General features: G+C 43.5%; 2 protein-coding genes across 21 annotated transcripts; one reads left to right on the top strand and one right to left on the bottom strand.

Moving 5' to 3' along the window:
• Positions 1-13,217: 13,217 nt before the first annotated feature.
• LOC110527922 (death-inducer obliterator 1) lies at positions 13,218-41,946 on the top strand. Of its 17 annotated transcripts, none has more exons than XM_036983398.1 (17): positions 14,720-14,862; positions 15,786-15,840; positions 17,393-17,506; positions 18,310-18,425; positions 18,705-19,932; positions 20,191-20,509; positions 20,969-21,175; positions 25,834-26,050; positions 29,101-29,629; positions 31,500-31,659; positions 32,427-32,543; positions 32,763-32,918; positions 33,328-33,481; positions 33,648-34,321; positions 35,562-35,651; positions 35,757-35,952; positions 37,528-41,946. In XM_036983398.1, exons 4-17 carry the CDS (start codon positions 18,344-18,346, stop codon positions 41,241-41,243), a joined length of 7,845 nt encoding a protein of 2,614 aa, XP_036839293.1. In that variant the 5' UTR covers positions 14,720-14,862; positions 15,786-15,840; positions 17,393-17,506; positions 18,310-18,343; the 3' UTR covers positions 41,244-41,946. The 17 variants fall into 17 exon arrangements, with proteins under 17 accessions (XP_036839304.1, XP_036839296.1, XP_036839300.1 ...); XM_036983400.1 differs by having other exon boundaries at positions 14,723-14,835; XM_036983403.1 differs by having other exon boundaries at positions 14,747-14,823.
• Positions 41,947-42,326: 380 nt separating this feature from the next.
• LOC110510677 (opioid growth factor receptor-like) lies at positions 42,327-60,090 on the bottom strand. 4 transcript variants are annotated; one of them, XM_036983416.1, is made up of 8 exons: positions 60,049-60,090; positions 58,714-58,752; positions 58,505-58,559; positions 58,343-58,421; positions 58,203-58,269; positions 57,909-58,057; positions 57,417-57,741; positions 42,327-42,956 (listed from the first exon to the last, which is right to left on the bottom strand). In XM_036983416.1, exons 1-8 carry the CDS (start codon positions 60,073-60,075, stop codon positions 42,663-42,665), a joined length of 1,035 nt encoding a protein of 344 aa, XP_036839311.1. In that variant the 5' UTR covers positions 60,076-60,090; the 3' UTR covers positions 42,327-42,662. The 4 variants fall into 4 exon arrangements, with proteins under 4 accessions (XP_036839311.1, XP_036839310.1, XP_036839308.1 ...); XM_036983415.1 differs by lacking the exon at positions 60,049-60,090 and adding an exon at positions 58,897-59,051; XM_036983413.1 differs by lacking the exons at positions 57,417-57,741; positions 57,909-58,057; positions 58,203-58,269; ... (2 more) ...; positions 58,714-58,752; positions 60,049-60,090 and adding exons at positions 43,449-43,597; positions 43,743-43,809; positions 43,883-43,961; ... (2 more) ...; positions 44,437-44,502; positions 46,675-47,334 and having other exon boundaries at positions 42,327-43,281.
• Positions 60,091-72,089: the final 11,999 nt, after the last annotated feature.

Genomic DNA, 72,089 nt, shown 5'->3' with positions numbered 1-72,089 from the left:
TCATCTCTTTTGTTCTGTTGATGAGAGGTTATTTTCCTGACACCACACTCTGAGGGCCCTCACCTCCTCCCTGTAGGCTGTCTCGTCGTTGCTGGTAATCAAGCCTACCACTGTAGTGTTGTCTGCAAACTTGATGATTGAGTTTGGGTGAACAGGGAGTACAGGAGAGGGCTGAGAATGCACCCTTGTGGGGCCCCAGTGTTGAGGATCAGCGGGTGGGGATGTTGTTTCCTACCTTCACCACCTGGGGGGCGGCCCGTCAGAAAGTCCAGGATCCAGTTGCACAGGGCGTGGTCGAGACCCAGGGTCTCAAGCTTAATGATGAATTTGGAGGGTACTATGGTGTTGAATGCTGTAGTCAATGAACAGCATTCTTACATAGGGATTCCTCTTATCCAGATGGGATAGGGCAGTGTGCAGTGTGATGGCAATTGCATCGTCTGTGGACCTATTGGGCCGGTAAGAAAATTGGAGTGGGTCTAGGCTATCAGGTAGGGTGGAGATGATATGATCCTTGACTAGTCTCTCAAAGCACTTCATGATGACAGAAGTGAGTGCTAGGGGGCGATAGTCATTTAGTTCAGTTACCTTAGCTTTCTTGGGAACAGGAACAATGGTGGCCATCTTGAAGCCTGTGGGGACAGCAGACTGGGATAGGGATTGATTCAATATGTCCGTAAACACACCAGCCAGCTGGTAAGCGCATGCTCTGAGGACGCGGTTAGGGAGGCCGTCTGGGCCGGCAGCCTTGAGAGGGTATAAATTGTCTAGGAGCGAGACTTCGATGTCCGCGACAGGGCTGGTTTTCTTTTTGTAATCTGAGATTGTCTGTAGACCCTGCCACATACGTCTCGTGTTTGAGCCATTGAATTGGGACTCTACTTTATCTCTATACTGACACTTTGCTTGTTTGATTGCGGAGGGAACAGCTACACTTTTTGTATTCGGTCATGTTTCCAGTCGCCTTGCCATGGTTAAATGCGGTGGTTCGCGTTTTCAGTTTTGCAAGAGTGCTGCCATCAATCCACAGTTTCTGGTTAGGGAAGGTTTTAATAGTCACAGTAGGTGCAATATCTCCAATGCACTTCCTAATAAACTCACTCACCGAGTCAATGTGTACGTCGATGTTATTGTCTGAGGCTACCCGGAACATATCCCAGTCCACGTGATCGAAGCAATCTTGAAGCATGGAATCCGATTGGTCAGACCAGTGTTGGATAGACCTAAGCATGGTTTTTGTTTTAATAGTCACAGTGGGTGCAACATCTCCAATGCACTTCCTAATAAACTCACTCACCGAGTCAATGTGTACGTCGATGTTATTGTCTGAGGCTACCCGGAACATATCCCAGTCCACGTGATCGAAGCAATCTTGAAGCATGGAATCCGATTGGTCAGACCAGCGTTGGATAGACCTAAGCAGGGTTTTTGTTTCTGCCTATAGGAGGGGAGCAACAAGATGGAGTCATGGTCAGATTTGCCGAAGGGAGGGCGGGGGAGGACCTTGTATGCATTGTGGAAGTTAGAGTAGCAGTGGTCCAATGTTTTGCCAGAGCGGGTGCAACAATAAATGTGCTGGTAGAATTTGGGTAACCTTGTTCTCAAATTAGCTTTGTTAAAATCCCCCAGCTACAATAATGCGGCCTCAGGATCTATGGTTTCCAGTTTGCATAAAGTCCAGTGAAGTTCTTTGAGGGCCGTCATGGTATCTGTTTGGGGGGGGGGGGGGAATATACACGGCCGTGACTATAACCAAAGAGAATTACAACTACAAGTCCACTCCGAATATCTCTTCTCCACCGGCGGTGTTTTGGATCAGCCTCTGGAATCAATTCAATTGCCCTGGGGGGTACGGACAAAGGATCCAATTCAGGAAAGTCGTATTCCCGGTCGTAATGCTGGTGATTTACCACAGCTCTGATATCCAAAACTTCTTTCCGGCTGTATGTAATAACACACAAAAAAAATCCTGGGCTAATAATGTAAGAAATAACAGCGAAAAAAAATACTACAAAGTTGCTTAGGAGCTAGAAGCAGAGCTGCCATATCTGTCAGCGCCATCTTGCTTTGTGACAACAGTTTGGGGAAGGCCATTTCCTGTTTCAGTTTGACAATGCCCCCGTGCACAAAGCAAAGTCCATACAGAAATGGTTTGTTGAGGTTGGTGTGGAATAACTTGACAGGCCTGCACAGAGCCCGGACCTCAAACCCATCGAAACACCTTCGGGATGAATTGGAACGCCTACTGCGAGCCAGGCCTAATCACCTAACATCAGTGCCTGACCTCACTAATTCTCTAGTGTCTGAATGGAATCAAGTCCCCGAAGCAATGTTCCAAGATCTATTGGAAAGCCGTGCCAGAAGAGTGGGGTTGTTATAGCACCAACTCCATATTAATGCCCATGATTTTGGAATGAGATGTTTGACGAACAGGTGTCCACATTCTCATATATGGCCATATATTACTTTTCCGTATAGGTGGCAAAAAACAAATTGGTCTTAATTTAAGTTTAGAGTTAGTCATAACGTTAGCAGTGTGGTTAAGTTTAGGGATAAGTTTAAGTTTCAGATAAAATGTATGAGTAACTTTCATGAAGAATAAAAGTTCATTAAAAAAAATGGTGTTTTAAGATTAGTTATAGTGAAACATGTCAATTCTGGTCTTAATTTTGACCGTCCGTTGCAAAAGTGATATACACTGAGTGTACGAAACATTAGGAACACCTTCCTAATATTGAGTTGTACCCCCTTTTGCCTTAGAAACAGCCTACATTTGTCGGGGCATGGACTCTTCAAGGTTTCGAAAGCGTTCCACAGGGATGCTGGTCCATGTTGACACCAATGCTTCTCACAGTTGTGTCAAGTTGGCTGGATGTCCTTTGGGTGGTGGACCATTCTTGATATACACGGGAAACTGTTGAGTGTCTTGCCCATTCACCTTCATACACAATTAATGTCTCAATTGTCTCAAGGCTTAAAAATCCTTCTTTAACCTGTTTCCTTCCTTTCCTCTAAACCAGTGGTTCCCAAACTTTTTATATTCCGTACCCCTTTAAACATTCAACCTCCAGCTGCGTAACCCCTCTAGCACCAGGGTCAGCGCACTCTCAAATGTTTTTTTCCCCCACCATTGTAAGCCTGCCACGCACACACTATACAATACATTTATTGAACATAAGAATTAGTGTGAGTTTTTGTCACAACCCAACTCGTGGGAAGTGACAAAGAGCTCTTATAGGACCAGGGCACAAAAAATAATATAATAATAATCAATAATGTAGCTCTTTATTTAACCATCTTACGTATAAAACCTTAATTGTTCATCAAAAATTGTGAATATCTCACCGCAGGTTAATGAAAAGGGTGTGCTTGAAGGGATGCACATACCTCTGCAATGTTGAGTTGTATCATAGAGAGTCTCAGTCTTAAATCATTTTCCACACACAGTCTGTGCCTGTATTTAGTTTTCATGCTAGTGAGGGCTGAGAATCCATGCTCACATAGGAACATGGTTGCAAAGGGCATCAGTGTCTTAACAGCGTGATTTTCCAAGGCAGGATACTCTGAGTGCAGCCCAATCCAGAAATCTGGCAATGACTTCTGATTAAATTAAATTTTCACAGAAGCGCTTGTTGCAATTTTGATGAGGCTCTCTTGTTCAGATATCGGTAAGTGGACTGGAGGCAGGGCATGAAAGGGATAATGAATCCCATTGTTCGTGTCATCCATTTCGGAAAGTACTTGTTTAATTGCGCACCCAACTCACTCAGGTGCTTCGCTATTTCATATTTGACATTGTCTGTGCTGCCATCCTGTTAGAAGGTAACAGATTATTTTATTACAATGGTTCAATTGGATTTTCATTGTGTTCAATGGTGTCATTTGCCCCCTAGTGGATGTTTCTGGTACTTAGAAAGACTACGCAAACAGGAAGTAGAGATTTTGTTCTGCACGCATAGAAGCAGCTACAAACAACGCTAAGGTGCAGGTCTTTCAATGTAGTTATTTCTTGTCACGCTTCAGCCTTGGAGTATATTTGTTTGTAAGTTCAATTCAAGCATTTAGCTAATGATTATAATCTTGTTATTGATAGAGTTGCTTACATATCAATGTTGGTTGCATTTCCTCACAAATTGCAATGCCTTTCATGTATGTCGTTAGCTGTATTACTTTGCTCGTGCGTCATGCAAACGAATTGTAAAATATACAATACTGTAGTTTTGTTACTGTTCCTAGTGTAATATGCTTTGTTATTCTACATAAATGGTTGTACATTATTAGAGTAATGAAAGGAGCCAATTACCATATGAGTAACAATTAGCTATATGGTTTGGCATCATGCCAGATGCATGGTACCTTAGCGCGTGCTTTGTATTTATGCAACTTCAAATGTATAATGTACAGCTACAGTGTTTCGGTGTGAATTGAATACTAAAGTATATTCTTTTCTGTATTTTGCAGTTTCACAACATAAACGTTTTCAATATATTCATTCAAGAAAAGTCACGCCTTGGGAGTTTTATTGAAGACTTAGTTGTTAGCTATCTGTTTAGTTTTGCATGGGAACGCAACTCAAGGGCAGAATATTGTCCATAAGCTTGAGTTAATTTGCACACAAACAATCATACACTGATGGAAAGACCTGTGTGTTGTCCTTGTTAATGCAGACAGAGAAGTGCTTCAACTTCTTGATCATAGCCTCAATTTTGTCCCACACATTGAATATAGTTATGGAGAGTCCCTGTAATCCTAGATTCAGATCACTCAGGCAAGGAAAAACATCACCCAGGTCGGTCAGTCGTGTGAGAAAATTGTCATCATGCAAGCGGTCAGACAAGTGAAAATTATGGTCAGTAAAGAACACTAAGCTTGGCTCTCAATTTTTTAAAAACGTGTCAATACTTTGCCCCTTGATAACCAGCGCACTTCTTTCTGTGTGTTGTAAAAGCTTTACATGGTCTCTGCCAATATCATTGCATAGTGCAGAAAATACACAAGAGTTCAGGGGCCTTGCTTTAACAAAGTAACCATTTTCACTGTAGTGTCCAAAACATCTTTCAAGCTGTCAGGCATTCCCTTGGCAGCAAGAGCCTCTCGGATGCTGCAGTGTACCCAAGTGGCGTCGGGGGTAACTGCTTGCACGCTACATTACCACTCCACTATGTCTCTCTGTCATGGCTTTTGCACCATCAGTACAGATACCAACATATACGAAATGCTTCAGTCTGGTTTTAGACCCCATCATAGCACTGAGACTGCACTTGTGAAGGTGGTAAATGACCTTTTAATGGCATCAGACCGAGGCTCTGTATCTGTCCTCGTGCTCCTAGACCTTAGTGCTGCTTTTGATACCATCGATCACCACATTCTTTTGGAGAGATTGGAAACCCAAATTTGTCTACACGGACAAGTTCTGGCCTGGTTTAGATCTTATCTGTCGGAAAGATATCAGTTTGTCTCTGTGAATGGTTAGTCCTCTGACAAATCAACTGTAAATTCCGGTGTTCCTCAAGGTTCCGTTTTAGGCCCACTATTGTTTTCACTATATACTTTACCTCTTGGGGATGTTATTCGAAAACATAATGTTAACTTTCACTGCTATGCTGATGACACACAGCTGTACATTTCAATAAAACATGGTGAAGCCCCAAAATTGCCCTCGCTAGAAGCATGTGTTTCAGACACAAGGAAGTGGATGGCTGCAAACTTTCTACTTTTAAACTCGGACAAAACAGAGTTCTAGGTCCCAAGAAACTAAGAGATCTTCTGTTGAATCTGACAATTAATCTTAATGGTTGTACAGTCGTCTCAAATAAAACTGTGAAGGACCTCGGCGTTACTCTGGACCCTGATCTCTCTTTTGAAGAACATATCAAGACTGTTTCAAGGACAGCTTATTTCCATCTACGTAACATTGCAAAAATCAGAAATTTTCTGTGCAAAAATGTTGCAGAAAAATTAATCCATACTTTTGTCACTTCTAGGTTAGACTACTGCAATGCTCTACTTTCCGGCTACCCGGATAAAGCACTAAATTTACTTCAGTTAGTGCTAAATACGGCTGCTAGAATCCTGACTAGAACCCAAAAAATGTATCACATTACTCCAGTGCTAGCCTCCCTACACTGGCTTCCTGTCAAGGCAAGGGCTGATTTCAAGGTTTTACTGCTAACCTACAAAGCATTACATGGGCTTGCTCCTACCTATCTCTCTGATTTGGTCCTGCCGTACATACCTACACATACGCTACGGTCACAAGACGCAAGCCTCCTAATTGTCCGTAGAATTTCTAAGCAAATAGCTGGAGGCGGGGGCTTTCTCCTATAGAGCTCCATTTTTATGGAATGGTCTGTCTACCAATGTGAGAGACGCAAACTCGGTCTCAACCTTTAAGTCTTTACTGAAGACTCATCTCTTCAGTGGGTCATATGATTGAGTGTAGTCTGGCCCAGGAGTGTGAAGGTGAACGGAAAGGCTCTGGAGCAACAAACTGTCTTGCTGTCTCTGCCTGGCCGGTTCCCCTCTTTCCACTGGGATTCTCTGCCTCTAACCCTATTACAAGGGCTGAGTCACTGGCTTACTAGGGCTCTTTCATACCGTCCCTAGGAGGGGTGCGTCACTTGAGTGGGTTGAGTCACTGATGTGATCTTCCTGTCTGGGTAGGCGCTCCCCCTTGGGTTGTGCCGTGGCGGACATCTTTGTGGGCTATACTCGGCCTTGTCTCAGGATGGTAAGTTGGTGGTTGAAGATATCCCTCTAGTGGTGTGGGGGCTGTATTTTGGCAAAGTGGGTGGGGTTATATGCTTCCTGTTTGGCCCTGTCCGGGGGTGTCATCGGATGGGGCCACAGTGTCTCCTGACCCCTCCTGTCTCAGCCTCCAGTATTTATGCTGCAGTCATTTATGTGTCGGGGGGCTAGGGTCAGTTTGTTTATCTGGAGTACTTCTCCTGTCCTATCCCGTGTCCTGTGTGAATTTAAGTATGCTCTCTCTAATTATCTCTTTCAATCTTTCTTTCTCTCTCTCGGAGGACCTGAGCCCTAGGACCATGCCTCAGGACTATCGGGCATGATGACTCCTTGCTGTCCTCAGTCCACCTGGCCGTGCTGCTGCTCCAGTTTTAACTGTTTCTGCCTGTGATTATTATTATTTGACCATGCTGGTCATTTATGAACATTTGAACATCTTGGCCATGTTCTGTCATATTCTCAACCCAGCACAGCCAGAAGAAGACTGGCCACCCCACATAGCCTGGTTCCTCTCTAGGTTTCTTCCTAGGTTTTGGCCTTTCTAGGGAGTTTTTCCTAGCCACCGTGCTTCTACACCTGCATTGCTTGCTGTTTGGGGTTTTAGGCTGGGTTTCTGTACAGCACTTTGAGATATCAGCTGATGTACGAAGGGCTATATAAATACATTTGATTTGATTTGATTGTGGTATTCCCGTGAGAGAGTAACGGTTAATGTGATTGGATGTTAATTATTTGACTAGGCTACCTGTATTTGACATTGTGTTGTTATTTCGCTGAACACTAGATTCATTTTAGGCGGTGAAACGAGGCTACTCAGACGAGAAAAATACTCACCCAAACGTATAGCCCCATTGGAAAATATAAATGGACTGTTTGAAAATGTGAAGAAAAGTTCATTTGGCGTACCCCCGACGGCATTGTGTGTACCCCTGGGGGAACGCGTACCCCAGTTTGGGAATACCTGCTCTACACTGATTGAAGTGGATTTAACAGGTGACATCAATAAGGGATCATAGCTTTCACCTGGATTCACCTGGGCAGTTTAGGTATGTCATGGAAAGAGCAGGTGTTCTCAGTGTATTTTGGTATTTTAGTAGTAAATCTAGCTCTTTTTGCCACTAGCGGTTCAACACTACCATTGAAATTGTGATGGAAAAGCACCTTGAAAAGGTGCCTCTATGTCATCTCAAGAGAGGGGTTTGGTATGAAATTCACTACCTTCTAGATGTGCTAAGTGGTAACACCTCAATGCCTTATCACGAAGTTTGTAAACCCAGAGGTGCAACATCACAAGACTTCTGGGAATTTTTGTGAAACAGACCAGACCGGGGTTTGGGTTTGAGAAGTCAACGGGAGAAGTGAAAAATGCATCCCTAAATGTTCCTTTTCTCGACATCTAAAGGCAGAACCTAGATTTGAAGCGAATGTCTTAAGTAGTTGAACATGTTATTACTCCAATCTCGTGAAAGTGGATAAACTGACACATTTTCATTTTACCTTAAAAACAACTTCACAGTGCATTCGGAAAGTATTCAGACCCGTTGAATTTTTCCACATTTTGTTACATTACAACCTTGTTCTAAAATGGATTAAATAGATTTTTCCCTCATTAATCTACACACAATTTCCCATAATGACTAAACAAAAACAGGTTTGTAGAATTTTTAGCTAATTTATTTTAAAAAATGTAAAAATGAAACCACATTCACTTACGTATTCAGACCCTTTACTCAAGACTTTGTTGAAACATCTTTGACAGCGATAACAGCCTCAAGTCTTCTTGGGTATGACGCTACAAGTTTGGCACACCTGTATTTGGGGAGTTTCTCCCATTCTTCTCTGCAGATCTGATCAAGCTCTGTCAGGATTGAATGGGGAGCGTCGCTGCACAGCTATTTTCAGGTCTCTCCAGAGATGTTTGATCGGGTTCAAGTCTGGGCTCTGGCTGGGCCACTCAAGGACATTCAGAGATTTGTCCCGAAGCCACTCTTGTGTTGTCCTGGCTGTGTGCTTAGTGTCGTTGTCCTGTTGGAAGGTGAACCTTCACCCCAGTCTGAGGTCCTGAGCAGTCTGGAGCAGGTTTTCATCAAGGATCTCTCTGTATTTTGCTCCGTTCATCTTTGCCTCGATCCTGACTAGTCTCCCAGTCCCAGGCTCTGAAAAACATCCTCACAGCATGATGCTGCCACCACCATGCTTCACCGCAGGGATGGTGCCAAGTTTCCCCCAGAAGTGACACTTGGCATTCAGGCCAAATAGTTAAATCTTGGTTTCATCAGACCAGATAATCTTGTTTTTCATGGTCAGTCCTTTAGGTGCCTTTTGGCAAACTCCAAGCAGGCTGTTATGTGCCTTTTCCCGAGGAGTGGCTTCCGTCTGGCCACTCTACCATAAAGGCCTGACTAGTGGAGTGCTGCAGAGATGGTTGTCCTTCTGGAATGTTCTCCCATCTCCACAGAGGAACTCTGGAGTTCTGTCAGAGTGACAATGGGGTTCTTAGTCACCTCCCTGACCAAGGCCTTCTCCCCCTACTGCTAAGTTTGGCCGGGCGGCCAGCTCTAGGAAGAGTCTTGGCGGTTCCAAACTTCTTCCGTTTAAGAATGACTGTGTTCTTGAGGACCTTCAATGATGCAGACATTTTTTGGTACCCTACTCCAGATCTGTGCCTTGGCACAATCCTGTCTCGGAGCTCTACGGACAATTCCTTCTACCTCATGCCTTGGTTTTTGCTCTGACAATCACTTTCAACTGTGGGACCTTATATGTCCAATCAATTGAATTTACCACAGGTGGACTTCAATCAAGTTGTAGAAACATCTTAAGGATGATCAATGGAAACAGGATGCACTTAAGCTCAATTTCAAGTCTCATAGCCAATGTTCTGAATAGTTATGTAAATAAGTATTATTTATTTATTTTTTAAATGTGTAAACATTTCTAAAACCCAGTTCTCGCTTTGTCATTATGGGGAATTGTGTGTATTTTGATGAGGGAAAAAAAGTATTTAATCCATTTTAGAATAAGGCTGTAACATAACAAAATGTTGAAAAGGTCAAGCGGTCTGAATACTTTCCGAATATACTGTATATCAAAGGAGTGCTTTGATTTGACGGCCTGTACTTGCGCAGTTCAGCTCAAGACAACCATTAGACTTGATGGCGTGTTCCTATGCATGAACTTAGCTAGCCGATTTCTATTGGAGAAGCAGTTTTAGCCTATCTTCATACTGTACTGTCTTTGGCCTTACCTGAGATAGAACAATGAGACAGATATTTCAGCGGATTTATAAATGTGAAGCTTCCTGTTAGCGATGATGGTGATGAGAGGAAGCCCAGTGGCTGGCAAGTGGGAGAAGATAGAGTGTGATGGATTTTGGCCAACATTCTGCACATTTTCCCATCAATGGAACAATTGATCTCCATACAGTTTTCTGTTTCCAAAACTAAATATTTCTAAGAAACAGAGGGGACTGCGTTTTTGTAGACTTTACCCTTTGCCAAAGTTTCTAAAAAATGGTGTGTTTAGAAGAGTGAAAGTGCGAATTGAGTTATTGCACAGCGCACTTCACAGAGTAGGTGTTCCCTAACGGAAATATGCAAATAAATGCTAGAACACGCCAATAGGATCTCACTTGCTTGTGCTTGGCTCTGCCCACCTTCCTGCTTGTTTTTCCCACTATGATTAATTTGCTCCATTTGGAAAGACATGATCTGGTCTATCTTGGGTTAGTTATAAAAATCTTTGTCCTTACGATCCACCTAATTTTCTAAAGTTGCTATAGGAACAGCCAAACAACAGAAGTGATGGATTATTTCTATACATGCCATGACTTGTTCAACTACAAACATTTGTTTTTTGAGGATACCAGACAGACCTTTTTTTATTTTTTACTATAACACATTTTGATTATGTAATAATTACTTTTAACAACAAATTCCAAATGCAAGCTTCATAAGAAAATTATGAATTTCAAGCAATTGTTACACCAAAGACCAGTACTAGGACTATGCAAGTAATTGTTGATTGAAGCCCCATTGCTGGTGAGCTTGCAAAGTCAACAGTTAATATTCTTAATCACCAACATTATTTGGGTGCTAGATATTTATTTATGGCAATCCTCTCTCCCTGCAATTTGACGAGTGCCCTGCACCTGATGCTATAGATGTACAGCAAATCTGAAATCTGTTCGCAAGTGCTTTCTGGTCACAAATCGTTCGATACGCGCGTTTGCCTTTGCGCGCAAATGCTGTTGACTGGTCATTGGTCAACAATCAAGACAATCAACTTTTTGGTTCTGAAGCACAGATGAGATGTTTTTGAGACAAAGGTATAAAATACAAATGGTAGGCTATATGTAGTTTATTAAAATATCTAAGAAAAACATTAATTTTCACACATGCGACCCGACAAAAGAACCACTATGCTAGCTCACCTGACCTAGGTTGATTGACAGTTTACTGGTCCAATCAGAGGGCCAAGTGTGCGTTTCACTAGCCAATCTGTTGCACGTTTTTTTGCAAGTCGATTCTGCAGCTAGTGTCTGGCTGCGTGGAGAGTAATCATGGAGACTGTTCCACAAAATGAGTGACAATGTTACAAAACCTAGCCAGATCATTTAAAGTAATCAGTCTTAAGTTAAAGTCGAGTCCCAAGTTTTGAGGCTCCAATTTCAAGTCAAGTCTCAAGTTATTTAATTTTCCATCAAGTTAAGTCTTCATGAATATGCATATACATATTTTTGTATTTAACTAGGCAAGTCAGTTAAGAACGAATTCTTACTTACAATGACGGCCTATCCCGGCCAAAAATCTCAAGACAACTCCTATATTAAGTGTTTTTTTTCTCAAAGTTACCTGGATAGACAGTATATCCGTACACGAATAACAACTAAGGTATTACGAAACTTCTATTTGATCAATAACCCATTTTTGGTTGACCACTCTCATTGACCTCCATACAAAAAGTCTTTCCTCTGCAAAACAAGGAAAAAACTTCACCTGCTGGAAGGAGACAGATTTTCCTGCGAGTTGGGCTTCTCTCTTCCTCTTTGTCCACACCTATGCCATTCAGTGCTTTGAGAGTGTTCATTGTCATTATGACAATTGCAAATAATACTTAAATGTAGGCTACATGTAGGCCTAATGAAAAATAATATAATAACTGATATTTAAAGGTAGCAATTAAACAACAAACGCTGTTTAGTCTGCGCATCTATTACAACATGTCATTGTCTCCTTGCTCAAGTGGTTTACAAGTGATTTCCATTTTTGTAATGGTTGCCAATTCCTATGGATATTTTTTTTCACTGTGCTCATCTTTCTGTCTGTCCTGTGCAACTATTTGCAATGCATCAGTGCAATAATGTGATCATAACCGGCCAAAAGTGATAACACCAATGCACTTTTTCTCCACAACATTACCGGACATGCATTTTCTATGCTTCTTTCCTTGAATAGGCTATTAGGCCTACATTTTTAGACAAGAAAATGATTATCCCTCGGCTACAGTGCAATGAGGAATGTATTATTGTTATCAAGTGAGGTCACCATTATTGTTCATTGGCTGTAAACTGTAGTGATGTAGGGTAATTTGAACAGGGGTGCAACTTTCTATTTATTTTTTGTCCTCCCCCTCCCCAGTTTTATCATTGTACTGTGATACAAAAATGTGGCATCCGGGGTTCGAGGGTTTCGTGCTGATTGTATGGAGATTGTGCAGCAGTGTGTAAGAGGGAGGTTACTAGGTGTGAGAAGTGTGCAGAATGGCATGAGACAAAAGAATGTGTAGCATTGGGGAAAGAAGTGGTATGTGTTAATTGTAGGGGTGCTCATGGGGCTGGGGATCAGAAATGTCCCGTAAGAGAGTGGCAGGTTGAGGTTTCCTGGGTTAGAGTAGTGCAGTAGTTGTCATATGCTGAGGCAGTGAAGAAAGTAGAGGAAGATGGGTCAAGGGGGAGGGATCCTGAGAGGAATGGTGTGAGTAGTAGATCTGTACCAGTACAGAGATAAACCAGCAAGTGATATATGTTTCAGTAAGATTGGACTGTACTGCTGGGATGGAACATAAGTCACAAAAAAAATGAGATTGTGATGGCAGCTGCAGAGAGGTATTTGTGTGTGTGAGACTTTGTCAGAAGAGTAGCAGGGTGTGTTAAGTGGTGGTGTCCCATCCTTTCAAGTTGTTGGCCTGCGGTAGGACTAAATAGATGTAAATAGTGGAGTAGGGTGATGTTTATTTATTATTATGTATATATTTTTTTTTTGTGAGTGTAGTGTTAAATGGTAGGGTATTTGTTTATTTTTTTTCAAGCAAAGTATAAGGGAGTTATACTCCAGTCTAGTAGGTGGCGGTAATGCAAAATGGATTGGATGCCAATAGCCGTTAAACCTCATCGAATAATACAATTTAGCATCGGTGTGTTTTAGGACCATGCAGACCCGTCGGGTAGGCTGTTTGGTGGTTTCAGCTGGCTGAATTACAGTGCACTCGGAATCATGAGCCCCACCGTCTGCACAGTTGAAACATGGACACGTATTTTACATTTCTTACAGTGGTTTGCGGACAAACGCGCTTAAAATGTATCTTACATAACCAAGTTTCACATGCGTAGGTAGTTTCTTTAAAACAGGACAGGCATACTTTTATTTTTCTCCATTCACCCTGCGGGTCAGACGCCGGCCACAAACACACCAGGAATTCTCTTCAGGTAGGCTGCTCAACCTGAACATCCGTCTTCACCTTTGAGATGACTCCTTTGACGAGTGCTCTACTCCTAGATGCAAAGCACGAAACTTGACTACACTTTTCCCAGCTCATCGGCAGCTTCACAATTTGACAACTCAAAATGGGTCTCCCACATATGCATGCTTACTCAACCAACGCATCCCAACACAAAACAAGTATCATTCATACACGTATCCTCCATTCAAGTTTTAGGCAACTTCCTTTTTGATCCAGTTTTCGACAATACTGTTATCCATTCAGGACGTTCATCTAAACCAACTTTGCTCGACGCACTGCTTAATTCGAACTCATCATCCACTTCCACCATCTCTCCCCCGGAAAATGTTGCTATTGCTGCGTACAAAACAAACTGGCAACTCGGAAAGATACAGGTCAAATCATTACGTCAGCGACCTTCAGGTCGGAGCTCTAGAAAGAGGCCCGATTCAGTTAAGAACAAACTCGTATTTACAATGACTGCCAAAACCGGACGACGCCGAGCCAATTGTGCGCCGCCCTATGGGACTCAATCATGGCCGGATGTCATACCGCCTGGATTCGAACCAGGGACTGCAGTTACGCCTCTTGCAATGAAATGCAGTGCCTTAGACCGCTGCTCCACTCCGTTCTCGAGTTGTATGACCGTTCAAATAGATGTTTCCCAGTCACCTCGTTTTATTTCGAGTTCCAAATTGTTTGTACTTATGTTTCTAAAGAAGATGAGTCGGTTAGTTGACACAACTACTTGTACATTTTTAGTTATAAAACGAAGAAAATATATTGATGGGTGTACGGCTCCTTCAAGCGTGTGCTTGTTGTGACTGTCATGCTGATATTGGCTACCTAGAGGTAGCTACTTCCCACGCCATTGCTGGACAGTTGTCAACATATTTTGGTATTACTTGTCAAGCGGGAGCTAAAGGGCACTTTGTCATCGTTGTTGCCGTTCATGCCCTCCCCATTGAGTGGTAGACTGTATGTCTGTATCAATGTGTAGGCTGCTATCTTGAAATAAAGTAATCTGAGAGGAAAATGGCCACGTAACTACCATCGCCGACACGACCATGATACACAGTACGAAGCACTTCAAATCCGTAGGCACAACACCAGAGGTAAGTTTACTATCAACTAATAGTGAAGCCCAATCAGTCAAGCGAAACGGTCTTGAGTGGCAAGAAACATACCCAATTAGCGGATTCACTTTACATACACCCATTCTTTTCGACACACCCACTCCCCGGTCGCCATTGGGCTGCAGTTACCCATACTTGAACTAGCGCGAGTCAACCAACACTACATGAAAATGGAGGTCTGAACGTGGACCGTGCAAGAACATAACGTCGAGGTTTACAAGTGGGTCGAATTGTACGTTATTTATCAAAACGATACTTGGTGAGCATTATTTGTAAATTGCAAGCCATGTTTCAATAATGTTTGTTTGAAATTATTGGATAGCTAACTAGTTGAAAGCTAGCGTCAGCTATCTAGGCGAAGCGCATGGTTGTGGCCTAGCTTGTTCGCGTACGTTACGCGTTTTGTAGTGACGTCAGTTACGGGTGATACAGCACGCTAATTAGTTAACTATATGTTCGTAAATGATTTAGCTTTAAACGATACCTTGTTTGTGTGTGCATTAATAACGCATGTTGTGTTGTGGCACGAGTTAATGTTGAGGTCACTGTGGTGATAGTTAGCTAATCCCAGCAAATGTCTAACGTTAACGTTAGGTTAATTTACCGTGTGACTGACTAGTTGCGCCATCCAACACGAGTCTCGTCGTTAGCTAGCATGGTAGCATGCCGTTTGATTTACCCACCGCGACCTAGCTATAGTAGCTCGCAATCTATGGTGTCGGAGTTCTCAGTGCACGCAGACTCCTTGCGACGTATTGGCGTTTCTTCCGTGTGGCAGCCACATTACGACGGTCAGGATTCTGTGCGGCCTGAAGAGCTATCCGGCATCTAGTTAGCACAGTCGGGATGAAATGACGTTAGGTATGTTTAAATAACAATTCCCCACGCTTTAGAATAACATTGTAACTCACCGAACGTTAGCTAGTTAACAATGTTGCATTGATCACCCCTCCCCCACACGACAACTGGGGTGGGTCTGGGAGTGTTTCCCCGCTTTCTCACGTGGCTGTGTGCGGTGACCATAGTCAGGGAACAATCTGTGGTGAACCTCTCTTTCTCTCACCCCAACATCGTAGTTCTTAAATAGTTTATGTTGAGTCACTGCTTCTTCAAATCTAGACATTTCAAATTCCATCTTGTTTTATTTTTTATAACGATGTTTCCAAATGGTATGGACGGTAGGAATGATCAGAAGGCCTGAAGTTACCACTGCCTTTTGTTTGCGCCCCATCTATTGGTGAGTTGTAATAATGTGGTGGGCCATTTTGCATTGCGTTTGCAAACCATCAATGTGTTGCTTTGGAGAAAAAGATACCGTTTCTATTCAGAGATGAGCAGTGAATATGAAAAAGATCAGACCAATTATTGAATGTTCAGTGAAAGTAAATGTCAATGTTTCCCTGCATGTGTGTTTGTCTGTCATTGAAACATGGATCAGGGTACACATTTAAAACTGAAGAACTGTATTGTGCTACTTCGATTGAATCAAAAGCCAGCCCCAGAGCTGTACTAATGTAATCAAGTGGATTTTGACTTGACGTTTTTGGTGTGAAGTGTTTATTTGGTGTGGAAAGCGTTCAGTAGGATTTTACAATCTAGTTCACTGTCACTGTGTCATTGTGCACATTATGGTGCAATGTTTCTTAATGTACCAATTCACAAAATAAAAATATGACCTACTTGTATTCCAAACAACCCCAACAAAAACTGCATAAATGGTGTCTCCATTTCTTGCTATATTTGTATATCCCCAATCCCCCCTTTTCATTGGGATATTATCATGCTGCATTGATATATTTTAATCACTCTTGCTGTAGAATGATAGTACCCATGTTTTGGTTATGTTTGTACAAATCCATGCTCTTACCACAATTCTACAATTGCAACCTAGTTGGTTCTATTTATTCTCAGACATGTTTTCAAGATTGTGGTGTTGTCAGTGGGATTCAGGCCAGACTGCTCTTCTGAAAGTTGTACATGTATAGCAAGCTGCTTTGATCATGGGGAACATGTTCCACTTTGTTTATTTGAATAGGTAAAAAAAAAATGTAGTGACAAGTTACTTTAGATACACTACTAGGAATGTTTTATTGAGCTGTGGATTGATACTTTAGCTAATTGTTTATCATGCTGCAGAGTTATTGCTCAAAATAATGATTGAAATGCTACCGTTAGCTGTTTTCAACTGCTCTGATTTTTAAGCAGGCCAGAATTATATTATTTTTGGGCAACATTTGTCACATACTGCATTCTGTTACTCAGGGGAAAGAGCATGCATGGTTTGTAACATGTAGGTCTACTTGTTGTGTTTTGTGTGATTTGATAGTGTAAACTACAATGTGGGATTTATGTTAGTTGGGATTGGGACACATTTTTTGTTACTCTGAATGAAGTTAGGTGGGGCTGATAATGATTACCTAGCCTCTTTCTTGAGTACTCCCAAAATCTTTTCTGACAAGTTGACTTTGTCTACCTTACATTGAACATAATTTGCAGTTGCAACTATTATTTTGCAACCCATTTATTTAAATATATCTGATTTGAAGTGAACTATCATGAGACTAAAGGAAGTCAATCTGATAATGGCAAATTGTCATACTGACATACTGTTTCAGCAGCTTCTTGAATTTTTAATCGGTGACCTATGATCTGAAGTCCCAGACATTGAACAAAGTTAGGAGTTGGCTGGGTGCCAATGCGTTGTGATGTATTGTGCTTTTCAAGGCTGCATACTGTTGCAATTTCCAAACCCTCAAATACTTAACAGTTTTATTCTGACTTATCTACAGGTCCAAGATCCCACTACCAGGCCTGTGATGATTACTGATCAGAACCTGCTGTGTGCGGAATCTGAAATCATCAGATAAGCCCTCGGTCAGTGTCCCACCACTACAGATCAGCAGGTTGGCTCATTTTTTTTATTCTGTGAAAGGACAAATGCCATATACTCATTTGACTTTTGTAAACCGTATTTGTAGTCTAGATGTAGTGTAGATGCTTGATGACATTGGAGTATTTTGCCTAATTAGTGAACTTCCTCCGATTTTCTGCGCTTCCAAAATTATTTCCAATAGTAGATCTATTTTGTTAGTGAGTTGGGATGTATCAATGAGCAGCAAAGTCCCAAAATATGGCTTTGTAAAACCTGTGCATTTACAAATATTGTTCTGTGGAGGGGTTTTAGAATATTACAACTTTGTTACATGAAAATGCTCCTGCTGTGGTTTGGTCATCTGGGGTGGGCGAACTACGGGCCATATCCTGCCCACCAGCCGATTTGAAATGTGTCCTGCGGGGGATTTGGTTTTTAAAAAATGTGGAAATTGTAATGGACCCATTTATAAAGAACTGCCCTTCTCTGATGTCAAATCTTAAGTGTCAAAATCCAGATGTGGCCCCGAGCCAAAATGTATTGCCCACCCTGATATAGACTAACAACTGGAGCGTTATCATAACTACAGCAGCCAGCCTGCTGTAGCTTGTTTGTGGAAAGGAAGAAAATTGGTATGAGAGGACTGCACTCGCTGTCACAAACCAATCTGGAATTTTTTTTTTTGAAAGGGTTGTCTATGGATATAAAGAAAGTAGTTGTTCATGACAGTGCTGATCCAACCCCCCTCCCCAAAACAACCACGCACTTCAGTTAAATGGAGTTGAAGAGTAGCTGTCTCACAGTTCGTCTCTTGTGCTCTTCTCTTAACTGTAGATATTCTGTTTGAAAGTAGTGAGTGACTCCATCTATGGAGGAGAATGTGAGTCCTGAGCTCTCTCTAGCTCCTGAGCCAGAGCAGAGCCAGGACCCTATGGATAGCAGCTCTCAAGGTACCTTGGACTAGCTTCTTTTCCCCTTTTCAGTGAGGGGGGGGGGCGTCATGATTGTCTCACTTTAAAAGGTGCTGCACTGCTGGATCCTCTGCAAATCATTTGTAGGTTGTTAATTAGGGTATAGGGTCAGGATTGCTAGAATCATGACCAGCACAAGGGATTTCACTATCCCCTTATACGCTTTGAATACCTAATTAGCTTTCTAGTCTTTTGATTGGCAAAATCTGCTACTTTACCTAAATGTATTGTCCCTTAATGTATCATTTACATCAACAGCTATTCTTGAGGACTATAAAGCCGAGAAGGAGGACGGAGAAGATAAAGACCAAGAGCATGGTAACAATGATACGGAGGAAAAGCTAGAGAACGCAGAGCAATCTGCTAAGACCACAAACGAGTTCAAGAAAACCTGGGGATTCCGACGGACCACCATAGCCAAGAGAGAAATGCCCGGAGACACTGCTGCTGAGAGCCAGGATGGCCATGCAGGGCCTGTACGTCGCAGTGGAAGGCAGGCAAAACGCACTGACAAGCTGGAGGAGTTCCTGCTCACCACCAAGAGAACGCGCACAGTAGGGAGGAGGAGTGCACCTGGCAGCATAGAGGCTGGGGATCCTCCCTCACAGACCCCTACAGATGCAGAGACGGCCTCCGAGGCCAGTTTTGACGGCAACGCAGAGGCCAAGTCTGTGGACGATAAGCCAGATTCTCCAGTGAGGAAGACGAGGAGCAGGAAGAAGACAACTCGGAAGGCTAAAGGCCGTGGCAGAAGCAGGGTTGGCTCTGTCAGTGATGATGGAAGCTCTGACAATGAGAAGTTTAGTGGCGATGCTCTCAAAGAGCTCCAGGAGGAGAAGGGTAGTGGGGATACACCCAAAGAGCTCCAGGAGGAAGAGGGTAGCGGAGATGCACCCAAAGAGCTCCAGGAAGAAGAGGGTAGCGGAGATGCACCCAAAGAGCTCCAGGAAGAGGAGGGTAGTGGAGATGCACCCAAAGAGCTTCAGGAAGAGGGGGGTAGCGGAGATGCGCCCAAAGAGCTCCAGGAAGAGGAGGGCAGCGGAGATGCATCCAAAGAGCTCCAGGAGGAGGAGAACGGTAATGGAGATGCACCCAAAGAGCCACAGCCCGAGGAGAAGGAGCAGCAGGACAATAAGACAACCAGCCCTGAGGAGGAAGAGAAGGATGACACAGTGCCGCCAGAGCAGGACTCTGTGAAGAAAGAAAAAGAGGAAGAGCAGGAGAAGGAAAAAAAGGGGTGCGTGGAGAAGCCCATAGACGCCAGTGGCGAGCGTGCCTCCAGGTCCAGGAGTCCTGCTAAGGCAGCTAGTAGGGGAACCACCCACAACAAGAGAGACACCAAGTCCAGGGGAGGGATAAAGACCCGCAATGACCAGGAGGAAGATGAATCCCCATCGTCATCCTCGTCATCCAGTGACTCCGGCGACGATGAAGGATACGACCCTAATGCACTGTACTGCATCTGTCGACAGAAACACAACAAAAGGTATGCATTTGGATGTCTTTCAATTGGAAATCCAATGCCTCTAGTTCTTACAATTGCTCTATCTGATCCTTCATGGATTACCTCCGTTGCCCACCTACAAGGGGATGAGTGGTTAGTGATTAGTTGGCCGGAGTGATGTGCTTGACTTGTATTCTAGGCTTTAGCAGCGACTTTGTTCCACATTGTTAACCCACTTTTGGACTAGCTATTTTTTCATATCTGTCTCTGTGCTCTGCTAAGTGTTCTGTGTGCACCCAGGTTCATGATCTGCTGCGACCGCTGTGAGGAGTGGTTCCATGGAGACTGTGTGGGCATCACTGAGGCTCGTGGACGTCTGATGGAGAGGAACGGGGAGGACTACGTCTGCCCCAACTGCACCACCAAGAAGAGTCAGACGGCCAAGCCCAATGGCAAACCCAAAGCAGCTGCCCCCGGGGCCCTCAAGGCCGAGCAGAGCCCCTCTGTGGCGGCTCCCTCAGCTGGGATGGAAGAAAGGGGTGACGACTTGGGGATCAAAGGGAGGATAGAGAAGACCACCAACCCCAGTGGGAAAAAGAAGATCAAGATCTTTCAGGCGGTAGGTTTCTGTTACTTTTCTCACAGCCCCGGTGGATGAAATCAACAAATGATCTATTCAGGCTTATAATGTCATGCCAATAATGACTTACTTAAAGATGTCTGAGAGCACCATATTAGGGATGGGCGTGAGTACTCGATTCAAGGTCTGTATTTGATTATTAATAATTGAGTACAAGCACTCAATGTATATGCACAGATATAGAGAATGTCAAGTGTAGTGAGAAAAATTCATTTTCGGTTGTGTATCATAACCAGTAATTGGAACAACCAATGGTGTACCGCAAACTGTATTTCCATCAGCTTCTTAAATAATTGAGTATACGAACATACTTTCTTTGAAATGACCATCCCTACTCCATATGACAATTTGTATATTGTAATCCCTGACACTTTTGCCTGTACAAGAATCCGTCTGTGTTGCACTGTGCACCTTTGTGACCTGTTTGAATTTCATCAGGCGGCAGAGGAGTCTAAGCTGCCCAAATGCATCGGGCCAGGCTGTGAGAAGACCGCCCTGAAGGACTCTGTCTACTGCGGCAGCGAGTGCATCCTGAGACACGCCGCCGCAGCCATGGCAGCCAAGTCAATTTCTGAACCCAAGCAGAAAGATCAAGACAAGGCTAAGGGACAGAAAAAAACACCTGGTGCCAGGGCAACGACCAAGGTAAACAAAGGGTTCATAAGATGACAACGATGTTTATAACTTTTCACTGATCTTATTGGAACCAGTGCACTGGTTATTAATACAATGAGTGGAGCATAAATTAAGCCCAATATGTATTCCAATGTTTTTGAAATAAGTTTTCTAAATCTGCCCCAAAAATGTACACCAATTTCTTATATGAAATTCTATATTTCTTTCTGTGAAATTGTGACTCATTACCAATGACTAACAAGGCCAGGCTAGATTTTTTTTCTTCTGAAATATCTGAGTAATTATAGTGAAATGACAAATGTCTGTTTACTTGCTAGATTATTTTTTCCTGGGTCATTGTTAACATTCATGGGAAGGTTGGCAATTGATTGCATCAGCAGGAACTACAAAACAGAATTCTGTTATGAGGAACATCTTGCCGAGGAGGGATGGGGTGACATTGCCCCAGGAGAAATGGTGCCGTCAGAAAGTTTTCATGCCTTTTGACTTATTCTACATTCTGTTGCAGCCTGAATTAAAAAACACAAAAAATAAAAACAAATATTAAAAAAAACATCCAGCCCATCTACACGCAATACCCCATATTTACAAGTTGAAAACATGTTTTTAGAAATTTTGGCTAATTTATTGAAAATTAAATGGAGCTATCTAAGTATTCACACCCCTTTGCTATCACCATCAAAATTTAGCTCAGTTAAAAACCTACACTGGTCCAAAAAGTTGCACCCCTTCCAAAATGGCCCGGGGGCTTTCCCATCCCTACCCGATATGCGTTCTAAAAAAATGTATAGACCTGGTCGGGTCTGCTCCAAGTGAGGGAAGCAACAGAAAAGTCAAATTTTAAGCTACTTTATTAGCCGGAGCTGATTAAGCTTGAGGTAGGAAGTGGTGACACGAGCACGGGCCTTGCTGTGTGTGTGTAGGCTACTGTGAGAGTGAGCAAGGGACACTGAGTGCAGGGAGGAGGGAGAAATGGCAACCACCAAGCCGACTTGAGCTATAGTAGACTAATAGCTGCCATATCTAGGTTATTTCATTCAATATGATTACGTAGTACCTGTCTTGACTGCATCAAACTGTGAGAAGCTACTCCATTCAGAATATTTAAGTAGCAGCCTACATGTTGGCTCTTGGTTGTTGTAGCCTATCCTTCAACTTTTAATTCCATCTTCCATTGATTTTTAGGTATCTCATAACTTTTGCCACACAGGGAGGCTCTGACTAGCCTATTTTCATGACTTATGATTGGCCAACAACAAGCTACACTCTCCACTCTTGTGAAAAGCAAGACCCGCAGCATAAATTATACAATATCGCTCTCTACTGCATTGGTCACGTTTGGGTATGTATGGGTCCCTCCTGACAAGCCAGTTAAAGTTACACTGACTTGTGACATTTATTTAGAATTCTGGCTCCGGACCCCCTCAGGTATTTGGGTAGAGGTGGATCCGTGACGACCTCTAGCACAGGTGCATCCAATTTCCTTTGATCAACTTGATTGGAGTCCACCTGTGGCCAATTAAATTCTTTGGACATGATTTAGAAAGAAACACACCTGTCTATATAAGATCCCACAGTTGACAGTGCATGTCAGAGCAGAAGCCATACCATGAAGTCCAAGGAGCTCTCCGAAGATCTTCAAGTTAGAATTGTGATAAGGCATATAGTATCTGGGGAAGGGTATAAAACGATTTCTAGATTGTTGAACGTTTCCAAGAGTAGTGGTCTCCAAATCTGGAACTACCCAGACTCTGCCTAGAGTTCGCCGTCCGACCAAAATGTGCAACCGGGCAATAAGGACCTTGGTCAGGGAGGTGACCAAGAACCCAATGAACACTCTGACAGAAATAGAGAGGGGATAACCTGGCAGAAGGACAACAGTCTCTGGTGAAGTGCTGTAATCTGGGCTCTATAGGTTAGTGGCCAGACAGAAGCCACTCCTGAGAAATAGGCACATGACTGCATGCCTGGAGTTTGCAGAAAGGCATGAGAAAGACTTGTAATTTAAGGCAAACGAGTCTGGTGTGATGAGACACATTTTACTCTGAATGCAAAGGGCTATATCTGGAGAGGAGCAGGCACAGCTCATCACCTGTCTAACACAATCTATACTGTGAAGTATGGTGGTGGCAGCTTAGTTACAGTTCATATAAGGAAATCGCTCAAATCATATAAACTCATTAGGCCCAAATCTATGGATTACACATCACCTGGGAATACGGAAATGCATTGGTTGGTCACACAGTGCATTTGGAAAGTATTCAGACCCCTTGACTTTTTCCACATTTTGTTACTTTAGTCTTATTCTAAAATTGATAAAATATTTTTCCCCCTCCTCGATTTACACACAATACCCCCACAATGACGAAGCAGGTTTTTAGAAATTTTAGCAAATGTATTACAAATAAACTGATCACATTTACATCGGTATTCAGACCCTTTACTCAGTACTTTGTTGAAGAACCGTTGGCAGCGATTACAACCTTGTGTCTTTGGTATGACGTTACAAGCTTGGTACACCTGTATTTGGGGAGTTTTTCCCATTCTCTGCAGATCCTCTCTAGCTCTGTCAGGTTGGATGGGGAGTGTCGCTGCACAGCTATTTTCAGGTCTCTCCAGAGATGCTCGATCGGGTTCAAGTCTGGGTTCGTGCTGGGCCACTCAAGGACATTCAGATGTGTCCCGAAGCCGCTCCTGCTCCGTTAATCTTTGCCTCGGTCCTGACTAGTCTCCCAGTCCCTGCTGCTGAAAAACAGGCCTTTAATCTTGCCACTCAACCATAAAGGCCCTGACCAAGACCCTTCTCCCCCGATTGCTCCATTTGGCTGGGCGGCCAGCTCTAGGAAGGGTCTTGGTGGTTCCAAATGATAGAGGCCGCGGTGTTCTTAGGGACCTTCGATGCTGCAGAAATCTTTTGGTACCCTTCCTTAGATCTGTGCATCGACACAATCCTGTCTCAGAGCTTTACGGACAGTTCATTCGACCTAATGGCTTGGTTTTTGCTCTGACATGCACTGTCAACTGTGGGACCTTTATTTAGACAGGTGTGTGCCTTTCCAAATGATGTCCAATCATTTGAATTTACAGCAGGTGGACTCCAAGTTGTAGAAACATCTCAAGGGTAATCAATGGAAACAGGATGCACCTGAGCTCAATTGTGAGTCTCATAGCAAAGGGCCTGAATACTTATGTAATTAAGGTATTTGATTTAACTTTTTATAAATTTGCAAACATTTCTAAACATGTTTTTGCTTTGTCATTATGGGGTAGTGTGTGTGTGTGTGTGTTGAGGAAACATTTAGTTAATCCAGTTTAGAATAAGGCTGTAATGTAACAATGTGGAAAGGTCTAGGAGTCAGAATACTTTCTGTTGTGCACTGTGCCTTAAGAAAAAGGGCCGTGGATCAGAACCTGTCAGTATCTGGTGTGACCACCATTTTTATCATGCAGCCTGACACATCTCCTTTGCATGGAGTTGATCAGGCTGCTGATTGTGTTCTGTGGAATGTTTTCCCACTCTTCAATGGCTGTGCGAAGTTGCTGGTAATTGGCGGCAACTTGAACACGCTGTCGTACATGTCAATCCAGAGCGTCGCAAACATGCTCCATGTCTGGTGAGTATGCAGGCCATGGAAGAACTGGGACATTGAACTTCCAGGAATTGTGTACAGATCCTTGGGGGCCGTGCATTATCATGCTGAAGCGTGAGGTGATGGCAGCAGAGGAATGGCACGAAAATGGTCTCAGGATCTCGTCACGGTATCTCTGCTTTCAAATTGCCATCGATAAAATGTTGTTTGTTCGTTGTCTGTAGCTTATGCCTGCCCATAACATAAACCCACCGCCACCATGGGGCACTCTTTACGGAGTCTTCCATCATCTCGGTGAAGTTGAAACTGGGATTCGTCCTTGAAGAGCACACTACTCCAGCGCACCGGTGAGCATTTGCACTTGGAATTCAGATCAAAACCTTGATGAGGACGACGAGCACACAGATGCGCTTCCCTGAGATGATTTCTGACAGTTTTTGCAGAAATTCGTTGTTTGTGCAAACCTATAGTTTCATCAGCTCCCCGGCTTGCTAGTCTCTGACCATCCCTCAGGTGAAGAAGCCGGATGTGGAGGTCCTGCGCTGGCATGGTTACACGTGGTCTACTGTTGTGAGGCCGGTTGGATGTACTACCAAAGTCTAAAAACAATAACGTTGGAGGCGGCTTATGGTAGAGAAATTGCATTTAAATTCTCTGCCAACAGCTCTGGTGGACATTCCTGCAGTCAGCATGCCAATTGCACGCTCCCTCAACTTGAGACATCTGTGGCATTGTGTTGTGTGACAGAACTGCACATTTTAGCGTGGCCTTTTTTGTCCCCCAGTACAAGGTGCACCTATGTAACAATCATGCTGATATACCACACCCGTCAGGTGGATGGAATATCTTGGCAAATGAGAAATGTTCACTAATAGGGATGTAAACAAATTTGTCTACAATTTGAGATTTTTTTTTTTTGCGTATGGGACATTTCTAGGATCTTTTGTTTCAGCTGATTGGACCAACAGTTTAGATATTTTTGTTCAGTATACATCCTGCATTACACAAATCAAGTTTTGCTATGGAACCTTTCCTGTGCCCTGTTACTGATTTTTGACTGAATGTCTCTTCATGCAGAAGAGTTCCACCACCGGAAGGAAGACCAGCAAGAGGTCCACAGAGGAGTCGTCGTCTGACAGTGAGGATGACAAGAAGGATGGTGATGAAGAGCAGAATGCAGAGCAGCAGCCACCACCACCCACCATGTCGTCCTGGTCCAGCGACCATAATTACAATGCAGTAACGCCAGAAAAGACTACACCCATAGCACCACCAACAGTGTTAAACAAAACGTGTATGTATCTCTTTGAAGGTCTTAATAATCCACTTTTAAACAATTTGTCGTCTCTCACTATAGGGGTTGTCAAGTGAGCCATCTGAATGTATTTGCATCGCTCTATTACGAGTTCTTAAACAAAACCACATTATTTTCCCAATGATAAATGTGGTTGCTGTTATGGCAACGTAATGCCTTCGATCAGTGGTGTCACGTTTATTTCATGGAGGGCCTAGCTTTAGTTCATCAATCAAGTACAAGGGAGGAGCGAAAACCCGCAGACACTTGGGCCTCTTTGGAATGAGATTGACACACATTAATGGCCCAGATCTTTGGGGAAAGCACTAATGAGAATGGGTCCCCAAATGTATTTGGAGTTTGAAAGTGTGTTTCATGGTTACTTAGTCAGGTATACAGAGTTACTGAGTGGGTAAGTACACATTTCTATGAAAGGATACAAACGTGACTATTTTAGGATTTATTTCTAAAGCTGTGTAAAAAAAAAAAAAAAAACGGTAACCATGAACAAAGCAATGATTGGGGATTATTTATGATAATTGAATCAAAGGTTACTGTATGCTGTGCGAATGTGTGTTGGCACTCATGTGGTGCGTGTGAGAATCTCCACGTGCTCCTCCAAACTGCTGTTCATCTAGAGGCAGTCCCTCTCGAGCAGGTAGGTCTCAGCGTTTTTTAAAGTTTTTAATCCTGGATTTATACAGGGAACTATACAGAAATACAGCTCACACTGTTGATGAATTGAGCTATAAGTATTCGGTGCAACCAAAGAAGTATTCACGATTAGCATTGTGAATGGTGTGCTGTTTCTTTATTGAATGTCATGCATCCAAACTCCCTCTGGGGCACTGGCGATAAAATAAAAGGTGTTAAGACAGATTTTTTGGAAGCCTTGATTGATTATATGAGGGGTCTCGGATTACTTAGGATGTCCTGGCCAGTTTCTCTCGGACAGCATGTGACACAGATCTACACGCCACGAGAGGAAGTGAAAGTCTGAAGCGGACTGACTCGGACAGCTGGAACAGGAAATCTATTGTTTCTTCTACTGAGACAAGACCTGCTGAAGACACTGCCCAGAAGTCTTCAGCACAGAAGTATTAGATGACTAGAAGAAGAGTGGAACACCAGAGTCGTCATCAACTAAACATAAAGAGCAGGGTGGCAGACCATTATTACCTAAGTTCTACCACACTTCTGTTTTACTGATATGAAATTACTGAGACTTTTAGGGACAATTTAGTATTTTTTGCTATGAACTCAGCTTTGTTTCAAAGCTTTAGCCAGGTTTCTAATTTTGAGGGAAGTAATTAGGTTATGTATAGTTTGGAATGCAAGTATTTTAAATGTGTGTGTTTGCATTGGTAGTTCATGACTTCAGGAATCTGCTTAGCCATGTAATTACAGCTGCCTGTTCTTCAGATGTATGGGGAGTGATGCCATATGTTATTAACTCATGACCTGCTTGCATGTCTATATACATTAAGATCTCCAATATATTATTTGCGCACATACATTTTGATAGTTTGCCAAGTGTTTTTGTGAGCAAATCAGTCGCATTGAAATTCCTATTGTGGCCCGTTTGTCTAAAAGGGTCTTGTTTGAAATCTGTGTATATGAACATATTGGTGATTTTAAAAGAATGCAAGTGATAATTGTTGTACAGGTAAGAACAGGTTGAGTAGTTAGGGCTGGAGGTGAATGATGTGTGCCTTTGGCTCAACGAGCAATTGTGTAATTGGACATGGCAGTAGCATTTTCTACTGATGGCACTCACAGGTATTTCCGTTTTTAATATACAGACATTTCTCATACTTTGGTAATGAGAAACAACGACGTGGCAGAAAATATCTGCTTTAACAAAGCTATGACTAATATCGATGTCCAAATTTTTACATATCAAGTCATACAAAAGCAATTGGTACTAGTATACTTGTCAGGCACAACCGGTGCCCCTGGGGAAAGATGTTGCATTGATCTTGAATTGTTCAACTTAATATTCCTTGACAAATATTTTGTCTTTATTGAACGCTCATTAGATGTGTGTACAGCTGAAGGTAGATGGTATTGTTAGAACAACCCTAGCTCTGTGTGCTGGCCTCACAGCAATATGAATTTTCAGTGGTGAAAATATCAGATTTGGTGTGGGATGTATGAAGATATGTAGAAGGAGATGAACGTTCAGACATTCTTTGCCCAAACATGGTAAGTTGGACTATTGGTTGTTTTCTGGCCACTTGATACAGTGGGTCAACTAGTGGGATCTTCAAAGGGAGAGTTGCATCCTAATGGAATCTAATTTTAGTTTTGTGTAAACCCCTGTACCCAGTGACTTTCCAGACAAGTGTTTTTTTTAGGGCTTAATATCTGATGGGTTGTTGATTGGGGTCTAGTGCTGTAGCTCAGGAATGGATGTAAAATGGTATGCATTTTATGTGTTGCTTTTTTTTTTGCTAATTTAGTACACAGTCGGGCCTAGGAGCGTTTAGTACGTTGGTCCCTTCTGATAACACTGAAGTGGTGTCTCGCCTACATTCTTCATGAAGAGGATCACCACCATTTGAACTAATGTTGAGACGATTGGAATTGCAGCACCCCCAAAATGGGTCCCTTTTATCCAAATTCATTTTACATCAATTTTAGCCAGAGAATAAAAGATTTCCAAATTCTGATTTATATTTATTGAACCTATTTTATGTGCATGCTTATAGTTGGCATTCTCCGTGTGTGGAAAGATGTATTTTAACCAGGTTTATTTTGTGTTTGTCGAGGTATTTATCATTAGATCCAAAAGGGGGAGGAGGTCCATCTTCAATATTTTGTTCTTTGGATGCATTCTGGTGTTTTTTTCTGGCAGTCTGTCAATAAGTGAATCTAAGATCACATTACATATGCCATCATTGTAAATTACTTAATGTGTTCTTAACTGTTTTGCTATTGAAATGTTTTACATTTTTCCCCCTGAATTCAATTGACTTGTCATATTTTTTCATGATGGGTCATAAACTGTTTCTACTTGTGTTTAATGCAAGCTGTTTTACACTCCACAGCTCTTGTAGAGAAGGGGAGTGAAGAGGACCAGAGTGAGAAGGAATCAACCCCTTCTGAGAAGAAGTCACCTGCTTCTACAGTGCCGCTCAAAGGAGGAAAGAAGTCCCCCAGCCCCAGATTATTAAAGACATACACCAGACGCAATAAACCAGCAACTCCAGGCAGCAGTGCTAAGGCACCAAAGAAACAACCACCTCCCCCTCCTAACAAAACCAAATCCAAGAAACCACATCCACCGCCTGCTGTCCTGACCCCTTCTGCCCCAGGTTCTTTAGATGCCCCACGACATCACGTCACAGGAGCCCTGAGGGTTGGCAAGTCCAGCTTTACCATCCCCAAGAAGCAGGCCCAGCCCCAGCAAAGGGACTCCTCAGGTCGTAGTCCGTCCAGAGTCGCATCCTCAGCCCCTTCCACCCGACACCATGAGCCAGGCGCTTCTGCACCTTCCATGATGTGCCCGACAGCTCCGCCCAACAACCAGATGAGACAGAACATCCGCCGCTCGCTCACAGACATCCTCTACAAGAGGTGAGTATCCCAGAAGTCCTAGACCTAGACTGATCCAAGTTTCGAGAGAATGGCTTAAATTGTCTCTTGAACTTCATGCAAGGTCATTCATCTGATTTATGGTTTGCATGTAGATTTTTTAAGAGAATACTAAGAAGTTGTTGTAGGCCAATGGAAAATACATTTGAAGTCAGAAGTTTACATACACTTAGGTTGGAGTCATTAATACTCATTTTTTAACCACTCCACAAATTTCTTGTTAACAAACTATAGTTTTGGCCAGTCGGTTAGGACATCTACTTTGTGCATGACACAAGTCATTTTTCCAGCAATTGTTTACAGACAGATTATTTCACTTATAAATGTCACAGTTCCAGTGGGTCTGAAGTTTACATACACTAAATTGACTGTGCCTTTAAACAGCTTGGAAAATTCCAGAAAATTATGTCATGGCTTTAGAAGCTTCTGATAGGCTAACTGACATAATTTGAGTCATTTGGTGGTGTACCTGTGGATGTATTTCAAGGCCTACCTTCAAACTCAGTGCCTCTTTGCTTAACATGGGAAAGTCAAAAGAAATCAGCCAAGACCTCAGAAAAACAATTGTAGACCTCCACAAGTCTGGTTCATCCTTGGGAGAAATTTCCAAATGCCTGAAGGTGCCACGTTCATCAGTACAAACAATAGTATGCAAGTATAAACACCATGGGACCGCGTAGCCGTCATACCGCTCAGGAAGGCGACGCCTTCTGTCTCCTAGAGATGAACGTATGTTGGTGCGAAAAGTGCAAATCAATCCCAGAACAACAGCAAAGGGCCCTGTGAAGATGCTGGAGGAAACGGGTACACAAGTATCTATAGCCACAGTAAAACAAGTCCTATATCGACATAACCTGAAAGGCCGCTCAGCAAGGAAGAAGCCACTGCTCCAAAACCGCCATAAAAATGCCAGACTACGATTTGCAACTGCACATGGGGACAAAGATCGTACTTTTTGGAGAAATGTCCTCTGGTCTGATGAAACAAAAACAGAACTGTTTGGTCATAATGACCATCGTTATATTTGGAGGGAAAAGGGGGAGGCTTGCAAGCTAAAGAACACTATCCCAACCGTGAAGCACGGAGGTGACAGCATCATGTTGTGGGGGTGCTTTGCTGCAGGAGGGACTGGTGAACTTCACAAAATAGATGGCATCATGAAAAAGCAGAAATGGTGTGGATATATTGAAGCAACATCTCAATACATCATTCAGGAAGTTAAAGCTTTGTCACAAATGGGTCTTCCAAATGGACAATGACCCCAGGCATACTTCCAAAGTTGTGGCAAAATGGCTTAACGACAACAAAGTCAAGGTATTGGGAGTGGCCATCACAAAGCCCTGACCTCAATCCTTGTGTAAATTTGTGGGCAGAACTGAAAAGGCGTGTGTGAGCAAGGAGGCCTACAAACCTGACTCTGTTACACCAGCTCTGTCAGGAGGAATGGGCCAAAATTCACCCAACTTATTGTGGGAAGCTTGTGGAAGGCTACCCAAAACGTTTGACCCAAGTTTAAAAAAATTAAAAGCTTTGCTACCAAATATTTATTGAGTGTATGTAAACTTCTGACCCACTGGGAATGTGCTGCTGAAATAAATCACTCTCTACTATTATTCTGACATTTCACATTCTTAAAATTAAAGTGGTGATCCTAACTGACCTATGACAGGGAATTTTTACTAGGATTAAATGTCAGGAATTGTGAAACTTAGTTTAAATGTATTTGGCTAAGGTGTATGTAAACTTCTGACTTCAACTGTACATGTTCCCCACATCTTTACAACTACATTGTCTAGAATGTATAGCTCTAAAATGTGTGTGACCAATGCAATTTAATTTATTGTCCCACCAGGGTGAGTGACAGTGATGATTTGAACATGTCTGAGAACGACGTGGGAAAACTGGCGGTCAGCATTGAGAAGGAGATGTTCAACCTGTGCCTTTGCACAGACAGCAAGTACAAGAACAAGTACAGATCCCTCATGTTTAACCTGAAGGACCCCAAAAACAAGGTGAGTCCACAGGTGTCTGCAGAAGTGACTAGTCAAGCGTGACTAGTCAAGCGTGACTAGTCAAGCAAGTGGTGTAGGCTAAACCAAATATGGTAAATGTTGGAAAGCCATGTACATGTAACTGCCAAAACAACGTAAATACCAACATAGTGTCTTAATAGGGCGTTGGGCCACCATGAACCAGAACAGCTTCGATGTGCATAGATTCTACAAGCATCTGGAACTCTATTGGTGGGATGCGACAGGAAATTCCTTTGTGTTTTGTTGTTGTTGTTGGAGAACGCAGTCTCAGGCGCCACTCCAGAGTCTCCTATAAGTGTTCAATTGGGTTGAGATCTGGTAATTGAGATGGTATATGGTTTACATTGTTTTCATGCTCATCAAACCTTTGTGATCACTCATGCCCTGTGGATGGGGGCATTGGCATCCTGTGGGGGTGTAACCATGGTAGCCAAAATAACTGGGCCTGCCCAGCATTTATACATGACCCTAAGCATGATGGGACATTTAATTGCTTAGGAATAGCTCAGGAACCATAACTGTGGAAGCACCTGCTTTCAATATATCCCTCATTCACTCAATTGTTTCCTTTTATTTTGGCAGTAACCTGTACATTTGAATGAGTATTTCTATATTATAGTATTGCGTTGTTGGTATGTGGGTGAATTGATCGTGAGTCATGAATTCAATTTAAATATTATTGAAATGTTTTATATTCACAAGCCATAAGTGCTAGGTGAGTAAATGGTATGTTGTGCTTGTCTCAGGGCCTGTTCTACCGCGTGGTCTGGGGAGAGGTCAGTCCCTTCAGGCTGGTGAGGCTGAGTGCAGATGAGCTACTCTCCAAAGAGATCTCAGAGTGGAGGAAGCCTGACACCACTGAGGTAAGAAGGAACTCCTCTGTTGACCTATTAGAGATCATGATAATGAAACCAATAATTCTATAGACAGAGCAGTACTAGGAATGGTATTTATTGTGCAACTAAATATCACTACTAAAGAGACCATATAATTAGCCTAATCTTCACATATTGAACATATAGTGTCTAACAATATACAATAAGGCCTACATCCAAGTTGATGACCTCTGTTGTATCCCATAGGCTCCCAGTGCTAGATCCCAGACAGGGCAGTCCAAATCGGGCCGTAGGCTTGATTCTGGCCCCCTTGATGTGGACATGGAGGACGCTCCTCCAATGTCTGATGGAGACGTATGTAACTCTGGCACCTCTCCATCTCCTCGCATGGCTTTTTCTGCAGTAAGTGGTGGCTTTCTCACCCTTTCTTTCACTTCCGCTTGCCTTTCATCTTCATTTTCCTTGCATAAGACAAATAACCATATTGTCCTGGGTGTTAACATGTGGGTAACATATTGTGGTTTTACAGTTTAATTCTCTTGCCGACCTGTCCCATACCTCTTTAAACTGTCGCTTTGTCCTACTGAAGCTCACTGCCACCCGCCCCGTGCATCACTCAAATCATGTTTCACACCCACTGTGCATCAATGTAGCTATTGTTTTAGAGATGATCTAATGATTCATGTGCTCAGAATATTTCTTCCATTCAGGACCTCATCATATTTGGCTATGGTTTGATGTGCTATTTGAGATTCCATTGTCAGTTTGTAGTGTTGACTGTCTCTCTGTTTTCATTTTACAATGTGTTCAGGAACTAGAGGAAGCTATCTCCGCTCCCTCTTCTGGCTCTGTTCAGGTGGGGGTGAAAAGTGGCAGTTCCCTACCAGACATCTTCAGCATGATGCGGGACACCACAGCCGAACACAGGGCCCACCTCTTTGACCTCAACTGCAAAATCTGCACAGGTAAAAATAAATGATGCAACAAACAGTGGCATAAAAACTTTACGCGTACCTGAATTCCCCTCACATATGTCCCGCATATCTTCATTGTTATTACTCCATGCTTAACTTTGATTAGTGGATTTGAAGGTTTAGGAGGTTTAAGTAACATCTGTCTCCCCTCTTCCAGGCCAGAAGTCTGCAGACGATGAACCAGCCGCCAAGAAGGCCAAACTCTCCAAGAAGCCTGAAATGAGGCAAGAGGTGAGGCGCTTGTCCAGGTCCTCCTCAGGTGAAGGTGCCCCGGTCTCTTATCCCGGCAGTGAGACGCCAGTCCCTGAGCCCTTGCCCTACCAGGAGGACACAAGCATCCATTTTCCTCCGTCCCAGACCCCAGCCCCTATCACCGCACCAGCCGTCTCCTCTGTCAGCATCACCCGCAGAGATCCCCGCATGGCAAGACACAGCTCTGGAGTGACGGTCACCCACTCTGCCCCAGACGCATCCATGGTAGCATCCATCTCAACAGATACCTATTCAAGACCCATTCCAACAGAGTCCTATTCAAGACCTATCCCAGCAGATACTTATTCAAGACCAGCCGTCTCAGTAGAGCCCGCTCCTGTTGCAGTGATGGAGGTGGTGCCCAAGGGGCCTCTGCCCATGCCCCCGGCTCCTCCACCTTCCATCCCCAGGCCCATCGTGCAGAAAGCTGCCTCGTCAGAGACTCCTCCAGAGGGCGAGACCGCCATCTTCCTCCATGGCCAGGAGATGATGTGGAAAGGATTAGTCAACATGCACACCGTGGCCAAGTTTGTCACTAAAGCATACCTAGTCTCAGGATCCTTTGAGCACCTGAAAGAGGTTGGTTATTCATTTGTTAGAAAAGATTACTGGTAGTTGTAGGTTTTTTTATGTGAGCTAAGAAAAACCACAACGAAGACAACAACTGCTAAGATAACTGTTATATTTGATAATAGTGAAAGTCTCACTACATTTTGGCCTTCAGTGCCTTCAGAAAGTATTCACACCCCTTGACTTTTCAACATTTTGTTATGTTACAGCCTCAATTTAAAATGGATTAAATTGAGATTGCGTGTCACTGGCCTACACACAATACCCCATAGTGTCATAGTGGAATGATGTTTTTAGACATTTTTACAAACTAATTCAAAATGAAGAGCTGAAATGTTTTGAGTAAGTATTCAACCCCTTTGTTATTTGAAGTCTAAGTTTAGGAGTCACATAAATTGCATGGACTCACTCTGTATGCAATAATAGTGTTTAACTAGGTTTTTGAATGACTACCTCACACATTTAAACTTTATTTAACTAGGCAAGTCAGTTAATAAGAACAAATTCTTATTTACAAGGATGGCCTAGGAACAGTGGGTTAACTGCCTTGTGACAGATTTTGAAGTAAAACTGCAAGAAATGTGACAAAGAAATTCACTTTATTTCCTGAATACAACGCATTATGGTTGGGGCAAGTCCAACACATCACTGAGTACCAACCTTTGTATTTTCAACCATGGCGGTGGCAGCATCATGTTATGGGTATGCTTGTCATTGTCAAGGACTAGGGAGAACATAATAGAGCTAAGCACAGGCAAATCCTAGAGGAAAACCTGGTTCAATTTGCTTTCCAACAGACACTAGGTGACAAATTCACCTTTCAGCAGGACAGTAACTTTAAACACAAGGCCAAATATACACGGTTGCTTACCAAGATGTCATTGAATGTTCCTGAGTGGCCTAGTTACAGTTTTGTCTTGAACATCTATGGCAAGACTTGAAAATGGCTGTCTAGCAATGATCAACAACCAACTTGACAGCTTGATGAATTTTGCAAAGAAGCTCATAGACTTATTTTCATTAAATTAGCTACAATTTCTACACGTTTTCACTTTGGCATATGGGATATTGTGTGTAGATGAAAATAAAGATTTAATCCATTTTGAATTCAGGCTGTAATAACAAAATGTGGAATAAGTCTAGGGTTATGAATACTTTCTGACGGCACTGTACTTGTTTGAATTGTTTGTGAATATATGGTAATATCATCTGAGTTTAACACAAAGGTGACATTGTTAATCCTGTACAGGATCTGCCTGACACCATCCACATTGGAGGCCGAATCTCTCCCAGCACTGTGTGGGACTATGTGGGAAAACTGAAGACATCTCTGTCCAAGGTAAAGCTTCCACCACAATCTAATGTGCGGTATTTATACACAACCTACTTCCTGGTTGAAGACCCTAAAGTCACACCCCTCTCTTTGTTTTTGCCTCATCTCCAGGACCTGTGTCTGATCCGGTTCCATCCAGCCACAGAGGAAGAGGAGGTTGCCTACGTCTCTCTCTTCTCTTATTTCAGCAGTAGGAAGCGTTTTGGAGTGGTCGCCAACAACAACCGCCGGATCAAAGACCTGTACCTCATCCCCCTGAGCTCCAAGGACCCCCTGCCCTCCAAACTGTTACCTTTTGATGGGCCAGGTAAGCATCTGCAGGGAGACGCACAGAGGCCTCTGATAACCCTAACACCCAAACACTGGATTGAATATGATGTGCCAAAGTCTCTATACCTCAAGACAATTAAGTTAGGCTTAATGTCAGTCGATAGTTTTGTCCAGAGTGGTCACTATGTTCAGGATTTTATTAATTTACTTAGTTTTCCTCTGTGTGAAAGGAGAGCTTGTTTCATGAAGTTGATTCATGATATACCTTGTAGGGGGCGAGCATGTCCTTCTGCTGTTGCCTTCCTCCATAAACATCCCTCTGTACTTGTTCTATGCCCCCAGTGTACTCTCTGTGTGTATATCACCTTGTATCACACGTCGGTCTTAAATAAAGGATGTTGTGCATCACAGGTTGGTGCGGCCTTAGACGTCAGTCTCAGCCTGTTGTTTTTAAGGCTCAGCTTTTATTCTGTAGATACTTGTGTGAAATGTTTGGGTAATGATGGTGTTACTGAAAATGACATCTGCCACAGTGTGCTACATTTAAATGACTCCTCACTGCAACTTGGTGTACTGTGTTAGTGGATCTGCCTGCATCTCCAGTACCCACACATCATAACTGAATGGGCAGCACCTGACCTACACCTAGTCCATCCCATACCACCAACAATGCCTGGAAAGCCATGGTAAGTTATTATGAGAGGTCCAGCTTGGAGAGCCTTGGACAGAGATGGTTCTACTCATGTTGGGGTTTTAAAGAAGATGAAGGACGAGAAGAATCTATGGATCTCAAACATTTACTGAATTGAAGAAACAAACACTTAGCCATCCATATAAATAGTTGTCAGCAGAGGTTGGATAAGTAGTGTCATAATTAAAAATGTTACATATAAGTTCAGTGGAATGCACTGTACAACACATATTGTCCGTTTTTATATAGAATAGTAAAGAATATGGAGATGTCCACTAATATTGACATGTGACTTCATGAGAATGCATGCTAATGACAATCTAGCAAGATGAGAAGCTTCGTGAAAGTTGCCTTTTTGTGTACCTGCAAAGTGTGATGTTAGATCAACAACAGAAACATGCAGTCTAATGCAGAGCACCGACAGTCAGTTCTCAAAGTATCATGGGGAGTTTAAGACTGCTCAGCAGTGTGATGACTAAGCACTCTTATAAAGGTTGTCTGTAGCTTACAATTCTTGTTTGTATTCTTTTGACACATGAATATTTTTAATTGAATGGTTATACTTGAAGCTGATTATACATGTGGCGTTTTGTGCTCATATTTTTTTCGTTAGAACAATTCGAAATGGGGAGAGTGAAGACCACAGCTTGTGGCTTTAAATCAACAGACCTTTTTGTGATCTGTTTTGTTTTATTGTGATCTGTGTGATTCCCGGTCTGTGAAATCCTGTTGTCGTCCATAGTATCTGGCATTTGAAACAAGCTCTCATTTCAGTTTCACTACAAACAAATTATCTCTGGAAATTTTAGTCATTTAGCAGACAAATCTATCGGAGATATACAAGTATGTAAGTGGATAAACGATATGTTCTAGAATGCTTTTTATTCAATTTTCACTAATTGTTTTAACTTTGCCTTGTAGGACTTGAACCAGCGCGCCCTAACCTCCTGCTTGGGTTGGTGATTTGCCAGAAGGACAAGAAGCGTGCTGGAGCCTCTTTGGAGACTGAGGAGAAGCGTTCCAAGATCCAAATCAGAGACCTAGATGATACTGGCCTTCCAAAACCAACCACCACCATCAAAGCTGAAGTCAAAGCTGAGAAAGCCTTGCGGTACACCCAGGATCTTCCCTTTCGCACAACCCCCCCAGGTACACCTCCCCCTCTCAGCTCCTCAGAGACCTCCTCCACATCCATGGCAGCCTTATCAGTGCTGTCATTCCTGTCCTCTGTCAAAGCCCCTGCTACAGACAAAGAGTCACCTGCCTCAAGCTCTGCTGCATCATCTGCTGCCAATGCCACTCCCCTTCAGACCATCCTGAAGACTTTGTTTGGGAACAAGAGGCAAGACTCTGAGGCCTCCATGTCTCCCTCAGAGCATGGTGCTGTTGACATCTCAGCCGTGCCTGCTACTCTGCTAGATCCCATTGTTCAGCAATTTGGACAGATTTCTAAGGAGAAGCAGGTGGAGGAAGATGAGGATGACAGACCATATGACCCAGAGGAGGAATATGACCCAGGCATGGGCTATGGAGCACCCCAGAAGTCAGTTAAAGAACCTGAGGTCATCAAGCAGCCAGAGGCTACAGATGTGGATGATGTGGCTTATGACCCAGAGGATGACACCATCTTTGAGGAGGTCAAGACTGAGGGCCCTGGTCAAGCCAAGGCCACCGGGGATCTGACCAAACAGCAGAAAATGGTGGATCTCAACAAACAGATTGAGGAGCAGAAACAGCAGCTGGAGGAGCAGGAAGATTCCATCCACGAAAAAAAGTTGACCACAGGGACATCAGCTGCCTCGTTCTCAGTCACAGACGGTTTGATCTCACCATCCCTACTGGCCAACAGTCGGCTCCTGCAGCTGGGCAAAAAAGTTGAAGAGTTTGTGAAATTTTCTTCTGCTGCTCCTTTGATTAACCAGAGAAGGGACCCAAGGCAGAGTAGGGATCCCAGGAGGCTAACCTCAGACTCAATAGAAAAAGTGGAGATGCCTCCTGCCAAAGACACCACGCCACCACCACAGACTGATGTCCAAGAACCAGAAACACCACTGCCCCAAGAAGAGGTTATAACAGATTCTCTTCCCTTTCTGGAATCAGACGCAACAGAGGTTTCCATTCCCCTCTTAGGTGAGCATGTAGAACCTGCTACGGAGGTCAATTACATGGAGGAACAAACTGTTGAATCTGAGGAAGTCGACCCAACCAAGAGTGACTTGGACAAATACAGTATTTGGCCAAATGCAGACAGCATTTTAAAAACAGGGGAGATTTCTAGTTTTGAGAAGAACCGTCAAGAGCCTACCTCCTCTGGCTACTTCAACATGTCCACAAACAACAACTCCTTAGCTTCACCTACAATTAATGTACTGTCTCAGAATGTCACCCAGGATAGCTCCACCCTGGTGAACACTCAATCATCCCACATGTCACATATGGGAACATCAAGCTACATGGACTACGGCGCTCCTCCTGACATTCTCCCAACAACCACGTTCCCACCCCAGCTTGTACCACCACCAATGCAGGGTCCACCCCCAATGCTTGGGCCACCACCCATGTCAGTTCCCCCACCCATGCAGAGTATTCCTTCCTTGTCAGGCCCTCTACCTATGCAGAGACCTCCTCCACCCATTCAAGTTCCTCCACCCATGCAAGTGGAGAGCAACCAGTCTCCGTACTCCCAATATGGGCCGCCTCCTGCTGCTTATCCTCCCTATCAGAACCAATGGGGAGGCTCTCAGCAGCAGTATGAGGCCCCCCCTGGTCCTCCACCCCAGACCATGATGCCACCCAGGGGACCCCCTCCATTCCAGCCGATGGGCCCGAGAGCCCCACCTCCCCAAATGTTCAATGCCCCCATGGGCTCCATGCCTCCCCAGCACATGGGGCAGCAAGGCCCCCCTCCAGGCCAGTTCATGGAGGGCCATGGCCTGCCCAGACCTAATTTTGACGGGCAAAACGGTTTAGCTCCACCAAGGATCAGTGGACTCCCTCCTCCATTCAACTTCCCTGGACCCAGAGCACCCCCTCCACCCTTCACAGGGCCTCCCCCAGGCCACTTTGACAACAGAGGACCTCCTCCATCCCACTTCCCTGGGCCCAGAGGTCCACCTTCTCATTTTGGGGATCATGGGTCCCAAGCCCACATGATTGACCCACCAAGAGGCCCTGTAGATCAGTACAACAATGTCAGTGTTGGGTCCTACCAGCAGGGCATGGACCATCACCAGGGTCAGACCCCTCCACACATGTACAAAGACAACCAGGCTCCCCCACAAGGCCCCTCTTACAGAGGACCTCCACACAACCAGTATGAGGGGCGGAGAGGCCCGCCTCCCAGTGGAGATATGGGTGGACAGCGCTTCCAGCCACCTAACCAGTTTCGGGGATCTATAGCACCCTCCCCACCACCACACAGGGGGTCTTATGATGACCAGGGACCCCCTCAGGACCACCGTGGGGCCCCACCACAGCATTTTGGAGGACCTGACCAGTATCGCCTTGACAGTCCAGGGGACTTGAGACCAGTTCGGCACAGTGGGCCTCTGCTCCCGACCCCACCAGAGGGCCCCATACCTCTACCAAACCGCATGGGGGGTCACAGCCCAGAGTCCCACAGGGATGACCACTGGCGACGACACTCGCCTGATATGAGGAGAAGGAGCAGCTCCACCAGAGAGGGCTCAGAACCTTGCGGTGGAGACAGGCCCAGTCGGTTTGAGGGGGGCCACAGAGACCGGGAGCCAATCCCTGGCTCCTCTCAGTTGTCTGAGGAAAGGCAAAGGGACCTGTCTGAGGACCGCAGGAGGGAGCGGGACAGAGAGGGGCCCCATGGAGCCAGGCCATGGGACAGGGGCCAGGACAAGCCCTGGAGCCGGGAGAGAGAGTGGGACAGAGGCAGGGAGAGAGACAGGGGCGAGAGGGAACGAAGCCGGGAGAGGGAGCGCAGCAGAGGGAGGGAGGGAGAGCGACATGGGGAACCCGAGGGTGACAAACGCAGGGAACCCGAGGGTGACAAACGCAGGGCGCCGGAGGGTGACAGACGCAGGGCGCCGGAGGGTGACAGACGCAGGGCGCCGGAGGGGGACAGACGCAGGGCGCCGGAGGGGGACAGACACAGGGCGCCGGAGGGGGACAGACACAGGGCGCCGGAGGGGGACAGACACAGGGCGCCGGAGGGGGACAGACACAGGGCGCCGGAGGGGGACAGACACAGGGCGCCGGAGGGGGACAGACACAGGGCGCCGGAGGGGGACAAGAGAAAGGACAGGGAGAGAGACCGAGACAGGGGCAGAGAGAAAGAGCCTGACAGGGGCAGGGAGAAAGAGCCTGACAGGAGAGACTACGACCGAGACAGACCCAGGATCAGAGACCGGGAGAGAGACCGCGACAGGAGAAGGGACAGGTCCAGGAGCAGAGACCGGGACAGAGGCAAGGAAAGAGAGTCTGACAGGAGAGACAACGACCGAGACAGAGCACGAGACCGAGATAGAGAGAGGGATAAAGACCGGGACCGGCACGACAGGAGCAAGAGCAAAGAAAAGAGAGAAGACAAAAAAGAAACAAACAAATCTGATGTCCCAAAGGAGAGCGATAAACCTGCAGAGGTTGAAACTGATAAAAACACATCGTAATGTCTTACTTTTGAGGACAATTCACTGTACTAAATCAATCACCCTGTAACTTTTACTTTCAGCACCATAACTAAATGTAAATAGACATTGGGAATGTGTTTCTACATGACAAATGATTTCATGGTACAATACTCTTGTAGTTCGAAAGGTCGGACCATTTTTTGCCACTTCATATTTTATGAATGTTATCACATTTGAAACTAATATTGAGGTCATTTAAGTTCATCTGACTATGATACCAGGTCATTTAAGTTCATCTGACTATGATACCATGTCATTTACATACAAGTACCTTTCTCCTGTCAAAGTACCTTTTCTAAGAAACACATGAAAGTAACTGATTAACTCCCTGACCTTTAATGTAAATATGAATGTATTTGTGTATATACCGGTATGTTTTTAATCACATTTTTCTAAGTAGAGAAATTATAAGCCATATATCTGGAATGGATAATGTGAGAATTTAGGAAACATTGATTGCTATAGTCTGAAGTCATTGGACAGTATGTGCTATATGTTCAGCAGTTACCACTGAATGGATGTACCTATAGTATTGCTAATTACAGTTGACATTAATTTTGTTTAAACTTGGCCAATTAAACCTTCTTTATGGCAATCTGTCATTAATGGGTTCTGTCTTTCCATTACATCTGACTTTAAAAAATGTCATGTTCAACGACTGTAATAAACACCACAGACTCCGTTTTATCTATTTGTTTTATTAAAATCATATGTATACAAATCATTAGGCACCCCTGGTGGTACATGGTTAGGCACTAAATATATTTTAAGCAGTAGAAAGTATTTTGAAATACCTTCTGAGGCAAGCATAGTCATTCAAAGCTGAACATTTACCCAAAACTCCATATAACAAATTCCCCAAACTAAAAATATGCTATTACAAAATAAACCACTAACATAATCGTTGCGGGTTTGAAAACCGTAATCAATATAACATTTGTGTTGTTTTGAAAAGTGTGGTTAACATCCCACTGATATTATACATGTGATCAGAAATCAGATATAATAAATTGATTCACTAACATTTGTTCATATAAATGGAAATGATTAGAATACATGGCATACATAATGTTCCTTTATTAGTGCATGACATGGTTGAATACTCTAATCAATCGTCACTTTTACGTCAAACACTGAATATTTCCTTTTGGCATCTTCTCTTCATTTTCCTTTGCTGGGCTCAGCAGTACCTCTTCGGTAGGTTTCTTATTCAATTAACTATCACGGGATGTGCTAATATGGCCCTCTGAAACGTCAGTGCATGGTTCGCTCCCTTATTCTCCCCATCACCATCATTTTCATCTTTGCTGTCTGTTTTCCTCTAAATCTCCCCTGTCCCTCTCTGGTTGCTCATCTGTACTCTCATGACCATTGGTGTTAGTCATTCCCTCTGAAACATCATTGATCTGCTCCCTTATTTTTTCTTTCATCATGATCAGCGTTAGTCGTTCCCTCTGAAATGTTGATACGTTTGGGAAGTTCATGCTCTGTTGGCTTATCTGCAGCTCTCTTTCTCCAATTATCAGTATTTCCCTCTGGATGGCCACTGCTAGTTTGATAATCTGATTGCTTCAGAGAATCGATGGTGGGGTGTTGACTAGTGTTGGGGGTAGTTATAGAGCTACCTCTATCAGAAGCTTCATAACTGGATTGCGCAGTATCGATTTGCCGATAACTGGCAGTGTTGTCAATGTCATCCTGTTTCAGATCAATTGGGTTATTATCATCTGGGAATGTCTCTCCCCTGAATATACTCTGGATTGTCTTGGGGCACCACACAAACTCATGTTTGGGCTCATAGTGTGCGTAGGCATACTTAACTAAATTCCTGCGCTCTTGCTTATCAATGACAGCGAAGATGAAGTAGTTCAGGGCACTTTCCTTCACATTGTACAGCTTGTCTTTGACAAGAGTCTGCTCTAGGAAGAAGCGGACCAGTGGGGCCTGGTAGTGGGGGAACCCCAGAGTGCCCAGGCACTTCAAGATGCGGGTGATGCGCAGGTTGTTGTGTGTGTTTCTGCCATGAACAAAAACACAAGAACAACAAACATACAAGGGTACTGTTAACCTCAAAAGCACTGTTATTCTCAGAAGGTTAATTTGAAAGCTGAAATCTTAGCTATTATGTATTGCAATCACTATAAAATAATAACAGTTAAATGACCAAAGGAAGAAATTTCTAACGTTTCCAGGTTGTCAAATCTCTCACGCCAGTTGTTCGCCCGTTTCACTTCCCCTGTTATGTCATTTGACAGCTCTATGCCGTAGAAGTCCAGCATGAGCTTGTAGGATGCAACCAGCCTCTGCTTTGCTGTGCCATCTTCAAGGAAAGCCTGAGGAGGAAGCGGATTGTCATTCAGAACGATTATGAACACATTTCCATTTGTCTCTAAGCCCCCAGTCAATAGATAATGTAATGACATGTAAATGCAGTATGCAGAGAACACTTTCCTTGCTCAAAGAAACTACTAGAAGTACCTCAATTTCCTTCTTGGTGAGTTCCTTGGCTTGATAATTCATTCCTGGTTCTTGAAGTGGGAACAACCTAAATAAAATGTTTGTTGTGTATTAAACAAATATTTTACACAAGTTAACTTAGACATGTAAAGGAAACTGACCATTGGATGTATGAGTGAACTTCTTCCAGTTTTGAATATTTCCTGTGCCATTTATTGTGAAAGTCCTCAATGAAGACACCTAATCAGAGCAAAGTTTACAGTTAAACGTGTCCATGTCTTGTCAAATTGAAACGGCGCTGAAAGAAACAGTAAATAGTTTACCATCAGGGGAGGAGGGTATTTGTCCACGGTAGAACTGTAAATTAGGCATTTCATCCTGGGGGGGAAAGTAATGCAAATTCAGAAATGAGGATATTTCAGAGAGCTGTTTTAAAACAGTACAATAATCTCAGAGGAATTGGCCAGTAAAATTACGACTCAAATCATCCCGCCTTTCCATGTACTACATAAAGAGATGAGTACTTGCTTACTTGTTGTTGCCCGCCAAAGTACAAATTTGATTCTTGCCCCTGTGGAAACAAGAACAAAGGTCTAAAGACTATGTACAAACTATTGACTGATTGATAGTCAGCAGCAGCAACATACTATGATTGAGGTGGATATATTTTATAGCATAAAGTGTGTAAGATTGTGTGAAGAGAATAATGACTTACTGGATAATCATGCCTGTACTTCTGCATGTCCCTTGCTGCACTTCTGAATCTGTTAAACTTGTTTGACTGAAAACACATTCACTCCATGAGTTCACAAAATGGCAGATACTGGAAACACCTGACCAATACTGATATGCCCACGTGTCTGAGCTATATAAAGTAAAACAAACTTGGAGGGAAACTTTTACTAGCTGCAAAGGCCGGCTTGTATTCTACTTGGCTACTGACGGGCCTAGCAGACTTTGAGTCATATCCATTTTATGTATCTGGAAGTTATTAGATCACATAGATGTAATAAAAACATCATTAGACTTAAACCCTTGACTAAAGCTTTGCATGGTGAACAGACGCACCACAAGTCCTCAACTGGCATTAAATAGTACCCGCAAAACCACAGTCTCAATGTCAACAGTGAATCCGGGATGCTGGCCTTCTAGGCAGAGTTGCAAAGACAAAGCCATATCTCAGACTGGCCAATAAAAAGAAAAGTTTAAGATGGGCAAAAAAACACAGATCCTGGACAGAGGAACTCTGCCTAGAAGGCCAGCATGCTGGAGTCGCTTCTTCACTGTTGACATTGACACTGGTGACTTGCGGGTACTATTTAATGAAGCTGCCAGTTGAGGACTTGTGAGGCGTCTGTTTCTCAAACTAGACACTCTAATGTACTTGTCCTCTTGCTCAGTTGTGCACCAGGGCCTCCCACTCCTCTTTCTATTCTGGTTAGAGTCCGTTTGGGCTATTCTGTGAAGGTAGTAGTACACAGCGTTGCACGGGATCTTCAGTTTCTTGGCAACTTCTAGCATGGAATAGCCTTCCTTTCTCAGAACAAGAATAGACTGATGAGCCTGTAATCGAACCCACAAATGCAGATGCTCCAGATACTGAACTAGTCTAAAGAAGGCCCATTTTATTGCTTCTTTAATCAGAGCAACAGCTTTCAGCTGTGCTAACATAATTGCAAAAGGGTTTTCTAATGATCACTTAGCCTTACAAAATGATAAACTTGGATTAGCTAACAACGTGCCATTGGAACACAGATGGTTGCGGATAATGGGCCTCTGTACACCAATGTAGATATTCCATAAAAAATCTGCCGTTTTTAGATACAATAGTCATTTACAACATTAACAACGTCTACACTGTATTTCTGATTAATTTTATGTTATTTTAATGGACAAAAAATATATATTTTCTTTCAAAAACAAGGACATTTCTATGTGACCCCCAAAAATGTGCACGTTATTCTTGAAAAAAAATATTCAAGCCCTGTCATGTTTATCATTGCTAGTCAGTCCTTTTTAAGTCTTGCCATTGATTTTGAAGGCAATTTAATGCACAACTGTAACTAGGCCACTCAGGAACATTCAATGTTACCTTGGGAAGCATTTCCAGTATATTTGGCCTTGGGGTTTTAGGTTATTGTCCTGCTGAAAGATTAATTTGTCTCCCAGTTTCTGTTGGAAAGCAGACTGAACCAGGTTTTCCTCTAGGATTTTGTCTGTGGATAGCTCTATTCCGTTTCATCCTAAAACTCCCTAGTCCTAGCCGATGACAAGCATACCCATAACATGATGCAGCCACCACCATGGTTGAAAATATGAAGAGTGGTACTCGGTGATGTGTTTTGTTGGATTTGCCCCAAACACAAAGCTTTGTATTCAGAACTTAAAGTTAATTTCTCTGGCACATTTTTTTTTCAGTTGTACTTTAGTCCCTTATTGCAAACAGGATGCATATTTTGTAATATTTTTATGTACAAGCTTCCTTCTTTTCACTCTGTCATTTACTTTCATTTTTTGGAGTAACTACAATGTTGTTGATCCATAATCCATTGATCCATAATTCCACTTTGACATTATGGGGGTATTGTGTGTAGGTCAGTGACACAAAATCTAAATGTAATCTATTTTAACTTCAGGCTGTAACCCAACAAAATGTGGAAAAAGTTAAGGGGTGTGAATACTTTCTGCAGGCACTGTATGAGAGAGCACATGTATGAGCCATTGAAGCAAGCATTTTATATAATACATATCTATCTGAAAATTCTGAAAGATTGAGTTATAGATTGGGGAATTTTGTTTTAAATTGAAATGTTTTGGGGGGAAATTAAACATGCCAGTTGTATTTTATGGTGCCAATAAGAGACGTTTGATGATGAGCTACAGTATTCTGAAACTCATCTACCGAGAGACCTCACCAAAAACATTATCAGGGCCCAAGGGCCTGCATACGTACATGTTTGGTCCTTCTTTCACTTGTTTCTTCGCTTGGATGATCCTCCCATGTCGAGTCGTACATGCAGGAGTATTCATCGGTGTCTTCAATATAAAATGACCTGAGAACCGGAACCTCCACTTTTCCACTGGGAAAGGATTCAGGCTCCACTACTACACTTACTTGAGAGTCTTGACTCTCCACTTCATCTCTGGGAAGGGAATTCGGACTAGGATCATTTGGCATGATAAATCTCCAGATGCGTTCCAGCCAAGGCCAACAAGTTGGTATGAGCGACTTCCAGCGCAGGCCCATGTAGGCGAGAACTGGAACCAGTAATAAAGTGCGTTTGTGCCTAAACCGTTCAATCCCGGGAAACATCCTAGACATGTGTCGTCTCAATTTAGTAGACGATTTCAGCGCTGCTCGCAGACCTGTTCCAATTATCATTCGAAGCCCACTAACTCCGGAGCGGCGCACAAGATAATGATGTAGGACTCCGCCGTAGCCTATACAAAATGTTCCAAGGTAACAAATATTCGTTTTATCACTAACTAAATGACGAGAGCCACCACGATATCTTGCATTCGGATTCGAATAATATGTTCATAATTTCACTTTCGTTTCTTCCTGTCACTATGTTCTATACTCAACGTAAATCGAAACACTGGCGAGACTTCCGGGAACGCTTGCGAAACAGACCAAGCAGACCGGGATTTGAATGAGAAGTCAATGAGAGAATCGAAAAATTCTTCCTTAGTAGTTCATTTTCTCGAAATCTAAAGGCATAATCTAGATTTGAGTTCATGGGTCCGTATAATTTTTGTCCAATTAATATTTCCTATCGGATGACAAGATAAAAAACGAATAAAAAATGTAATTGCTCGTTTATTTGATTTGAATCAGAAATCAAACAACGCATAAACGGTTTTGTTTTTTGTTTTTATTGTCTAAAGGAAATATAAAAAAACGAGAAAATAAATAATTATTTGATTATTTATATGTTGTGTTTTTAAATTAACGGTTCTGGTTCGACCCCTGCACCATACGTTTTGGTCAATGAATAGTCGTGGTTTCTTGACAACACAGAAAATGATGAATGAGTCTTTCTTCATGTTTTTGATATGCATATGTAATCGAATAAACAATTAAACGTTATATATATTTGTTTAATGTATCATTCCAATGATTTGATGATTGACAGTCAACTGTAGTGGGTCATGTGACATGTCCTGAGTCTAAGTTTTTTCATTGTTCCGCTCTAATGAGGTACTGATTTAGACCTGGGACACCAGGTGTGTGCAATCAATTATCAGGTAGAACAGAAAACCAGCAGGCCCCGGACCTCGTAGGATAAGAGCTAAGTACCCCTGCTCTATAACATGTCACCGATCACTACAAGATTCAGTGCCTATGAGAATAGACGACATAACCACATAGGCAGTCAGTCTGATGAAATTTGCCTGTCATGACCGATGGAAAACAGTTTTTAGTGTTGCCTATATCAGGATCTGGCCATTTGTGATGAGCCTATAAGGTACACCAATAACAAGGTATTATATTTTTTTAAAGATCTGTCAATTGACCTATAGCATATGACACGTCCTTTGAAACTCGCTGATGCACAACCATGGGTAAAGACCAAGGGCCTGTTTCCCAAAATCATATTTGGTTCATCGTTAGAACCATATGATCCGATGGTTCTTACGATGAACTTCGCCTTAAGATGCTTTTGGAAAATCGAGCACTGGGCTTCGTTTCCCAGAGCCTTCGTATAGTGTTAAAATCACCGTTAGAATCATTTTACGATGTATCTTTAGTAGTCGAGGTGTTTCCCATAACCTTCGTTACTAACGTGGTTCTGAAACCCTTGTACATCTACGACTGATCCAGACCACTCGTAGAGCAGCCAAAGTGCACCGTGAGGCTTATTTTCTGCCTTACCTCACAAGATATAATTCTAAAGCCATTTATAAGAGTTTTGTGTAAAGGGGCATGGTCATAAAACGATACATGTTTTATTTGGGCAATATATAGGATCAAATGTAATATTTTAAAAAATGTAGTTGTAACATCCCAAGCTGAATCTTATCCAGTACAAATTGGGAACACTGGAAACGACAAACCATTGCCAGATGTCAGCGGAACAACCAAAATACAGCAGATGGCTGCTATGCAGCAGATTGTTGCTCTGCGTTTACGCAGTGGGGAGTTTTCTCCAAGTCCCTGGGGATGGACACATCCTCAGATAAAAAAATATAAAAAATAAAACATGTGGGCTGTAAAGGTTCAGTTAGGCTACTGTATATAGCTGTGGGCTAAAACCAAACTATCTGAGACATATTTATTTAATTATTAATTTATTTGTCCGAGACACTGCGCAACAGAAACAAAGGCTAAGTCTCAGCTGACTGAGAAAACATGTTGCAACAGATTTAGCTAATAGCTCATTTCCATGTGTAACCCCTAAAACATCAAGGCACGGGGTGACATCTAGACATGGAATCATTATATACAAAACAGAAACCCATCATACAGTTAAACAAAACAAAAAACAGATAAGGACGTTGTGATGCAGTGTGCAAATCAAATCAACATGACATGACAAATGGCAGGTTTGGAGATTATGGTGTTATTTTCGTTAATAAAACCGAGTCTGCGAAATATATAGGCCTAGACTGCGTTTAACGTGAAATGTGGTCTATTAAAGGCTCTGCAGTGGCAGAGCAGAGCTGTTGCAAATAAAGTTTTCGAGGAAGTGAGGTTGTGTTTATACTGGATCTCCCGCCCTTACCTACCGTCAACAAATCATGTCAATGGGGAGCTATATGGAGCCCCCGCATTGATACAAAATTTGGGCGGCGCACAGTGATGCCGAACAGAGCTCAATTTGGCCCCTGCGTGCCTCCAGAGGCTCCGCGATTGCGTCACATACTTCCATACTCTGACCACATTTTCAGATCAAGCATAAAATTACTTTTAGTGGTGTTTGATTTTGACGCAGGCTGCATCGATTTCAACACCAGGGAACTGGACAGCTCCCCCAAAGGAATCGTGAAAAAGCAAACATTGCCCAAACAACAACGCTCTTAGCTGACACAGGTTAACTCAACGTGCTTGCTTGGGAAACTATTAAAAAGTTGAATTGTAAATAACGCATCGTCTACGACCATGAAATGCTTAATGCGGTAATCAGCAGTATTGCAACAATAACAAACCCTTGGTTTGGTAAAAAGTCGAGGGATGGGGCTGGAAAAATTATACCATTCTCAAATTCATAGACAGAGCTATGGACGCCAGGACCATCCATGATATAAAAATTGTTTTTGTGACTATATACGTTTGTTCATTTTTTTCGTTTTCTAACGTTGGAGTAAAACAAGCTTATATTTTGGTTTCTGATGGGGTATGACAGTTGAACTAAGCTTATGATATATAAGTTATATTCTTCAAGAATCAATGGGTACATATCTTTAAATTATAAATCCAAAAAATGTATGTAGCAACTACTGATTGCCCCTTGAAGTTACATCGCAACTGCGAAACTAGGCCCCTGATTTATCCGTCGGTCTCTCTTGGACTGTCACCTTCAGTGTTCTCCAGACAGTCCCGCGGAAAATTGCCAATATGGTTTTCAAAGTGTGAGGCAATGACGTAGGCTACGCTATGGTTTACAATGGTTATTTGTCCAATTATGTAGGCTATATGCCGTGGTTCGCCATATAAGATGGATAAAAGTAGCCTATGCCTACAAGTGGATATCGATCAACTTGAAACGCACTTTACTCTGCCTCTCTCTGAGCTGCTATTTCACTGACGACCAGCAACTATTTTCTAGAATTCCTAGCTTCCCGAATTTCCAGCGATTTTACTATTGCCCCTATTCTGGGCGCAGGCCTAGGCCTATATGATCAAATGCGTCGGATAAATTACTTCCCAACGATTTCACAAATTATATTTTTTCAGTAGCCTATTGTGAGGGAAATGGTTAATAGAAATAGGCCTGCCTATAGGCTACTGTGATTGGACAATAGCCCACTATTTGATTACGCTACAAATGAATAGGCCTACGATAGCATATATTTTATAATCGAGGACGGGGTTTATGCAGTATTCCATGGCGTCCGTCTCTATAGCCTACCAGTATTGTCGGCCAATCTGTAGGCCTAGATACTGCATCTGTCTCAAAGGCTACATAATCTCACTCACGCCAAATTGGAACATCGTCCATTTTAGCGGGGCTAGAAACTGTTGTCTACACGGCTGTTGTCACCGGTAGTAGTGGAATACTGAGATTCGACGTGAAGATCCGTGTCTGGGTGTTAGCAGGCAATGCGGAGGCTGGAGGGACAACGAAAAGTCAACAGCCTAACATACAAGTCAACAGCCTAAATAACACACGCTGTATTCGTAGGTAGTTCGAAAATACCATGTCTCAACAGCAGAGCTGGAGAGCTTTGTATCATTTAGCCTTCCGTCTGGGCTCGGAAGAGCGGTCATGTTTCTCCTCCTCGGACAGTATGTGCTTGTATGTTCAGCAGTTAAGCACTGAATGGATGCATCTATAGTATTGCTAATTACAGTTGGCAGTCATTTTGTTTAAACTTGGTCAATTAAACCTACTGTATGGCAATCTTTCTGTCATTTATGGATTGTCTTTCCATTACATCTCAAACAAAAAAAATGTAATGTTCAGAGACTGTAATAAACACCACATAGACTCCGTTTATCTAAACTTTATTAAAATTACATTTCGAAGTCATATTTATGCAAATCATTAGGCTCCCCTGGTGGTACACATAGTTAGGCACTAAAGATATTTTAAATATTTTAAACAGTAGAAAGTATTTTGAAATACCTTTTTAGGCAAGCATTCAAAGCTGAACATTTACCACCAAATCAAAATAACAAATTCCCCAAACTAAAAATATGCTATTACAAAATAAACCAATAACATAATCGTTGCAGGTTTGAAAAAAGTAATCAATAGTATAACATTTGTATTGTTTTGAAACGTGGCTAACAACCCACTGATATACACTGCTCAAAAAAATAAAGGGAACACTTAAACAACACAATGTAACTCCAAGTCAATCACACTTCTGTGAAATCAAACTGTCCACTTAGGAAGCAACACTGATTGACAATAAATTTCACATGCTGTTGTGCAAATGGAATAGACAACAGGTGGAAATTATAGGCAATTAGCAAGACACCCCCAACAAAGGAGTGGTTCTGCAGGTGGGGACCACAGACCACTTCTCAGTTCCTATGCTTCCTGGCTGATGTTTTGGTCACTTTTGAATGCTGGCGGTGCTTTCACTCTAGTGGTAGCATGAGATGGAGTCTACAACCCACACAAGTGGCTCAGGTAGTGCAGCTCATACAGGATGGAACGTCAATGCGAGCTGTGGCAAGGTTTGCTGTGTCTGTCAGCGTAGTGTCCAGAGCATGGAGGCGCTACCAGGAGACATGCCAGTACATCAGGAGACGTGGAGGAGGCCGTAGGAGGGCAACAACCCAGCAGCAGGACCGCTACCTCCGCCTTTGTGCAAGGAGTAGCAGGAGGAGCACTGCCAGAGCACTGCAAAATGACCTCCAGCAGGCCACAAATGTGCATGTGTCTGCTCAAACGGTCAGAAACAGACTCCATGAGGGTGGTATGAGGGCCCGATGTCCACAGGTGGGGGTTGTGCTTACAGCCCAACACCGTGCAGGACGTTTTTCATTTGCCAGAGAACACCAAGATTGGCAAATTCGCCACTGGCGCCCTGTGCTCTTCACAGATAAAAGCAGGTTCACACTGATCACATGTGACAGACGTGACAGTCTGGAGACGCCGTAGAGAATGTTCTGCTGCCTGCAACATCCTCCAGCATGACCGGTTTGGCGGAGGGTCAGTTATGGTGTGGGGTGGCATTTCTTTGGGGGGCAGCACAGCCCTCCATGTGCTCGCCAGAGGTAGCCTGACTGCTATTAGGTACCGAGATGAGATCCTCAGACCCCTTGTGAGACCATATGCTGGTGCGGTTGGCCCTGGGTTCCTCCTAATGCAAGACAATGCTAGACCTCATGTGGCTGGAGTGTGTCAGCAGTTCCTGCAAGAGGAAGGCATTGCTGCTATGGACTGGCCCGCCCGTTCCCCAGACCTGAATCCAATTGAGCACATCTGGGACATCATGTCTCGCTCCATCCACCAACGCCACGTTGCACCACAGACTATCCAGGACTTGGCGGATGCTTTAGTCCAGGTCTGGGAGGAGATCCCTCAGGAGACCATCCGCCACCTCATCAGGAGCATGCCCAGGCGTTGTAGGGAGGTCATACAGTCACGTGGAGGCCACACACACTACTGAGCCTCATTTTGACTTGTTTTAAGGACATGACATCAAAGTTGGATCAGCCTGTATTGTGGTTTTCCACTTTAATTTTGAGTGTGACTCCAAATCCAGACCAGACCAGATTTCCATTGATAATTTTTGTGTGATTTTGTTGTCAGCACATTCAACTATGTAAAGAAAAATGTATTTAATAAGAATATTTCATTCATTCAGATCTAGGATGTGTTTTTTTAGTGTTCCCTTAGTGTTCCCCATTTTTTTGAGCAGTGTATTATACATGTGATCAGAAATCAGATGTAATAAATTGATTAACTTTAAATAGCTTCTATACCCAATCCATAACACTCCTGAACAGCTAATCAAATGGATACCCAGACCACTGCCACTCTCTGCTTTCCTGTCTGTAGCTACCCCACTCTTATGATCATTGGCATTAGTCTTTCCTTTCAAAACAATACCGCTTGGTTCACGATCTGCTCCCTTACCCGCAGCTCCCTTCTTTTTTCTTTCATCATGATCAGCGTTAGTCATTCCCTCTGAAACATTGATACGTTCTGGAAGGTCATGCTCTGTTGGCTTATCTGCAGCTCTTTCTCTGATCATCAGTAATTCTCGTTGAATGATCGTCAGTAATTCTCTCTGAATGATCGTCTGTAATTCTCTCTGAATGTCCACTGCTAGGTCGACAATCTGATTTCTTCGGAGAATCAATGGTGGGGTGCTGACTAGTGTTGGGGGTCGTTATAGAGCTACCTCTATCAGAAGCTCCATAACTGGATTGAGCAGTATCGTTTTGCCTAATTGGTAGATCCTCATGGGATGAATCAGCATTGGTGTTTTGATTCCTTCCACCAGTAGACTTTGTGCCCTGACTTGTCCCTTTGTTTCTCAGAGTGTACCTCGTCGACTGATCAGGCACGTTATCACGAGGTATGGATACATTTTTATTGATTTCGCCTTTATTTAACCAAGTTCTCATTTACAATTGCGACCTGGTCAAGATAAAGCAAAGCAGTTCGACACATACAACAACACAGAGTTACACATGGAGTAAAACAAACATACAGTCAATAATACAGTAGAAAAATAAGTATATACAGTGCCTTACGAAAGTATTCGGCCCCCTTGAACTTTGCGACCTTTTGCCACATTTCAGGCTTCAAACATAAAGATATAAAACTGTATTTTTTTGTGAAGAATCAACAACAAGTGGGACACAATCATGAAGTGGAACGACATTTATTGGATATTTCAAACTTTTTTAACAAATCAAAAACTGAAAAATTGGGCGTGCAAAATTATTCAGCCCCCTTAAGTTAATACTTTGTAGCGCCACCTTTTGCTGCGATTACAGCTGTAAGTCGCTTGGGGTATGTCTCTATCAGTTTTGCACATCGAGAGACTGACATTTTTTCCCATTCCTCCTTGCAAAACAGCTCGAGCTCAGTGAGGTTGGATGGAGAGCATTTGTGAACAGCAGTTTTCAGTTCTTTCCACAGATTCTCGATTGGATTCAGGTCTGGACTTTGACTTGGCCATTCTAACACCTGGATATGTTTATTTTTGAACCATTCCATTGTAGATTTTGCTTTATGTTTTGGATCATTGTCTTGTTGGAAGACAAATCTCCGTCCCAGTCTCAGGTCTTTTGCAGACTCCATCAGGTTTTCTTCCAGAATGGTCCTATATTTGGTTCCATTCATCTTCCCATCAATTTTAACCATCTTCCCTGTCCCTGCTGAAGAAAAGCAGGCCCAAACCATGATGCTGCCACCACCATGTTTGACAGTGGGGATGGTGTGTTCAGCTGTGTTGCTTTTACGCCAAACATAACGTTTTGCATTGTTGCCAAAAAGTTCAATTTTGGTTTCATCTGACCAGAGCACCTTCTTCCACATGTTTGGTGTGTCTCCCAGGTGGCTTGTGGCAAACTTTAAACAACACTTTTTATGGATATCTTTAAGAAATGGCATTCTTCTTGCCACTCTTCCATAAAGGCCAGATTTGTGCAATATACGACTGATTGTTGTCCTATGGACAGAGTCTCCCACCTCAGCTGTAGATCTCTGCAGTTCATCCAGAGTGATCATGGGCCTCTTGGCTGCATCTCTGATCAGTCTTCTCATTGTATGAGCTGAAAGTTTAGAAGGACGGCCAGGTCTTGGTAGATCTGCAGTGGTCTGATACTCCTTACATTTCAATATTATCGCTTGCACAGTGCTCCTTGGGATGTTTAAAGCTTGGGAAATCTTTTTGTATCCAAATCCGGCTTTAAACTTCTTCACAACAGTATCTCGGACCTGCTTGGTGTGTTCCTTGTTCTTCATGATGCTCTCTGCGCTTTTAACGGACCTCTGAGACTATCACAGTGCAGGTGCATTTATACGGAGACTCGATTATACACAGGTGGATTGTATTTATCATCATTAGTAATTTAGGTCAACATTGGATCATTCAGAGATCCTCACTGAACTTCTGGAGAGAGTTTGCTGCACTGAAAGTAAAGGGGCTGAATAATTTTGCACGCCCAATTTTTCAGTTTTTGATTTGTTAAAAAAGTTTGAAATATCCAATAAATGTCGTTCCACTTCATGATTGTGTCCCACTTGTTGTTGATTCTTCACAAAAAAATACAGTTTTATATCTTTATGTTTGAAGCCTGAAATGTGGCAAAAGGTCGCAAAGTTCAAGGGGGCCGAATACTTTCGCAAGGCACTGTATACAATGTCAGCAAATGAGGTGAGATAAGGGAGGTAAAGACAAAAAAAAGGACATGGTGGCGAAGTAAATACAATATAGCAAGTAAAACACTGGAATGGTTGATTTTCAGTGGAAGAATGTGCAAAGTAGAGATAGAAATAATGGTGTGCAAAATGAATAAATAGTTGTTTGGGCTAAATTATAGATGGGCTATGTACAGGTGCAGTAATCTGTGAGCTGGTGCTTAAAGCTAGTGAGGGAGATAAGTGTTTCCAGTTTCAGAGATTTTTGTAGTTCATTCCAGTCATTGGCAGCAGAGAACTGGAAGGAGAGGCGGCCAAAGGAAGAATTGGTTTTGGGGGTGACCAGAGAGATATACCTGCTGGAGAGTGTGCTACAGGTGGGTGCTGCTATGGTGACCAGCGAGCTGAGATAAGGGGGGACTTTACCTAGCAGGGTCTTGTAGATGACCTGGAGCCAGTGGGTTTGGTGACAAGTATGAAGCGAGGAGCCTGCCAACGAGAGCGTACAGGTCGCAGTGGTGGGTAGTAAATGGGGCTTTGGTGACAAAACGGATGGCACTGTGATAGGCTGCATCCAATTTATTGAGTAGGGTATTGGAGGCTATTTTGTAAATGACATCGCCGAAGTCGAGGATCGGTAGGATGGTCAGTTTCACAAGGGTATGTTTGGCAACATGAGTGAAGGATGCTTTGTTGCAAAATAGGAAGCCAATTCTAGATTTAACTTTGGATTGGAGATGTTTGATGTGAGTCTGGAAGGAGAGTTTACAGTCTAACCAGACACCTAGGTATTTGAAGTTGTCCACATATTCTAAGTCAAAGCTGTCCAGAGTAGTGATGTTGGACAGGCGGGCAGGTGCAGGCAGCGATTGGTTGAAGAGCATGCATTTAGTTTTACTTGCATTTAAGAGCAATTGGAGGCCACGGAAGGAGAGTTGTATGGCATTGAAGCTTGCCTGGAGGTTAGTTAACACAGCGTCCAAAGAAGGGCCAGAAGTATACAGAATGGTGTTGTCTGCGTAGAGGTGGATCAGAGACTCACCAGCAGCAAGAACGACATCATTGATGCATACAGAGAAGAGAATCGGTCCAAGAATTTAACCCTGTATTGTTTCTTATCGATGGCGGTTAAGATATCGTTTACGACCTTGAGCGTGGCTGAGGTGCACCCATGACCAGCTCTGAAACCAGATTGCATAGCGGAGAAAGTATGGTGGGATTCGAAATGGTCGGTAATCTGTTTGTTGACTTGGCTTTCGAAGACCTTAGAAAGGCAGGGTAGGATAGATATAGGTCTGTAGGAGTTTGGGTCAAGAGTATCCTCCCCCTTTGAAGAGGGAGATGACAGCAGCTGCTTTCCAATCTTTGGGACCAATCTTAGCCACTGTAACACTACTCTTCCTGTGTTGTGTTCAATCAATCATCGACACGAGCTCCAACTTGTAGCACCAGTCATGGAGCTTTATTCTGATAGAAACAGCACAAAATTGCACATCATGCAATGCACAGCTCACCATCCAACTCTGCCCTCACGCAAGCTGGTTTGGTGCTTGTTCACTACATGTCTCAACCATGCATCGTTTGGCGACCCTAATCACATAACGTCACTAACCTCACCTGCCATTCCACTCCTATCCATTGGCTCATTCTTGTTAACATCGTGAGAGACAGACTGATAGCTGGCAGTGTTGTCGTCAATGTCATCCTGTTTCAGATCAATTGGGTTATTATCATCTGGGAATGTCTCTCCCCTGAATATACTCTGGATTGTCTTGGGGCACCACACAAACTCATGTTTGGGCTCATAGTGTGCGTAGGCATACTTAACTAAATTCCTGCGCTCTTGCTTATCAATGACAGCGAAGATGAAGTAGTTCAGGGCATTTTCCTTCACATTGTACAGCTTGTCTTTGACAAGAGTCTGCTCTAGGAAGAAGCGGACCAGTGGGGCCTGGTAGTGGGGGAACCCCAGAGTGCCCAGGCACTTCAAGATGCGGGTGATGCGCAGGTTGTTGTGTGTGTTTCTGCCATGAACAAAAACACAAGAACAACAAACATACAAGGGTACTGTTAACCTCAAAAGCACTGTTATTCTCAGAAGGTTAATTTGAAAGCTGAAATCTTAGCTATTATGTATTGCAATCACTATAAAATAATAACAGTTAAATGACCAAAGGAAGAAATTTCTAACGTTTCCAGGTTGTCAAATCTCTCACGCCAGTTGTTCGCCCGTTTCACTTCCCCTGTTATGTCATTTGACAGCTCTATGCCGTAGAAGTCCAGCATGAGCTTGTAGGATGCAACCAGCCTCTGCTTTGCTGTGCCATCTTCAAGGAAAGCCTGAGGAGGAAGCGGATTGTCATTCAGAACGATTATGAACACATTTCCATTTGTCTCTAAGCTCCCAGTCAATAGATAATGTAATGACATGTAAATGCAGTATGCAGAGAACACTTTCCTTGCTCAAAGAAACTACTAGAAGTACCTCAATTTCCTTCTTGGTGAGTTCCTTGGCTTGATAATTCATTCCTGGTTCTTGAAGTGGGAACAACCTAAATAAAATGTTTGTTGTGTATTAAACAAATATTTTACACAATTTAACTTAGACATGTAAAGGAAACTGACCATTGGATGTATGAGTGAACTTCTTCCAGTTTTGAATATTTCCTGTGCCATTTATTGTGAAAGTCCTCAATGAAGACACCTAATCAGAGCAAAGTTTACAGTTAAACATGTCCATGTCTTGTCAAATTGAAACGGCGCTGAAAGAAACAGTAAATAGTTTACCATCAGGGGAGGAGGGTATTTGTCCACGGTAGAACTGTAAATTAGGCATTTCATCCTGGGGAGGAAAGTAATGCAAATTCAGAAATGAGGATATTTCAGAGAGCTGTATTAAAACAGTACAATAATCTCAGAGGAATTGGCCAGTACAATTACGACTCAAATCATCCCGCTTTTCCATGTACTACATAAAGAGATGAGTACTTGCTTACTTGTTGTTGCCCGCCAAAGTACAAATTTGATTCTTGCCCCTGTGGAAACAAGAACAAAGGTCTAAAGACTATGTACAAACTATTGACTGATTGATAGTCAGCAGCAGCAACATACTATGATTGAGGTGGATATATTTTATAGCATCAAGTGTGTAAGATTGTGTGAAGAGAATAATGACTTACTGGATAATCATGCCTGTACTTCTGCATGTCCCTTGCTGCACTTCTGAATCTGTTAAACTTGTTTGACTGAAAACACATTCACTCCATGAGTTCACAAAATGGCAGATACTGGAAACACCTGACCAATACTGATACGCCCACGTGTCTGAGCTATATAAAGTAAAACAAACTTGGAGGGGAACTTTTACTAGCTGCAAAGGCCGGCTTGTATTCTACTTGGCTACTGGAAGTTATCCTGGAAGTTATTAGATCACATAGATGTAATAAAAACATCATTAGACTTAAACCCTTGACTAAAGCTTTGCATGGTGAACAGACGCACCACAAGTCCTCAACTGGCATTAAATAGTACCCGCAAAACCACAGTCTCAATGTCAACAGTGAATCCGGGATGCTGGCCTTCTAGGCAGAGTTGCAAAGACAAAGCCATATCTCAGACTGGCCAATAAAAAGAAAAGTTTAAGATGGGCAAAAAAACACAGATCCTGGACAGAGGAACTCTGCCTAGAAGGCCAGCATGCTGGAGTCGCTTCTTCACTGTTGACATTGACACTGGTGACTTGCGGGTACTATTTAATGAAGCTACCAGTTGAGGACTTGTGAGGCGTCTGTTTCTCAATCTAGACACTCTAATGTACTTGTCCTCTTGCTCAGTTGTGCACCAGGGCCTCCCACTCCTCTTTCTATTCTGGTTAGAGTCCGTTTGGGCTATTCTGTGAAGGTAGTAGTACACAGCGTTGCACGGGATCTTCAGTTTCTTGGCAACTTCTAGCATGGAATAGCCTTCCTTTCTCAGGGGGGGGGGGGGGGGGGGGGGGGGGGGGGGAGTAATGCAAATTCAGAAATGAGGATATTTCAGAGAGCTGTTTTAAAACAGTACAATAATCTCAGAGGAATTGGCCAGTAAAATGATGACTCAAATCATCCCGCCTTTCCATGTACTACATAAAGAGATGAGTACTTGCTTACTTTTTGTTGCCCACCAATGTACAAATTTGATTATTTCCCCTGTGGAAACAAGAACAAAGGTCTAAAGACTATGTACAAACTATTGACTGATTGATAGTCAGCAGCAGCAACATACTATGATTGAGGTGGATATATTTTATAGCATAAAGTGTGTAAGATTGTGTGAAGAGAATAATGACTTACTGGATAATCATGCCTGTACATTTGCATATCTCTTGCTGCACTTCTGAACCTGTTAAACCTGTTAAACTTTGTTTGACTGAAAACACATTCACTCCATGAGTTCACAAAATGGCAAATATGTCACGACTTCAACCGAAGTCGGTTCCTCTCCTTGTTTGGCAATGTTCGGCGGTCGGCATCACCGGTCTTCTAGCCATCGTCGATCCACTTTTAATTTTTCATTTGTTTTGTCTTTTTTTCCTACACACCTGGTTTTCATTTCCCTCATTAATTGTTGTGTATTTAACTCTCTGTTCCCCCCATGTCTTGTGTGGAATTGTTTGTTGTAAGTGCTTGTGCACATGTTTACTGGTGCGGGTCGGGTTTTGTACCCATGTTTGTCATTTCTTTATGCCGTTGGTGTTGCTATTAAACTGGCTATTACCTAGTTCTGCGTCTGACTTCCCTGCCACCAGTTATGCACCCCTTACAAAATACTGGAAGCACAATATTGATACGCCCACGTGTCTGAGCCATATAAAGTAAAACAAACTTGGAGGGAAACTTTTACTAGCTGCTTATTAATCATATCCAGTTTAGATGGACGTAATAAAAAAATAATCATTATTAAACCCTTGACTAAAGCTTTATATGGTGAGCGATAGCCTTACAGTACTCAATACAACTACTCATCAATTTGAGACCCAATGTTGTACAAATGCAATAATGGTTCAATAAATATTTAGAAATGAGGTCCCAAAAACCAGTCTCTCAATGTATCAGTACATAAAGTATAAGAACAAAAGCATTTACTTGTTGCGACCAACCGGTGTACTGGTGTATCCGCTCCTGAGGAAATACAACAGTGAGCATGTGGTACAAAGGACAATAGTGATTCATAGGCCTGACATTTCTCTGCAGATCTTGGCATATACAGTGCCTTCAGAAAGTATTCATACCCCTTGACTAATTCCACATTTTGTTGTGTTACAGCCTGAATTCAAAATGGATTACATTTTTTTTAAATCCACCTCTCTACACACAACGACAAAGTGACGACAAAGTAAAAATATGTTTTTAGAAATGTTTGCAAATGTTTTGAAAATGAAATACAGACATATCTAAGTATTCAAATCCCTGAGTCAATTCATGTTAGAATCACCTTTGGCAGCAATTACAGTTGTGTCTTTCTGGGTAAGTAAGAGCTTTGCACACCTGGATTGAACAATATTTGCACAATATTCTTTAAAAATGATTCAAGCGCTGTCATGTTGATCGTTGCTAAACAGACATTTTCAAGTCTTGCCATAGATTTTCCAGATGATTTAAATCAGAACTGTAACTAGTCCACTCAGCAACATTCAATGTCTCAGGAAAATTAAATGTCGTCTTGGTAAGCAACTCCAGTGTATATTTGGCCATGTATTTTAGGTTATTGTCCTGCTGAAAGATTCATTTGCCACCCAGTGTCTGTTGGAAAGCAGACTGAACCATGTTTTTCTGTAGTATTTTGCCTGTGCTGAGCTCTATTCCGTTTCTCATTCTAAAACTCCCTAGTCCTAGCCGATGTCAAGCATACCCATAACATGATGCAACCACCACCGTGCTTGAAAATATGAAGAGTGATGTGTTTAGTACTGCTCTGCTGGAAGGCACCACACTACAGAACGCCAAACAGAATGTCAAGGTAATAGATGGTATATTTCTCATGGGAAAAAATCTGTTGTACCAGTTCACGAAGTCCAATGACTTCACAGTGGAGCAGCTGTTGGTTCCAACCCCGTTTCCCGTTTCGGCGGACAGTGCTGAACCTGGCCCATAGCCACATAGCCACATGATGGGAGGACATTTATGGAGAGAATAAAAACAGGAATGGGTGTTACAATGCTTCTTCTGGCCGGGGGTGTATGCGGATGTGATACGGTATTTCCAAGGGTGTCCTGACTGTCAGAGAACCTCACCCCTTCCTGATTTACGAAATCCCTTAATCCCATTGCAAGTGATCGACAAACCATTCGATATAATTGCTATGGATTTAATTGGACCATTACCACGGTCTGCAAAAGGTTTTGAACATATACTGGTTGTAGTGGATTATGCCACCAGGTATCCCGAGACTATTCCCCTGCATAGTGCCTTCACCAAGAGCATCACGAGAGAGCTGCTACAGATGCTCTCCAGGGTAGGCTTTTTTTGGTCACTACATGATTCCATATGTGTTATTTCATAGTTTTGATGTCTTCACTATTATTCTACAATGTGGAAAATAGTAAAACAACAAAAAACACTTCAATTAGTAGATGTTCAAAAAAGTGTATATACATTACCAGTCAAAAGTTTGGATACTCCAACTCGGGACTGTTTTGCTAGCACAGACTGGGATATGTTCTGGGATTCATCCAATGCCGTTAAAGAGTATACCACCTCAGTCACCGGCTTAATCAATAAGTGCTTCGAGACGACGTCCCCACACCGCAGGTACATTTCCCAACCAGAAGCCATGGATTACAGGCAACATCCGCACCGGGCTAAAGGCTAGAGCTGCCACTTTCAAGGAGCGGGACACTAATCCAGATGCTTATAAGAAATCACGCTATGGCCTCAGATGAACCATCAAACAGGCAAAGCGTCAATACAAGACTAAGACTGAATCTTACTACACCGGCTCTGATGCTCGTCAGATGTGGCAGGGCTTGAAAACTATTACAAACTACAAAGGGAAACCCAGCCATGAGCTGCCCAGTGACGCAAGCCTACCAGACGAGCTAAATGCCTTTTATGCTAACTTCGAGACAAGCAACACTGAAGCATGCATGAGAGCACCAGCTATTCCGGGCGACTGTGATCACGCTCTCCGTAGCCAATGTGAGTAAGACCTTTAACCTCTCTGGGGTTGGCGGGGCGCTTGCGTCCCACATGGCCAATAGCCAGGGAAAATGCAGAGCGCCAAATTTCTATAAAAATCTAACTTTCATTAAATTACACATGCAAGATAGCAAATTAAAGCTACACTCGTTGTGAATCCAGCCAACATGTTAGATTTCAAAAAGGCTTTTCGGCGAAAGCATAAGATGCTATTATCTGATGATAGCACAACAGTAAACAATGAGAGTAGTATATTTCAACTCTGCAGGCGCGACACAAACTGCAGAAATAAAATATAAATCATGCCTTACCTTTGACGAGCTTCTTTTGTTGGCACTCCTATATGTCCCATAAACATCACAAATGGTTCTTTTTGTTTGATTAATTCCGTCGATATATATCCAAAATGTCAATTTATTTGGCGAGTTTGATCCAGAAAAACACCACTTCCAACTTATGCAACGTCGCTACAAAACATCTCAAAAGTTACCTGTAAACTTTGCCAAAACATTTCAAACTACTTTTGTAATACAACTTTAGGTATTTCTAAACGTATATAATCAATCAAATTGAAGACGGGATGATCTGTGTTCAATACAGGAGCAAAACAAACTGATGCTACTTTTCTGGTTACGCGCCTCTATCAAAAGGTACACATGAAGTGACGTTCGTTCTGAGCTATGGTACTTCTTCATTACACAAAGGAAAAACCTCAACCAATTTCTAGAAACTGGTGACATCCAGTGGAAACGGTAGAAACTGCAGGAACGTTGATTAGAATTCTGGATTCCCCATGAAAACATTGAAAAGACAGTGACTTAAAAAAACATCTGAATGGTTTGTCCTCGGGGTTTCGCCTGCTAAATAAGTTCTGTTATACTCACAGACATGATTCAAACTTTTTTAGAAACTTCAGAGTGTTTTCTATCCAATACTAATAATAATATGCATATATTAGGATCTGGGACAGAGTAGGAGGCAGTTCAGTTTGGGCACACTATTTATCCAAAAGTGAAAATACTGCCCCCTTCCCCAAACAGGTTAAGCAGGTCAACATTCATAAGGTTGTGGGGCCAGACTGATTACCAGGAGGTGTACTCAAAGCATGTGTGGACCAACTGGCAAGTGTCTTCACTGACATTTTCAACCTCTCCCGGGCCGGGTGTGTAATACCTACATGTTTCAAACAGACCATAGCCCCTGTGGTCAAGAAAGCAAAGGTAACCTGCCTAAATGATTACTGCCCCGTAGCACTCACATCAGTAGCCATGAAGTGCTTTGAAAGGCTGGTCATGGCTCACATCAACACCATCATGCCAGAAACCCTAGACCCACTCCAATTCGCATACCGCCACAACAGATCCACAGATGACGTAATCTCAATCGCACTCCACACTGCCCTTTCCCACTTGGACAAAAGGAACACCTATGTGAGAATGCTGTTCATTGAATACAGCTCAACACCATAGTGCCCACAGAGCGCATCAGTAAGCTAAGGACCCTGGGACTAAACACCTCCCTCTGCAACTGGATCCTGGACTTTCTGACGGGCCTTCCCCAGGTGGTAAGGGAGGTAACAACACATCTGCCACGCTGACCCTCAACACTGGGGCCCCTCTGGGGTGTGTGTTTAGTCCCTTTCTGTACTCCCTGTTCACCCACGACTGCGTGGCCAAGCACGTCATCAAAACCATCAAGTTTGTTGATGACACAACAGTGGTAGGCCTCGTCACTGACAACGATGAGACAGCCTATAGGGAGGAAGTCAGACAGTTGTAAGGTTTTTAAAATTGTATAACATATTCACAACAGATTCCCCAACACGTTAAGTGTGTACCCTCAGGCCCCTCTCCCCACTCTACTACCACATATCTATTGTGTGTATGCATGTGTCTGTGCCTATGTTTGTGTTGCTTCACAGTCCCTGCTGTTCCATAAGGGTTATTTTTATCTGTTTTTTAATAAAATGTATGTGCTTGCATCAGTTACTTGATGTGGAATAGAGTTCAATGTAGTCATGGTTCTATGTAGTACTGTGCGCCTGTAATGACGTTCGTCTGTACGAGAGGCGGACCAAAGCGCAGCGTGGTTGTTTTGATTCATGTTTTTAATAAATAACTTCACATGAACAAACTAACAAAAACAAGAAATGTGAAAACGCAAAACAGTCCTATCCTGTGACAACAAACACAGTGACAGGAACAATCACCCACAAACACACAGTGACACCCAGGCTACCTAAGTATGATTCTCAATCAGAGACAACTAATGACACCTGCCTCTGATTGAGAACCATACTAGGCCAAAACATAGAAATACCCAAATCATAGAAAAACAAACAGACTGCCCACCCAACTCACGCCCTGACCATACTAACTACATACAAAACAAAGGAAATAGAGGTCAGAACGTGACAGTACCCCCCCCCCCCCAAAGGTGCGGACTCCGGCCGCAAAACCTTGACCTATAGGGGAGGGTCTGGGTGGGCGTCTGTCCGCGGTGGCGGCTCTGGCGCGGGACGCGGACCCCACTTCACCATTGTCTTAGTCCGCCTTATTGTCCGCCTCCGTGGCTTTCTCACCATGGCCACCCTTCTCAATGACCCCACTGGACAGAGGGGCTGCTTGGGACAGAGGGGCAGCTCGGGACAGAGGTGAAACAGCTGCTCGGGACAGAGGGACAACTGCTCGGGACAGAGGAGCAGCTGCTCGGGACCGAGGGGTGGCAGCTGCTCGGGACAGAGGGGCGGCAGCTGCTCGGGACAGAGGGGCGGCCGCAGCTCGGGACAGAGGGGCGATAGCAGCTCGGGACAGAGGGGCAGCTGCTCGGGCGGCCCCTGGCTGACTGGCGGCACTGGCGGCCCCTGGCTTACTGGCGGCCCCTGGCTGACTGGCGGCCCCTGGCTGACTGGCGGCACTGGCGGCCCCTGGCTTACTGGCGGCCCCTGGCTGACTGGCGGCACTGGCGGCCCCTGGCTGACTGGCGGCACTGGCGGCCCCTGGCTGACTGGCGGCCCCTGGCTGACTGGCGGCACTGGCGGCCCCTGGCTGACTGGCGGCACTGGCGGCCCCTGGCTGACGGGCGGCACTGGCGGCTCCTGGCAGACGGGCGGCACTGGCGGCTCCTGGCAGACGGGCGGCACTGGCGGCTCCTGGCAGACGGGCGGCACTGACGGCGCTGGGCAGACGGGCGGCACTGGCGGCGCTGGGCAGACGGGCGGCACTGGCGGCGCTGGGCAGACGGGCGGCACTGGCGGCGCTGGAGAGGAGGAAGGCTCTGGAAGCGCCGGACTGAGTAGCTCTCGTAGCGCCGAACAGGCGGGAGACTCTGGCAGCGCTGGAGAGGAGGAAGCCCCTGTAAAGATGGGCCGGAGAGACAGCCTGGTACGGGGAGCTGCCACCGGAGGGCTGGTGCGTGGAGGTGGTGACGGATAGACCGGGCCGTGCAGGCGCACTGGAGCTCTTGAGCACCGAGCCTGCCCAACCTTACCCGGTTGAATGGTCCCGGTCGCCCTGCCAGTGCGGCGAGGTGGAATAGCCCGCACTGGGCTATGCAGGCGAACCGGGGACACCGTGCGCAAGGCTGGTGCCATGTAAGCCGGCCCAAGGAGACGCACTGGAGACCAGATGCGTAGAGCCGGCTTCATGGCACTTGGCTCGATGCCCACTCTAGCCCGGCCGATACGCGGAGCTGGAATGTACCGCACCGGGCTGTGCACCCGCACTGGGGACACCGTGCGCTCCACAGCATAACACGGTGCCTGCCCGGTCTCTCTAGCCCCCCGGTAACCACAGGAAGTTGGCTCAGGTCTCCTACCTGGCGTAGCCATACTCCCTGTTAGCCCCCCCCCCCCAATACATTTTTGGGGCTGACTCTCAGGCTTCCATCCACGACGCCGCGCTGCCTCCTCATACCGGCGCCTCTCCGCTTTCGCCGCCTCCCGTTCTTCCTTGGGGTGGCGATATTCTCCTGGCTGAGCCCAGGGTCCTTTACCATCCAAATCTTCCTCCCATGTCCATTTCTCCAAATAGTGCAGCCTCTCCCACTGCTGCTGCTGCTGCTCCTGTTGCTGCTGCCTCTGTTGCTTCTCCTGCTGCTCCTCTTGCCGTTGCCCGTTACCACGACGCTTGGTCCTGTTGGGGTGGGTGATTCTGTAATGACGTTTGTCTGTACGAGAGGCGGACCAAAGCGCAGCGTGGTTGTTTTGATTCATGTTTTTAATAAATAACTTCACATGAACAAACTAACAAAAACAAGAAATGTGAAAACGCAAAACAGTCCTATCCTGTGACAACAAACACCCACAAACACACAGTGACACCCAGGCTACCTAAGTATGATTCTCAATCAGAGACAACTAATGACACCTGCCTCTGATTGAGAACCATACTAGGCCGAAACATAGAAATACCCAAATCATAGAAAAACAAACATAGACTGCCCACCCAACTCACGCCCTGACCATACTAACTACATACAAAACAAAGGAAATAGAGGTCAGAACGTGACAGCGCCTCCCATAGTCTGTTCTGGACTTGGGGACTGTGAAGAGGCGTCTGGTGGCATGTCTTGTACTGTCCTGTACTACAACAAGCAGGTTTAACATCCCCTCCCCAAACACACCTACATACATACTTTACTTATTTAAACAAAGCACTGTGGGAAATTAAATGTGTAGGCCTATTTGATCCGACCCCCGTTTGAAGTTGACTATCACTCTGCAACTACCATAAAACAGTCATATTTTCTTCCTTCCCATCCTGACCGATATTTACATTTTAGAAATTTAGCAGACACTCTTATCCAGAGCGACTTACAGGAGCAATTAAGGTTAAGTGCCTTGCTCAAGATTTTCCAACTTGTTGGCTCGGAGATTCAAACCAGCGACCTTTTGGTTACTGGCCTAATGCTCTAACCGGTGACGTAAGATACCTGCTTTTTAATATTCTCTCTCATCTTCTCTAACATAGTGAAGGTTGGTCAGATAAATCATTGATGTGACTGAGGGGGGAGTAGAGATTATTTACCTTGTCTGAAATATTTCCCCTGAGGACCAAGAAGGTATGGCAACAGATAGGAGAGATATCTTCCTCTGTTCTGTTCTCACCACAACATGCTCTTCCGCACACTCTCTATCACAGATCCTAGCCTGAGTCTCAGTCTGTTTGTGCCATCATGCCAACTCCCTGTCACTCACGGTGAAGCCAAATGTTTGGCTTCACAATGACAGCAATGGAATTGGCAGGAGCAGGAGCATAAATCTATGACCATCCTACACACCTATGCTTATTCCTGTAGCCAACTCACACTGCACCACAAAAACACACACACTAACCCCCTTACCTGTATGTCCCCCTCCGTCTAGGAGCAGTAACTGTGTGAGTCTCTCAGCCCTCATCTCGCCGGAACCTGTCCATCACTCATGGATCCTTGACCTCCCATTGGACAACAGCCTGCTGTTCAAGTTCCTGCTCTTCCTCTACCTGCTGGTGGCGCTGTTTATTCAGTACATCAACATTGAAAGGACCGTGTGGTGGTACCCGTACAGTAATCTTGCCACTTCTACGTCTCTAGTGGGTTGTAGTACAGACACACACACACACACACACACACAGTACATTAATATCTACAGGACCATGTGGTGGGAACTCAATAGTCATCCAGTGGCCTCAACGTCTCTGGTTAGTAGTAATATAGACACACACACGTCCACGCAATTACAGACACACACACACAGCCACCTGCTGCCTCTACCTCTCTGGTGAGCTAACGCATGCACACAGAGCCCTGCCTCATTTCTCTCTCCCTCCCTTAGGGTTGCTGAAGACACAGTCCTGGTTAAGATCATCCATGAGTCTGTCAGAGCCCAGATTAGGAAGAACTTTGCCAAGAGCGAATGGAGGGTTGGTTACTCTTACTGCACTCTCCTACTATCAACTATTATAACTTTATTTTATGAGCTTTAAGGTGCAAAATGGCATTGTACAACAAGGGACCCTTTACAAAGGGTTTATAATTAGCTTAGTAATGGTTAATGAATCATTTGTAAATGCATACGTCTCTGATGGGAATGTGTTTGGTCCTGCAGCAAGCGTTTAATGCCATAGCATTGGTCCATCACATGAGGCGTCTCCAGACAGACCACACTGCCCAGCCCCTGTAGAAGACACCTGCTGCTGGCTGAGGAGGAACACAAAGATCAGTGGCTCACAGCAGGACCCATATTAGGATGACATGTAGTGGAACAGCAAAACAAGTGTCTCACTTACTAAAACTATGATAGTTCTCACTTACTAAAACTATGATAGTTAGTAATGTCATGACATTGCCCTCTTTGGGTACAGCGAGCACCATCCCTCTCTCTCTGCTCCATCCCCCTCTCTCTCTCGCTCCTACACCCAGGCTGCTGTTAGGCAGGTCATAAATTCCTGGAGGAGATTCTTCCTCATAGCCAGACAGTATAGAGAGTGAGTTTTCATAGAGATAACAAAGGAACTTCTTCCACCTCACAGAACTTGAGAACTGAACTAAATTCATGTTCTGGAGAATGTATAAACTGTCGGTGAAGCAGCCAGCTACGAACTGGTCCATTTGGTACAATTTTGTGAAACTCTTGAGAGACAAGACAGCCACATTACCATAACCCTGTTTATACAAGAGTCTCAGTTGTGAGGCTTGCATCTAATTGTTGTATAAAATGAATGAGTAAAGATGAAACTATTTGTGAAATTATCTAATGTGATTTTAACTTGTTATGGCTGCATTCCCAATACCGGGATCGATATGACAACTACCAGTGAAAATAGAGGGCGCCAAATTCAAACCACAGAAATCTCATAATTACAATTCCTAAAACATATATGTGTCATTTTAAAGCTATTCTCGTTGTTAATCCCACCAAAGTGTCCGATTTCAAATAGGCTTTTCAGCAAAAGCACCACAAACGATTATGTTAGGTCTCCACCAAACCACAATAAGCACAGCCATTTTCCAGCGAAATATAGCATTCACAAAAACCAGAAATAAAGATAATTCAAGGTTAGTGATTCATTTATCTTCATCAGATGACACTCATAGGACTTCATGTTACACAATACATGCATGTTTTGTTTGATAAAGTTCATATTTATATAAAAAAAATCTGAGTTTACATTGGCTATTTAGATTCACTAGTTCCAAAAACATCAAGTGATTTTGCATTGCCACATCGTTTCAACAGAAATACTCATCATAAATGGATATGATAATACAAGTTATATACATGGAATTATAGATATACCTCTCCTTAATGCAACCGCTGTGTCAGATTTCAAAAAAGGTTTACGGAAAAGCAACACATGCAATAATCTGAGACGGCGCACAGAACAGAAGCCAAATTAGCCGCCATGTTGGAGTCAACAGAAACCAGAAAATACATGATAAATGTTTCCTTACCTTTTGATGAACTTCATCAGAATGCAGTCCTAGGAATCCCAGGTCCGCAATAAATGCTTGATTTGTTCGAAAATGTCCGTTATTTATGTCCAATTCGCTACTTTGGTTAGCGCGTTTGGTAAACAATTCCAAAGTCACAAAGCGCGTCCACTATAACATGACGAAATGTCCAAAAGTTCCATAACAGTCAGTAGAAACATGTCAAACGATGTACTGAATCAATCTTTAGAATGTTGTTTACATATATCTTGAATAACGTTCCAGCCGGAGAATTAGAATGACTTCAAATGAGCGGTGGAACGCAGGTGCTTCCCCTGTGAACGCGCATAGTGAATGCATGGTCAACTCGTGGCAGTGGTGACTATTTCCTGTGTCATTCGACCCCCCTTCACATTAGAATCATCAGACAAAGTTCTATTGACTGTTGACATCTAGTGGAAGGCGTAGGAATTGAAAACTCATCCATATCTCGCTGTAATTTCAATGAGAGCTTGGTTGAAGATCTGCCAACCCCAGAAGAAGAAAAAACAGGAAGTGGAATTTCTCAGGTTTTTGCCTGCTATATGAGTTATGTTATACTCACAGACATAATTCAAACAATTTTAGAAACGTCAGTGTTTTCTATCCAATATTAATAATAATATGCATATATTAGCAACTGAGACTGAGGAGCTGGCCGTTTACAATGAGTACCTTTTCATCCAAGGTACTCAATACTGCCACTGCAGCCATAAAAAGTTAAACTGTTTAATGAAGGAAACTCCAATTCCCTTTGCAGTTTATCTAAATCATAGGCCCGCCCCATGAGCACAGACATTGATCTGGCGTCATGGGACAGCCCCTTTCTGCTCTTCCGAATATAACACCTACCTTGGGAATTTATCTTCAGACCATGCTTCTCCCAATTATGAGAGGGCTAAGGTTTGAGTAGAGACCAAGCTTATCTCAATTACAAGAGGGCTAAGGTTTGAGCCCATTGCTGAATTCTTAACCATACCACGTGGTTAAACTCTGAGACTATCGAACCGACAGAATAAGAACAAATCTTTGATACTAATTACTAGTCTGCAGCTAGGAATTCGGTATCTTTGAACACGAAGACAGACAACAGCCAAAACATCTATTCTCTAACAACATTGCTGAATGTTACTCTGAACTATCCATTCTAACCATGGGAGAGAGAGAGAGCGAGAGGGCGGACAAACTCTCCAACAGAAACAAACTTTCCAACAGAGATCACGATGACACACTGAGCGTAAATATATATATATATATTGATTGCAATTATTCCCTAATGAGTGAGTGTTCATGTGCAAAGGATTAGCATTTCAATTATCATAATTATCAACTTTGTAGTGTCTTTTATCTCAGTCGACCCCCACTTCCATTTTGTTTACCATGCCGCGATGCCGGTTTAGCCCACTAGGGCACATCTGCTATAATTTCCTTGTAACTATATCTACTGTTTGTTTGTGCATTTCTGTGATTGTTTAATTAGTTAATAAATAAATGATTTAAGACAATTGATGTATGGATGACTCATAGTGAAGACTGGGTTCGTGCAGATAACCAACAATTTACGATGTTTGGAATGAGACTAACGTGAGGTAAAGAATAATTCCTTAATTAGAAGACTAATTGATCAGATATTAAAATATCTGAAAGTTATATTAGGAAAATTATATTTTATGTTTTATAATTTTCCTTGGTGCCCCGACTTCCTAGGTAATTACAGTTACATGATTAAGTTAGTTTAATCACGT

This window comes from Oncorhynchus mykiss, chromosome 7 (genome assembly GCF_013265735.2).
Source record: "Oncorhynchus mykiss isolate Arlee chromosome 7, USDA_OmykA_1.1, whole genome shotgun sequence".
Lineage (NCBI taxonomy): Eukaryota > Metazoa > Chordata > Actinopteri > Salmoniformes > Salmonidae > Oncorhynchus > Oncorhynchus mykiss.
This window is presented reverse-complemented; position numbering and strand designations above follow the sequence as displayed.

What these genes read in the sequence shown, in the direction of transcription:
- LOC110527922 (XM_036983401.1), top strand. Translation starts at nt 18,344, where the DNA reads ATGGAGGAGAATGTGAGTCCTGAGCTCTCTCTAGCTCCTGAGCCAGAG. An exon ending in GTGCCAGGGCAACGACCAAG is followed by an intron (nt 21,176 to 25,833) that starts GTAAACAAAGGG and finishes CTCTTCATGCAG; the next exon opens with AAGAGTTCCACCACCGGAAG. An exon ending in AACAGTGTTAAACAAAACGT is followed by an intron (nt 26,051 to 29,100) that starts GTATGTATCTCT and finishes TACACTCCACAG; the next exon opens with CTCTTGTAGAGAAGGGGAGT.
- LOC110510677 (XM_036983413.1), bottom strand. Translation starts at nt 47,103, where the DNA reads ATGATAATTGGAACAGGTCTGCGAGCAGCGCTGAAATCGTCTACTAAA. An exon ending in AGTACAGGCATGATTATCCA is followed by an intron (nt 44,293 to 44,436) that starts GTAAGTCATTAT and finishes TTGTTTCCACAG; the next exon opens with GGGCAAGAATCAAATTTGTA. An exon ending in AATACCCTCCTCCCCTGATG is followed by an intron (nt 43,962 to 44,044) that starts GTAAACTATTTA and finishes TGCTCTGATTAG; the next exon opens with GTGTCTTCATTGAGGACTTT.